At 41.8% G+C, this 60948-nt stretch overlaps 3 protein-coding genes across 4 annotated transcripts; 2 read left to right on the forward strand and 1 right to left on the reverse strand.

Annotated features, from left to right (window-relative positions):
* Positions 1 to 269: 269 nt before the first annotated feature.
* LOC139924118 (solute carrier family 2, facilitated glucose transporter member 1-like) lies at positions 270 to 11416 on the forward strand (the record flags this gene model as incomplete). Its single annotated transcript, XM_071915061.2, has 9 exons — positions 270 to 383; positions 1219 to 1379; positions 3322 to 3562; positions 3864 to 4026; positions 7183 to 7370; positions 8544 to 8648; positions 8750 to 8848; positions 10482 to 10685; positions 11093 to 11416. Coding segments are annotated over 9 exons (1599 nt in total), but the record flags the coding sequence as incomplete, so codon positions are not given.
* Positions 11417 to 21821: 10405 nt separating this feature from the next.
* Positions 21822 to 34759, forward strand: LOC139924094 (polyhomeotic-like protein 1). The gene is made up of 14 exons (XM_078290430.1): positions 21822 to 21944; positions 24099 to 24215; positions 24862 to 24930; positions 25574 to 25708; positions 25842 to 26006; positions 26357 to 26438; positions 27141 to 28114; positions 28935 to 29070; positions 30360 to 30559; positions 30798 to 30888; positions 31211 to 31298; positions 32021 to 32234; positions 33269 to 33476; positions 34393 to 34759. Exons 1-14 carry the CDS (start codon positions 21822 to 21824, stop codon positions 34542 to 34544), a joined length of 2754 nt encoding a protein of 917 aa, XP_078146556.1. The 3' UTR covers positions 34545 to 34759.
* Positions 34760 to 38976: 4217 nt separating this feature from the next.
* styk1a (serine/threonine/tyrosine kinase 1a) lies at positions 38977 to 58344 on the reverse strand. Of its 2 annotated transcripts, none has more exons than XM_071915211.2 (10): positions 58089 to 58344; positions 52044 to 52099; positions 46531 to 46752; positions 45572 to 45808; positions 44135 to 44316; positions 43297 to 43377; positions 42153 to 42367; positions 41241 to 41281; positions 40781 to 40877; positions 38977 to 39566 (listed from the first exon to the last, which is right to left on the reverse strand). In XM_071915211.2, the coding sequence occupies exons 2-10, from the start codon at positions 52096 to 52098 to the stop codon at positions 39371 to 39373; spliced, it is 1326 nt and encodes a 441-aa protein (XP_071771312.1). In that variant the 5' UTR covers position 52099; positions 58089 to 58344; the 3' UTR covers positions 38977 to 39370. The 2 variants fall into 2 exon arrangements, with proteins under 2 accessions (XP_071771312.1, XP_071771313.1); XM_071915212.2 differs by lacking the exon at positions 58089 to 58344 and adding an exon at positions 57004 to 57132.
* Positions 58345 to 60948: the final 2604 nt, after the last annotated feature.

Consider the following 60948-nt stretch of genomic DNA (forward strand, 5'->3'; position numbering starts at 1 on the left):
CTGCTGTTGTTTACATACTGTAGTGTGTCACCGCCGCTCTGAATATGTGCTGCGTCACTGACCTCTGCCTGTGTGTCTGCACTGCATCTGTGTCTGTCTGCTGAAAATCTCATTATAAACTCTGATGACATATTTAATTTGTCTCTCTGTCTTCCTCTTCTTCTCTTCTCTTCCTCTCCTCCCCACCTTGACCTCTACCTCCCCTTCCCTCCCTTTCCTCTCTCTCTCTCCCGCCATTTTCTCCTCCTGCGCTCCTCTTCCCCCCCCTCTTATCCCTGCAGGATAAGCAGGTAACAGGTTATCTCCTGTTCTCCCTGTCCACCGCTGTCATCGGCTCTCTGCAGTTTGGTTACAACACAGGAGTCATCAACGCTCCGGAGCAGGTTGGTGATCATAGTGAGAAAACAGCAGCAACATCAGTATATTCTGTCGCAAGGAGAAAGATCGAAGCCCACCTGGGTAAAGCTGCAGGAGGCAACTCTGCATGCTCTCTACGAACCAGTAATCCCTTAAAATACCCTTACATTTACACAAATTCACCCCATTATTCATGCAAAATCCCCTTAAAATTAGTTATTCATGGCGGAGACCCCGTCAAAACCTCCTTGAACACCCCTTAATGTTTGACTCCTTACTTTCTAATTTAATGTAAAATTCAGGGAAACAGGAACTTTCCATTAATAACTCATTAATAACCTGTAAACCTGCACAAAAGGCATGAAAAATCCCTTAATTTCTAGTGTCTCCACAAACCAATCCATGAATAAATCCCATAAAAACCCCATTGCTGTTATTTTTAATGGATAATTTTACAACGGAGCAGAATGTTCTTTGCATCCTTGACTGAGATCAATTCAAAGTAATGGGAAAACTTCCAGCTGCTGAAAGTCTGCGTCTCTCCCTTACCCTCCATCTTTTGTTTTCAAAAATCAAACAGGGATTTGAAAGAGAAAAACTTTCAAAGGAGAGTTAAGGGGGGTTAAGGTTGAAGTAACGCAGTAACAGAGCGTTACTAGTGCAGCTTTTAAAAAGGTTAAATAAAAAAAATTTAAAGAAAAAAAATAGCAGCATCAGTCAATCCTTTTCTTCCCTTTTCTCTGTAGTTTGACTATTGAAAAAGACTTCTGGTATTTCATCTAATCCTCTTCTCCCCTCCTCTCTCCTCTCCTCTCCTCTCCTCTTCCCTCCCTCCATCCCTCCATCCCTCCACTCATCCAGAAACTGCGCTCTTTCTTCAACGACACCTGGATGGAGCGTTACGGCGAGCCCATCAGCCCGGGCGTCTGCACCATCGTCTGGAGCTTCGCTGTCGCCATCTTCAGTGTGGGCGGCATGGTGGGCTCCTTCAGCGTGGGCGTCATGGCCAACAGATTTGGACGGTGAGGGATGAGACTTAGCAACATTTTTAAACTTAACTAAACAAAATGTAGTTCTTCTCAGCTGGTCTTACATGTAAAGATTGTCTGAGTTCTGATTATATTCACAAATACTGATTGGATTGTCTCAGTTTATGGGCTCAACATGCAGGATTTTTCTTTTTCATTGAGTGGTATTTTCCTTTCCTGTCTCTCTGTCTCTGCCGGTCTGGCTGAGCTGAAACGTCAGAAGTCGTTACTCTTAATGGAGTTTATGGAGCGTGACTTTCTTGGCCTCGCTGCTCTCTTGTTCCCTGGAGTTGTTCCTTTTATTTTTTCCATTTGTCTTTACATTTTACCCTCACTGGGCTTCTCTCTACTCCTTATACCACATTCTTTCCATTCTGTGTGAGGAGACTATATGTTTTTATTGTTTGCCACCAGAAACGTGTTTCACGTACAGAGAAAGTGCAAATTGTGTGATCTCAGTGGAAAATAATTTCTGCCTTAACTCACTGATTCTTTTCATGCTTAACACACTCATGCTTTAAAGTGATTAAATAAATCAAATTTCTAAAAGGTAAAAAAAAAAAAACTAGAAAAAAAAACATAATCACAGATAACAATACACACCATCTATTCACAATTTAACTGTATAAACTGTATAAATAACAGTTCATTTATTCTTCATTTGGATTAAAAACAAAAAGTAAATTAAAGTCAAACAAAAATTAAAATTCTGTATCAGCAGTGCAGGTATCCTGACCTTGACCTTGACAACCCCCCCACACAGAAAGATGTTTACACTCCACACCTGGGCTAACATCTATCAATCAATGAACTAATTAGTCAGGAAAGCATCTAACCTTCCACATGCACTTAGGTAGGCCAATCAATCCTAATGCAATCAGGTGAATTTCTCAGTTCATCAATAAATCTGTCAGTTTTATGTTCTTCACCCACAAACCTCTCACTCGCCCTCCTCTCCCTCTCTCCCCTCCTCCTCTGTCTGACCTAACACCTTCCTCTCCTTTGCTCATATTTTATTCTTTCCCCAGCACTTCGCACTTACTTGATTATTCTATGGATATTGTCAGAGCGCTGTGACCTTTGACCCTTGTGCTCCTTACTATAGAGGTTTTACAGTTGCGTCACAAATCTCCCGGCAACTGGTGCCATTATGGAGGTCCAGCAGAGAATTGGCTGTACGCAAATAATCGCTAACAACCAGGCAAGAAAAAGAGAGATAGCTTGTTGTGGTGTGGCTGTAGATCAGTAACTTTCTCAGTAAAAGTGAATAATTTGATAAAGTAGATTTGTTTTCAAATTGAAACTGTCTTGTCTTTAGCCCTAGTCTCTACTCCAAAACACTCTGAGTTGTAGCTTGAGAAGAGTCAGCTCAGTTAACCTGAACAAACTGTTAGCTAGCTAACTAGCCAGCAAACACACTGATGTTAATGTGAACATGCCAGAACTAATGTTAGCTTTTACTAGACAAAAATCTACGCAAATCAGATGTGTTTACAAAAAGACCATTATATTTAGCTGACCAGATGCTATTAGCGAGCAAACAAGCTGACAAAATCCATCCGATTCATCAGTAGAAACATTATCAGTTCTCATTCAAAAACAGCACAGAAATTAACCATGCTTACTGAATTCAGTTGAGTGGTATGTTTAGAAATATAATCAGCTGCTCACAGCCATTGACCATGAGCTCAGGACCTCCAACATGGCTGCCAGAGGGTGTGTTACGTCACCTGAAAGCCCTCTATTGGTTGCTTGTAATGTTGCTGATTTAGGAATTAGGCTTAACTGCATTCATTGTTAATCACTCTGAATAACAGCATCAGCTAAATGCCCTAAAATGTAAATTGTAAATGCGATTGGTCGGCTGCTTATGATTTGTTAAATAATCAAGGAATGCATTAATAATCTCTTGTTTGGTCCTGTCTCTCCCCCTCAGACGTCGCTCCATGTTCCTGGTCAACGTGCTGGCGGTGATCGGCGGCCTCCTCATGGGCTTCTCCACCATCTGCTCCTCCTATGAGATGGTGATCGCCGGTCGGCTGGTCATCGGCCTGTTCTGCGGCCTCTTCACCGGCCTGACTCCCATGTACGTGGGCGAGGTGTCGCCCACCCCCCTCCGAGGAGCCTTCGGCACCCTGCACCAGCTGGGCGTGGTGGTGGGCATCCTGATCGCACAGGTCAGCAGGAGGCTTCCTAACACACCTAGACAGGAATAATGATAACTGTCTGTTTTGTCACCTTGCAGATGACATAAGCATTTGCTACTATGTTTGTTGTCTGTGACTGTTGCTCTCCTTACTGTTGTTGTAGTCAATATTTTAGTCAATAGCCTAACTGTATAATAGCTGCTGAAGGAGAGGAAGGCATTTCTCATTCATATTCTCCACCCAGATGATTGTATTTCAGTCTCTAACAGGGTGTAGCTGACAGTAAGTGCCTGTAATGTGACCTCACCCTCCTGCTGTCTCCTGTGTTCAGATCTTCGGTCTGGAGTTCCTGCTGGGCTCAGACAGGCTGTGGCCCCTGCTGCTGGCTCTCACTGTGGCTCCTGCTGTGCTGCAGTGCATCCTGCTGCCCTTCTGCCCCGAGAGCCCCCGCTTCCTGCTCATCAACCTCAACCAGGAGGAGCAGGCACGCAAAGGTGCCAATACTACTGATACTGCTGATATTAATAATACTGCTACTGCTACCACAACTACTACAAACACTACTACTGCTACTACTGCTACAAACACTACTACTGCTAATATTAATACTACTACTGCTGCTACTGCTACCATGACTACTACAAACACTACTACTGCTAATATTAATACTACTACTGCTGCTACTGCTACCATGACTACTACAAACACTACTACTGCTGCTACTACTACTACTACTACAAACACTACTACTGCTAATATTAATACTACTACTGCAACTACTACTGCTACTACTATTACTGCTGCTGCTACTACTACGACTGCTGGCACCACAAATACAACTACTACTGATAGTAGTCTAATACTAGTACTGCTACGACAACTACTAGTACGACTGCTACCACTACTACTACTGCTGCTCCTACTACTGCTACTACTAGTGCTACCACAAATACTACTGCTACTGCAACTACTAATAGTAATACTACTACTGCTACTACTACTACTATAACTACTACTACTACTAGTAGTACAACTGCTATTACTACTACTATGACTACTACTGCTAAAACTACCACTACCACCACTACTGGTGTTACTGCTACTACTTCTACTTCAGCTACTAATATTACTTCTGTTACCACTACTACTACTACTACTACTACTACTACTACTACTATTACTACTACTAGTACTAGAAGTCAGCTCATGGCACTGACAAAGCCACCATATGTTATAATAATATATATTGCTACTACCACTATTAACACAGTATAACTATATAGAGGAATACTATTAAATGTAAGAATGGTAAGAATGATAAATGTGATATAAGTGAGTATATAAGTAAGAAAAAACAAGCAGCAGAGGCTTTCAAGGGTAGTTAACACACTAAAATAAAGTTGGACTGTTATCTGCATCTGTCTATAAAATAAAAGTCCTCTCCTTGTTAAAAGTTCAGTAAAGCTGTAGCTATCCTGAAATGTGAAGAAATTACTTTTTTTTTTTTTTTTTACCACTCTGTAGTTACTTCAAAATGTTATTTCAGCTGGAGTCTAGTGAACTGGCTGCTGTGTTCCTTGGATGTTCAGTTTTTGATAAGAAGTAGAGTTTCTTCCCTTAGTTACATTTGATTACATGGTGGATAAAGTGCTATTACTCAAATTGACTGTAGGACAAATTTAATTATAGCATGTAATCATTTAATTACAATTTACCTCTGCAACTGAGATCCAGGCACAACCCACCCTTCTAACACTGAACCCCATTGTTCCTAAATCTGCCTTGACAGATACTTTGCTGTATAGGCCTCTGGAAGAAATATCTCTCCTTTACTCCTGATATGTTTAATACATGTAGAGAGAGGACAAGGAGAGAGAAAAATGGAGAGAGCGGAAGAGTGAAAGGGAGAAGCAGCAGACGAATGGGCGAGAGAAAGAGACAGATGGAGATGGAGCAACAGGAGGAGGGTGGGAGAAAAAGAGCAGATGAGAGGGAGGGAAAGCGAGAGAGAAACATCAAAGAGAGAGAGAGAGAGAGAGAGAGAGAGATACAGTAGGTACAGATAGAGTGAGATCAGGTGAGTCAGGATCTGGTTTTAGCCCGGAGAGAAGAGTCCTTGAGCAGCCAGAAGGTTTTGGCAGCAGTTCAACAGGCGGGCTGTCAGGGTCGACTCCGAGCCGCTGACCCACTTCTCCTTCACACCTCCACTCTGACTGTAAACAAACACACACACGGCTCAGGCTGCACAATTAAAGCTGCACTGGGCAAGAGTTTAGGTGAAAATACTTCTGTTATCAGCGTAAATCGCAAAGTGTGGCTGCAAAAGAGAAGAATGTCCCATCCCCCCTATTTGAGATTTGCTCAAATTAAATTCTCGGGTTGCGGAAGGAAATATTCTCCATGCTCATTTTCTCCTAAACAGCAGAAAGCAAGCTGAACTCACCAATGATGACAATGACACCAACGAAGAAGTAGTAATTTGGGCCTGAGGAGTGCTCAGTTTACTGACATCACATTTCATGATTTCTGGGTAATTAAGTACTTCAAATTTTCAACAGACAACAGCAACAAACTGCAAAGTTGCAGATTTAAGACTAGTTATAAGGTCTTAAAAAAAAAAAAAACTCTCTGATTCTACAAATGCTACTTATTCCTATTGAAGACTTAGAAATGTTGACAAAATGCACTTATTTTAAGTCGTTAAATGACATAATGTAATGTAATGTAAATGTCTCAAGTGAGGTTAAGGTAAGGGTTAAGGTTAGAGTTAGGGTTATAATGACCTTTTTTAGAAAAGACAATTGCTAGCCAAATGTTCCAGGTTAAAGATAAAGTAACAACCAAGCTACAAAATAACTCTATTCAGACAGAAATATTTAACAATTTTATCATTAGTGTGATTCGACTCCTCTCCCACTATTTACTGTAGCTGTTTTTCACGCCTGTGTGCCAAAACAACGCTGACTCAACATCAGCAACCTGTCAGCACAACAGAGCCTTGATCTTTATCTGTGTGAACTGTTTTTTTTTTTTTACTTTTCTTCCTGTTTTTATGTTTGTGTGCCAAAGAAAACATAGACCACTTTTAGGTAACGCTTTATTTTCTGGGTCTGCAATTTCCTAATAATTTCCTAGAAAGGAACTGTTAATTTCTTAGAAGGTTTCCTGGAAAGAACCATTACATTATGTAGTATTTATAGGGAAAATAGAGAAAGAGTTCAATGGTAGCTGGTAGCTGGTAAGTTCCTCCAATTTCTTCTGTTGTTTCCAAGACAATGAAATTATGTAGTAGTTATATAGAAAATTAGAAATTAACAAAATGTAATAAAAAATCCAGCAAAAAACTATATTATATCCTAATTATATGAATTATGACTTGTGATACTTGACCTCTGCCTATTATTTTTCCGATAAAAAGTTTATAGTTTTTGTTTCTTTCCAGGAAATTCTTTAGAAATGTTCAGTATCTTATCGACTGCTCACATTTTCTGTAGCACTACTGCATCATTTCATGGTTCTTTCCAGGAAGCTTACTAAGAAATGAACAGTTCCTTTGTAGGAAATTATTAGGAAACTGTGGACCCAGAAAATAAAGCGTTACCCACTTCTATGACATACGATAACATGCCTGTGTTGTGTTGTGTCCCCAGCCCTGGTGCGTCTGCGGGGCAGCGAGGACGTGAGTAAAGACATGCAGGAGATGAAGGAGGAGAGCGCCAAGATGGCCATGGAGAAGAAGGTGACCATCCCCGAGCTGTTCCGCACGGCGGCGTACCGCCAGCCGCTGCTCATCGCCATCATGCTGCAGCTCTCCCAGCAGCTGTCCGGGATCAACGCTGTGAGCCACACACACACACACACACACACGCGAAGAACACACACAAACATACAGAGATGAATACAGAGATGAATACGTATCGACACACAAGCATACACAGAGGGATACACACATCTTCGGACACACACACTTGTCCACACACACTAGGGAGAAACTGAGGTCCTGTAAAGACTCAATACAAACACACACTCCATTCAATCAATGTCAAAAGGTCACTGTGTGATTCTCAGTGGAGGGAAGGACTTGTAATGCAGGTTTAGTCCAGCTGGGTCCCCGAAGACTCAAATGTCAGCTGCATTCTGCCTGTATGTGTTTTAGATTTGACTCATTTTCTATGGTTGTGCTCATTTTAAGTCACTCTGGGTGAGAGTGTTAGCTAAATCCCTAAAAATGTCAAATGTAAAAATGTACTGTAGGTATTTAGCTGACGCACTTATCCAGAGTGACTTACAATCAGTGCAAAAGTAGAATGAGCTTTATTTCCTAGTTCACTAAAATTAATTTCACACACCTTTCTGAGCTGATATAAGTCCTTATGATCTAAATTCATGATATCCATTATAGCAAACCTTCCATATATAAGTAAACATCACTGATCTAAGTTATAATAAAATAGGATCATAAGGTTACAAGCAAATAAATCGTACATTACTGATCTATTCTGAAAATATAATTGCTGTTCATGTATTTTTGTGGTTGTCTGCCTGATGGAGTGACTTACAATGAATGCAACAGTAGAGCAGTTCTCTATGGGAAATTTATTTTATTTTATTTTATTTATTTAGCCTTTATTTTACCAGGAAGTCCCATTGAGAGGGTTACACAATAAAACATACAAAAACAGTACAGAAAAAGAAAAATACACAAATATGTACAATAACAAAAATCACAATTTAGATCAGAAACAGGAGCACACATCTTGCATAAGACTAGTCTGCTAAATATAATACTAATACCAATTAGTAATACTAAACAATTAAGTATTAAGTTAGTTAAACCACCTATGTAAAAGAGAGTTTGCTCACATTTTAAGTTAAAATGAAAATACTTTGCATTATGAGCTACTTGAAACCTGGATCTGGTGAAGAAAATGAAAGACATTTATTAAGACAAAAGATGAATTTATTATTTGTCCCCCATGTTTTATTTTTCCATCATCTCTCCCTCCCTCAGGTGTTCTACTATTCTACTGGGATCTTCCAGTCAGCTGGAGTGAAAAAGCCCATTTATGCGACCATCGGCGCCGGCATCGTCAACACCATCTTCACTATTGTTTCTGTGAGTACCGTCGATGCGTGTGTGTGTGTGTGTGTGTCCCTGCATGTGTGTGTGTGTGTGTTTCCAGCAGTACATCACTCAGTCTCTTCTCTCTCCTGCAGCTCTTCCTGGTTGAGAAGGCGGGACGAAGGACGCTGCACCTGCTGGGATTGGGTGGGATGGCTGTCAGCGCTCTGCTCATGACCATCTCCCTGCTGCTGGTGAGTCACTGAAAACTCAGAATCAGAATCAGAATCAGGTTTATTGCCAAGTAAGTTTTCACAATACAAGGAATTTGCCTTGGTATGTAGGTGCATACAATAAACATAAACATGGAGAAAAATAATAGGGATAGCTCTTCATCCATACACACACAAGGCATTTAACCCCCAATCATATGCATGTCAAATATAGATACAAATATACAAATACTATGCATTTTATAATAATAATATTATGATTACTGCTGAAATGATTAGTTGATTGATTAGTCGTTTTAGCCATTTAACAAGCTTCACAAATGCTAAAATTTGCTGCTTTTCTCTGTTTCATATAATTGTTTTTGGCTGCTGGTCAGACTGAGTCAGTGATTTTAAGAATCACTTCGGGCATTATTTTTGACATTTTATAGACTAAATTATTAATCAATTAATCAGAAAAAGAATCAATAGATTAATCGATAATGAATCGATAATAGTCATTAGTTGCAGCCCTAATTCTAATAGTGATTTGGTTACTTATCTGTGGTCGAGCGACTGAATCAGTCAGTCATTAGATGAATACATACAGTGTAATTAAGGCAGAATGTTCAGCAGCCTGGTAATTATCACAAGTGAAGCCTGATGGTGATTCATGACGGCTCGTTATCAGCTGAAGGGGCTCAGTTTGCCACTTTTGTTTTTTTTTGTTATAATGACAGACTCCTTGTCAGTACGTCGTCCCGCTAATTACACAGCTACTTAACAAAGACATTCATCATTTGACACAAAGTATTGATTTAAAATGACTTTATTACAGGTTAAAGTGATTTACAATCTTCCACCAAACAAACAAACAAAAAACAGTCCAGCAGGACCGTCTGCAGTAACAAGTATCGTGTTTTGCCACAAGGTTTTTCTAGTTCATTTGAGATATCCACAAAATCAAAAAAGTTTGTAATACTGACCTGCTCCGTTTACATTATCCCATTTATTACACAGATATAACAAATATTATATTTATCCGTATTATTATTATGGATATTACAACAAAGACATGAATCATTTGGCACAAAATATTGATTTAGAGTGATTTTATTACAAGCTAAAGTAATTTACAGTACAAACCTCCACAAAAAAACATAGCTCAGCAGGACTGTAACCATAGAAACGTCTGTAGCTAGCATCCATGAGCTATCATGTAGCAGAACTGTAACCATGGCAACATAAACAAATCAGGTAAGATAACCGTTCAGCCTCTAACCAGCAATCAAAACTTCACGCTCTCTAAATAAATTTAAATATTGGAAAAATCTTCAATGTTTCTAACTTGGTTAGTCGAGTGTTTGTCGGCAGAAACCAAGAAGTGACATTATTTTAATTTGATTAGAAATCAATAATTTGGCCCGGACTTCTTGACTGTGGACCGATGTGATTAGATGTGAAACAGCGGTCTGTTATTCCGAAATAACAGACATCAGAATGCATTTATGGGCCAATCAGAATTGAGTATTCAACAAAGTATTTAATAACTCTCTCTCTCTTGCTCTCTTAGTCACTGGCCATTGAAACATAAATCAATCAAATGAAATCAATCAATCAGTGAGTGAATTCATATATTAACCGTCAGTCTTTCCCTCTCCTTCCCTCTGAGCAGAAGGACATCACGGCCATGAGCTACGTGGCCATTATGGCCGTCATGATGTTCGTGGCGATGTTTGAGATGGGCCCCGGTCCAATCCCATGGTTCATTGTGGCGGAGCTGTTCTCCCAGGGGCCGCGGCCCGCCGCCATGGCTGTGGCCGGCTGCTCCAACTGGACCGCCAACTTCCTGGTCGGAATCAGCTTCCCCAAGCTAGTGGTGAGGGAGGGAGACCAGCCAGGCTCTGGTTTGGGTTTAGTTTGGGGTTTTCTGTTTTCTTCTTCTCTCATTACTTTTCTGTTCTCTACACTTATCTTCTTCTCTTGTCATTTTTGTCACGTTGTTTTTTTTTTTCTTTTCTTAATTTGTACTTTTGTCTGTTGTTTCCTGTTTTCCTCCCACCTTCTGTAATATTTTAGTAAACACTGTTTTACTCTTCTCTTCTTCTCCCCCTCTTTTCTCTTTTGTTCCCTGTGATCGTCTTCTTCTGTTGTATTTTTTCTTTGACTTTTTTTCCTCTTAACTTGTGCTTTTCTGTTCTGTTCTGTTTAGTAAACACTGCAGATGTGAAATCAAATATGAAATCAAATATTTCCATAGTTCTGACTCCTCTCTCTCCTCTGCAGGAATGGTGCGGTCCCTGGGTCTTCATCATCTTCACCGTCTTCCTCATCCTCTTCTTCATCTTCACCTACTTCAAAGTCCCTGAGACCAAGGGTAAGACCTTCGACGAGATCGCCCGCTGCTTCAGCAGCGGCCAGTCTCCCTCTTCCCCGTCCGTCGAGGCCCCGCCCACCAGCGCCAGCGCCGCGGCGACGCTTCCCGCCTCGCCGGTGAAGGAGAAGGTCCCGTTGGTGGAGTCGGGGGCGGCGGCGGCGGCTCCGCCTCCTGCGGCTGAAAGCACGCCCCTCGAGGATAAATCTAACTCCACAGTACAGGAGAGTCTGTAGAGAGGCGGTTTAGAGGGTGAAGGGGGTTATAAATGAAGGAAGAGTCACAGAGAGTTCAAAAACACTGTAAATTTTCATTCACCGTCACACAATACAATAGAAACTCATTCATTTTATAATAGAACTAGAGAGCCATAGCTGTAGGCTCTGGCCTCTGAACAGTCGCTTTTCGCTTCCGCAGAGAGTCAGACTCGACTTTTGCCGACATGAAATAATTTTTTGATTCTCTGTGACGTTCCAGACGATTCCTTCTTTTAAATTCCCCCTTCTGTTAACGGTTAAACGCTGAAGGTTAGAGGTCACTGTACAATACTGCAGATTAAATCTTCATCTTTAGTAATTCAGGTACACTCTGAGGAAGGATGTGTCGTTTTCAAGACAGCTGTGTCTGGTTTGGGACGACACACACATTTGTGCTGCTGTGGCTTTCAACACAACACGTTACGAACATGTACAGCTCTGGGAAAAACATTTTTCACTTTTATGAACTACTGACCACATTTGATTGTAATAATAAAAAATATATATATATTCTCATTCAGAACATTTACTTTACACAAAAATACACAATCTCATTATACATTAAATAATGCAAACTAAACAAGTTTATACCTATGAATAAATCTTCAAAATAACAATTTCTTCGCTTACTAACCCTGATTCTTTATCACAGTTTTGTTTTGCTCAATCAATACCTAATCAATACCACCCTCTAAAGCCAACTGGATCATCAACAGCAGCTTTTAACAGCTGGTAAATTCTCTGTAGGTTACCAATTCCAAAAAAAAAAAAAAAAAAAGACTTCTGTTAAAATAGAAATAAAAAAGAGAGAGAACATAGGTGTGATTGCTGACTCAGCTATCACACAAATAGATCATTTGCATATAAAAGTGATGGATCTGTTCCCTGTGCACTATAGAAAATGTGAGTTTCTGAATTCCAGTATTTGCCAAGAAAGCCCGTGCAAAAGTTTTTGCATTCCTGTCACAGCCTTGAAGAGAGGTTTGGGAACCACTGCCATAGAAAAATCCAGGTAGTCCGAAAATATGGAGTGGTCTGTTAATTTTTTCCAGAGCTGCATATGCTAACATACTGTATGTTGTGTTAGTATGTGTCATTACTAAAGTATGTCATGTAAAAGTAACGTAAATGTCCATCATCACAAACTAGAAACGTGGGTGTGTTGAAAATGACACAACCTTTGCAGGAGTGTACAGTTGTGTGGAGGGAAATACAACAACACATCTGAGTTCAGGTTCATTTAGTAGAGAAAGGGAGATCATACGGAGAGCGACAATGCACATTTTCTTAAACTTTAATTATTCATTCGTTAAGGTTTAGACAGGCATTCTAGTGGATATTTCTGTGCAATATACCTGTGTAGCTGTAGGTTCGTGTAGAGTTATTTAACTGAATTATTTTGTATCGATTTATTTATTCATCGCTGTTATCTTTTCGGAAAGTGTTCTCGATTCATAGGTCAAAAAAAAGGGATTTTTTGAATTTATGTTCCGCCTTCAGCTGTTGAAATTAAAACTAAAACAGACGGGAGAGCTTGTTAGCAATGCCAAAGTGTTGAGTTTCGAACACGCAACCTCAGACGTGTTTCTTCTGGTAGTTAGAGTCAGGGTGGGAAGTTATCAGCAGCCACAGGTCAAATGATGTGAAAGTTCGGTTGGTAAGTCCATCAACTGTGCCAGCCGCTTAAAGTGATAATCCATGAGAACCTCGTTTTTTGATTTTGTTTTATTTACTCTCCATCTTTGTTGCTCAGCCTCACTGCTGTGGTGTTTCTGCACTGCACTTCCCACAGATCACCTGTCAATCAAACAGTGTGGGCGGAGCTTTGATTTTCTGTTGCTGCAGTTTGAGTTTCTCTTTTCTTTGTCTGTTCAGCCATGGTGGCTATCACTGCTCATGCTAACTACCCAGTTCTTTTTCTTCTTCTGTTTATTACAAACAAATCTGTTGCCGCTGCTGGAAATGTAAAACGCATCATTTCCTGTGCACTAGAGGATTTTTCCTGGGAAAGAGCTACCAGGCAACAGCAAATGTAAAATCCTTCATGAACTGGTTGACAATAAAGAGTGGCAAAACTGACATTTATTTATAAGGTTTTGCGGATTATTACTTTAACCAACTGGTGTTTGGAGGTTCTTTAGTACTGTACAAACCTTGCAGGCTGATAAAATCGTGGCTTATGAAATTTGTGAATTAGTCATGACTGTGACCTGTTAGTTTCCTGCCCTGGTTGAATCGTTTTAATCCTGTAGATTAGGGTAAAGTGCAATGTATATCTTTTCTTGAAGAGAAAAGACTGAGTATATATTTAGCTTATTTTGTATAAAGTATACACTGACCTGACCAGTACACAAATAAAAGCAAATTTAAAATGATAATGCTTCCAGACTAGCCCAACATTATGCTGAATTGAATCAGTCTGTAGTGTTTGTTGCACTCTGTGGTGGAGAAAGACCTACATCACATGAAGTGTAGCTCAGTGATTTAGATGAAGAGACAGAGAGAAAGTGAGAGACGAGAGAGAGAGAGAGAGAGATTACCACTGTAAATCTAATTTGTTACTCTGTATTAAGATGCACTTTGTAACCTGATACACAGCAAAGCAGCCCATAGAGCCACAATCGCTAATATACACCTCACTGAGTACAATAGGCGCTTTACATCAAATTAACCAACTTTTAACAAATACTTCAACAGGATATTTACCTGAGCGATTGCTTATATCTGGCCTAGTTGACTTTAGGATAGCTAAGAGTTGCATTAAATGTGTAATCACTGTAGAAACTTGAGCCTAAACCTAAAAGATCTGGTATGGTGTAGAGGGGATTGAAGGGAAAATGCTAATACTGAATAAATAACAGGCAGCCTGGATGATGGTGAGATCTACTTTGAGGTAGAATGGGATTTATTAGTACAGAGGATCTGATGTAACTATGTCCCGAATGGTTCCCTTCTTTAGGGGTGGAACGACCAGTCAGTATAGTTGATTTATAGCAAGTTTTCCAGTCTAGGTTTTTCACTGAGGGAAAACCGACTCTTGCATTGTGTCGACCTCTGTGATAATCAGAGAGAACAATTTGTGATCGTTCTACTGCAAGTTTTAAATGTTGAATTTAAATGAGGAGTGTCGTTCCAAAATGAGATATCCACCATTTTGAAAAAAAAGTGACACCTACTTTTATTAAATGATTGGCAGTACAAAATTATATTATGGTACTTTTAAAGGATAGGAAGTTAATTGTTTGGTTGACAACATTATAAGACTTTTAACGGACCAGATCCTCTGTGTTTTAGAGAAACTGAATGATGAACTTCAGGTAGCAGATTGGAGTTTAGTTGGAGGCAGAGCTGCTCTGGAGGCAGAAATAATCTGATTGGTTGAGTTAAACCTCAGTGGGCGGAGCCAAAGAACCACAGTTTTTCTGGATAATGTTAGATTGAAGCCCAGTGAAAAAGAGGTAAGAGAGGAGGAAGCTAACAATATGAAGCCTAGCAAAAAAAATGCAGTTCAGCCATAATAAGTTATCTAGGTTAGCTAGTTAGCTAGCTGACCTTCAAGTTCAAACTAGCCATACTAGCCTATAGCTATCTAGGTAAGCTAGTTAGCTAGCTGCTGAGCTTCAACATCATGATGTCATGGTCATGAATGAATGAAAAAAGAAGACACTGCTATTTATATTTTGTATTTATATTTTGACCAGAGTTCTTTCTTTGCCATTCCAATTTGCCAGTTAGCTAACTAACGCTATGAAAAACTGTGGTTCTCTGGCTCCGCCCACTGAGGTTTAACGCAACCAATCAGATAATTTCTGCCTCCAGAGCAGCTCTGACTCTGAGTTTGTAGAACTAAACCTCCAATCTGCCTTCAGGTAAAACTTAACAATCTTTCTTGTATTCAAAATGGACATATATAGCACTTTGGAACAGAACTCTCAAACGTACTGATTTTATGTCCGATGTGTTTCAGAATGCTAACAGTGAAGTGTAGTTGTGACCCAACATGAAGAATTTGTTCAAACGTTTTTAAAATCCTTTGTACGACTCTTTAAGGCCCAAACGCACTGGACGCAACTCTTGTACGTGTCATTAGACGCACCTGCATTAATTAGACCAGGTCCTCGAATCGTTTGCTTCTGGGCGTCGACCAATGGTAGCAAGCAGGAGTTAATCAACTTTGTCCGACCCAAATATTTTGATTTTCAAAGAGTTTAGATAGCTGTATAAACGTGTAACACCAGGACATGGAGTTGGAGAAATAAATCTGACGCCTCCAGTGCGTTTCTGGCTTCATCTGAAGGGTCCACACTCTCACTACTTTGTGACGCTTTGTCTGAAAAATTAGCCGTGTGAAGCATTGTTAATCTTTACTGATTTATTTATTAACGATCCGTACGTGTGACGTGTAAATGTGTTAAATGTGCGACACAAAGTATATTTTCTATATTCAGTCGTGGTTGCGTGAATTACTGTAGTTTCTCAAGCGAATTTCACCCATGCTGCACTTTGACGATAGATTTATTTATTTATGTATTTATTATTTATTTTGTGCTGCACTGAAAAAATATCTATCTTAACAAGTCATTTAATTTCCACTTAAATATAGTTTGAAGAATTTCCTTGAATCAAGTGACAGTCTTGATGCTCACTTCAAGATATGGAAGAAAGAAGAAAAATCAGATAGTGAGACTCGTTTAATACGAGGTGAAAGGGCTTGTTAGGATGGATATTTTTGCAGCGAAGGGATCGATTCCGGTCTGGGTCATGGCTTCGTTGTGCACTGCTGTGTTTGTGGATGGTGATGACGTAACGTGTTGCACTGGGGGAGATGCGTGGCACATTCCTCTCACGGTCGTGTTCAGTATTGTATTCAGCCTCTCCTGCAAAGCCCAGCTTCTGTCCACAGCTGCACCGCTCCCTCACTCTGCATTCACTGCTGTTAACTTTGACGATGGTACTAACTCTGAACTTTACCAAACCTGGGTCTACTGCGGATTTAAAATGCTTTCTGCTTTCAGCTTGCCTATAGTCAAGCTTTGTTTCGTGATGCCAGACTTTCAGATACTTCTTCTTCTTCTTCTCCTGGTCCATAGTGGGTGTCTCAGAGGTACATATGAAGGAACAACATGCAAATTTATATGTAATTTGTCTATTGAAGTGCTTTAAAGTTCCAAAGAAAGCCTAAATATTGCAGTTGATGAGGAGGGATTTGTCTTTGGCGTGCCACATGCAAGACCAAGGTTCAAACACCAACTCAAGGCTGGTGTTGTACAGTTTATTTTCTTTGGTCTGAGCCAGTTTCTTTCACCAAAAAAGCTTATTTGGTGCCACCAGAGTTCGAATAGCATCGTTCTCACCTGACCAAACAAACCAAACTGAAAGAATTAACCGCTCCAAACATGCTTGTTGCACCCTAAAAGACAACTTTCCCCCTCGGATGAGCTGCAGAGTATCACAAAAGCATTTGAAAGACGCGTGTGGACCCAGGTGTGCAGCTCCAAACCATACCCAGCTACCTTATGCACATGTACGAACTCGACACTCCACTCACTGTACAAAGATAGGAGAGTATAAGTATTCATTTGTAAATATGTATTTTTTAAAAAGAGTACTATTTATATGTTGACCTCCACGGTCGAATGTGTGTTCTGATCATTTTGTCCTGTGTGTTTTTTGGGGTGCACATCTTCCTTGAGAGTGTCGAAGAGCGGAGAGAGTGGGAAACGGAAAGAAGGAATCACGTTAACTTCAGCTGGTTTAGCCATTTTGTTGCAGCTGAGGCTCTTTAACAGTGAGAAGAAAACCCTCTTTCTCTTTTCAGGCTGTTCAAATCCTGTTCAAATAGTCCTTTGGTACATTTAATTCGCTCTGTGTGAACAATCCTCTCCAGCCACTGACTAACACTGCAGTCTCCTCTTTTCTCTTGTATTTTCCTCTCTTCCTTCCCTTTCATTCCTGAATCACAACCTTTCTCTGTGTGCCTAAATATAATCGGAGCTGTTTGCTCAGGTTTTGGCCGCCATATTGCCGCCCCCCCCCCCCCCACTCTGTATATCTAAAAAGTGTTGGCAGCAATTAAGGTGTAACACATTGCCCTCCGTGACGTTGCCATGGCGACTGCCAACATTCAGTTGGCAGTCACTCAGTCAGTTTGCCGTAGAATCGTGTTACTTAGCAACAGCCAGGGAGCAACTAAGGCCCAAACTGCCAAGACGGGACATTTCACAGCCAAAATTTCACCAAAAAAAAAAGTGGATTTTTAACCTTAACCACACTGGAGAACTCAATCATAACTCTAACTTTTAACAGAGATAAAAAAACATTTTATTTTTCATTTTGGCCAAAAGTAAAAACATGGCTGCCGACTAAAAACTGTCCAACGTCCAAACTATTTTGAATGAATGTCTCTGAAATGAATCATGTAGTGTCGCCGCCTCAGATCTGACTCAGAGAAAGATGTTTTAACAGAACGACTCGTGCTTCGCCTCCTGTGGTCTTTGTTTTGTCCGTTTGTTCGGTCCGGACCCGTGTGTCATCGTTGTGTTACTAAATGTAAAGACCGTATGTTTGAGTATCATGTACTGTAAGTCTCTGCTATCTGTGCCTCTCTGCACCTCACGCATACGTGGACTGTTATTTATATTGTGTGTGTGTGTGTGTGTGTGTGTGTGTGTGAAAACCTCCCTCTGCTTCTGTATGTGATCTATATGCATTTGCTATTTCAGTGGCACGGCAGTAAGGCTGTTCACGTCTTATAGTCAGAAAATAACTGAGATGAGAATAAATCAAAATGACCGATATTCGCAGGATGTGTAAGGATGCTGATTGATGCAGCATTGGGTTCTGTAATGTAATGTAATGTAATGTGAAATGACAGTTTTCACGTCTTGCCTGTAAGGAATTGAAGTGACCAGACGAGGCTGTAGCTGTTACACTGCTCTTTCCTCTGTGCCGCACGTCATGCCGCCGCTCCAGTGATGCACCCCAACTGTTTTCTTTCACTTGTGTTTGTACATAACAGATATAATGTTGTTAAATAAAAAATATACATCATGTAACAAGACACAGTGTGAGTGTGTTAAAGTTTTTCTTCATAGTAAGATGTATATAGCCTCATTTTGAGCACGTGATAAATAAAAAGGCGGGTAAACAATCATCATATGGCAAACAACAACCACTGTAAACAAAAATCAATTTCAGAAAAGCATTCATTTATTCTTTTTCCCCTTAAAGGACCCTATCTTCATATGACTTACATGAGTTTAATACAACTTACTATGAATTTATATGTAATAATTCATGTAAGACTTAAGTTGGGAAACTTTCTTCTGCAAACAAAAGGTAAAAAAGTTTAGGTGGGTGAAGCAAGATTTCACTTCATTTTGTTGTTGTACAAGTCACTGCTGTGATGCCTTCAAGTGCTATCGGGAATACCCAGTAATGTAATGAATATGACTGGGAACGTCAGGATTTTCTTGTTTATATTATTGAAAATCAAGAATTACAAAACTCAGACATTTCTTTATTATGATATAAAACAATATGGGAGAAAGGGAAAGCATTCTAACAAATGATTAATATTCGGTCAGCAAATAGGCCTAACTCATTGTAATAATAACTTTTCTTGTTTTTTACACATGTCAGAGACTCTGTTAATGAAATAAAACCAATTAAGAATACTTGTAAGTTGGGGGACATTTTAGGGAATTTAGATTTGTAGGAAATGTAGCTATGAAGACCATAAGATTAATGATAAAATTCACAGACTGTAGCCTACTGAAGGGAAGACATCAGTAACAGTTCACTATAATGATGTAAACAACAGGGGATGAAGGGTAAAAAATAACAAATACTTAACAGCAGCAAATACGACAAGAATGACATATGATAACCATCAGCCAATAACTCATTATAATATTGGATTGTAGATCAACTTTTCTTGTTTCAGAGACTTTATTAACGACATTAAATCAATTACAAACACATTTAAGTTGGGGACATTTTTAGGGAATTTAGATTTGTAGGAAATGTAGCTGTGAAGACAACAGATTAGTGATAAACTGAAGTCAAGTGTGTTTCTCCTCTCCTCCTCTCCTTTCCTTTCTCCTCCTCTCCTCTCCTCCTCTCCTCTCCTTTCCTCTCTCCTCTCTCCTCCTCTCCTTTCCTTTCTCCTCCTCTCCTCTCCTCTCCTCCTCTCCTCTCCTCTCTCCTCCTCTCCTGTCTCCTCCTCTCCTCTCCTCTCTCCTCCTCTCCTCTCCTGTCTCCTCCTCTCCTCTCCTCTCCTCTCTCCTCCTCTCCTCTCCTCTCTCCTCCTCTCCTCTCCTCTCTCCTCCTCTCCTCTCCTCCTCTCCTCTCCTCCTCTCCTGTCTCCTCCTCTCCTCTCCTCTCCTCTCTCCTCCTCTCCTCTCTCCTCCTCTCCTCTCCTCTCTCCTCCTCTCCTCTCTCCTCCTCCGTCATTCCGTCGCGCCGGAAAAGGCTGAGCAGTGAGAAAAGGAGGCGTTGCCCACATCAGCTGCAAATATATGCAAAATACAGAAAGCATTGCTGCTGCTGCTGCCGCCGCCGTGTTGCAAAGGGAAATAAAACCAGAATAAACCAAGCTGCAGGCGGTCGGAGGGGTTTGCAGCTGCAGGCCGGTGGACAGAGCCGTTCAGGACCGGTAACGGTAAGACTTCAGCCCGTTTCAGACAGACAGGCAGACAGACAGACAGACAGACAGACAGACAGGCAGGCAGCGGCTAGCGGGATGCTAGGAGCAGGAAGGTTAGCCTGCAACAGATCTGACAGCAGCTGGACTGGCTGCGGCTCCGGAGGTAAAATTAGCCGAGCAGCTAATGTAGCTGAGCAGCTAGAAGGTTAACCTGAGCTCAGAGCTAGCAAACTGACGGGCAGGGGTGATGGGACAGCCAGCTGTGCGTGTGTGCGTGCGTGCGTGCGTGTGTGTGTGTGTGTGTGTGTGTGTGTGTGTGTGTGAGAGAGAGAGAGAGAGTCTGTGTCTATCTGTCTATCTCTGTGTGACTGACTGTGTTTGTGTATGTTTGTATGTGTGTGTGTGTGCATATGTGCTTTTCTGTCTTTCTGTGTGTGTGTTTGTGTGTGTGTGTGTGTGTGTGCAGGAGTGCAGGAGCAGAAAGATAATGCAAGCTTGAAGCAGGTTACAGACCTAATGAAGGTCTGTATCAAGACCACTTTACTCCAAAACCAGAGTAAATCAAATCCTAAAAACCAAAACAACCAAAACAAGAAATAAACAGCCTCCATGTCTTTCTATAGTAACATAATGCTAAAGGAGTTTCTTAAGGATGGACAGAGATGGAGGTTTACAATTTCTGCAGGAGACTGTACAGGATGTGTAGGATTTTGCATGTAAGTTTGAGGACCATGAAGAGCTCCACACATACGTAATCTGTTGAATTGTTTATAGTGCTGGGGAGAAAACAGACAGACAGATGTATCTTTGATTTTTTTTTTAGATAGGTGGGAAAAAGTTTAGTAAACATGCAAAAGTGGCGGAAACGTAAACGAGTCCAAGACGTCAGGAAAGTAGTCTGGAGACTGAAGACTCAAGTCCTACAGTGCTGGTTAAACATGCAGAATCATCTGGGGTTAGACTGATGTATCAGACTAATATTGGCTTATGTCAAATATTGGATATTGGTCAGTAAATGTCGTTCACCTGTGATATGAGGGAGCTTCCTTTCTGGCCACAGCTGAAAAACAGAACAGCAGAAACAGGCCGGAAAACAAAATCAAAATCTGTAAAGCTCTTATAAGTGAAGACAGATTTTGCAAAACCTACAATGAATTTTCTTTCCCTTTTTCTTTTGGTTAACATCTTTTCTTTTATTTAATTGTTCAGTAATGTTTTTTAGAAATTAATTCTTAATTTAAAAGCCTAATGTTTCCTCTACCACTCAGTAGGTATGGTGGGTCTCCCTGCATTAAGTCAGGTGTAACTAATTTCATCAGTCTGGGTTTCAGTGGAGAGTTTTAGTGTCCCATGATGCTCTAAATGCTGTTTCAGAGGCTTTTCCACCCTGAAAAGAAGAAAAATCTGGGGGAAACACTCAATCATTGCTTAAAAATAGTAAAATTTAAAGGTATTGGATGTTGGCACAAAATATAGACTATCTGCAACTTCAGCCTAAAAGTATTTGTATCCGTTCCGGCCTTTAAAAACCCTTATTGGTGGAGCTCATATCCACAGCTCAGTCATATTGCGTCCTGCGCTGCCTCCTCTGCCTGTGAGTTATGTTTCTGTGCCTCAGTGACTGATGGTGTTTTCTCCTGAGCGGCGGCTTGTTTTCCATCAGAGAAAGTGGAGACTGTTTCTCACTCCGCGTGTGTCTGTCTGACTGACTGACAGCTGCTCTGTTTCCACCCAGCCATGGAGACAGACGGGGAGCAGAGCCAGCAGGGCGCCTCGGCCAATGGGAACGCTGCCTCTGGGACGAGCTCCCGCCCCTCTCCCATGAACTCCATGTCCCTGTATGAGAGACAGGCGGTGCAGGTATGTGTGTGTGTGTGTGTGTGTGTGTGTGTAAGGCTATGTTCACACTGCAGGCCTTCATGCTCCATTTCTGAATTGCTGCTCATATCTGATTTTTTGTTTTTGGATGAATTGTCATATCTATTCTAGGGTATCTGATACCAGTGTGAACTGACAGTGATGTGGAAAAGAGACAACAACAAAAGACGTCACATCTGTTTTTGTAGCTACATTCTCCCGCTTGTTTCAACACATTTCAGTTACAGTTTGTGTCTTTGAGTTTTGGCTGAACTTAATCGTCTCCCCAAATACCAACAAGTCGGCTGTTTGTCTTTCTTTCCATTGTTGTGTCTTCTCCTCCATGCTAATACTGCTCAGCCAAGCTGCTGTGGCACCAAAATTATGACAGTTTGTCTCAGGTGAATGATGCAAGATTTCCTTATAGTCATGGCGACACTAATAAATTCCAATTTGAGCATTCAAATGTAGGTCTCGTGCCTCAGGAAACGATTTTGTAGCACATATCCATGTGGTCCAGGTCAGAACTGGGAAAATGAGACTCCATTGCAGCTTTTTGCAGATTTATTCTGGCTGTGTGCTCAAAAATGTCAAAAACTATTAAATGACTTCCAACAAGTCCATGAGAAAACATGGGAATGATGACACACACACACACACACATTTTCATTAATAGCCAACATCAGCGAATACATTTCAGCAAATAAGCCTTCATCAGAGCATTATTTACTGAAATGTGTTCATAAATAAAAATATGATATAACTGAGGTTAAGTCTTATCTTAATTTATTTATTTGGAATAAGTGCTATGGCGAGTCGTCATTCCCTTATTTTCTGATGGACTCGTTGGAAAATATCAGATTTGTGTCATGTGGGGAAAAAATCAGTTGGGACACTTTGAGCTGCAGTGTGAGCGCAGCCTGTTGTGTGACAGAGAGAGAGGAAGTGTTTTTTTTGTGTTGCAAAAATCAGATTTATGTATCAACAGATGGACAGAAAGTGATAGAGAGAGAGAGAGAGAGAGAGAGAGAGAGAGATATATGGAGACAGAGGAAGAGCCTCAGACTGTCCGGTTCATGAGGTTCATGGGGCTCGTCTGTCACTGTCAGCCTGCAGACTGATCCCAGACGCAACTTATTACTGTAGCAGCGTCCCATCGTACATCAGCCTGCTGCCACGAGCCTCTGACTGTGTTCAATCATCCCTCCATCTCCCCTCTCCTCTCCTCCTCTCCTCTCCTCCTCTCCTCTCCTCTCCCTCCTTCACCTTCTCACTACCTGCTTCACTCCATTCTTCTGATGTTTTGTGATCATTTCTCTCATTCCTCTCTGCCCTCTGTCCTCCACGTCTTCTCCCTTCTCATTTTTTGTTTTGTCGTCTTTATCTCCTCCTTTCTGCCCTCTTCCTCCCTTCTCTTCCTTCCTTTCTTCCTCCCTTTCCTCCTTACTCTTCTTTCTTCGTGTCCTCCTTTTCTTGTTATCCTCTGCTTTTCTCTCATTTCTCCCTTCTTTCTCCTCCTCGTCCTCCTTTTGTTTTTCCACACTCTACTTTTTCTCCTCTCTCCTCCTCTGCTCTCCCTTCACTTCTCCTCCTCTCTCCTCTCCTCTCTCTCTCCTCTCCTCCTCTCCTCTCTCCTCTCCTCTCTCCTCCTCTCCTCTCCCCTCACTTCTCCTCCTCTCCTCTCTCCTCCTCTCCTCTCCTCTCCTCTCCTCTCCTCTCTCCTCCTCTCCTCTCTCCTCTCCTCTCTCCTCCTCTCCTCTCCCCTCACTTCTCCTCCTCTCTCCTCTCCTCTCTCTCTCCTCCTCTCTCCTCCTCTCTCCTCCTCTCTCCTCCCCTCTCTCTCCTCTCTGCCTCTCTCCTCTCCTCTCCTCTCCTCTCTTCTCCTCTTCTCTCCTCTCCTCTCTCTCTCCTCCTCTCCTCTCCTCCCCTCTCCTCTGTCCTCTCCTCTCCTCTCTCTCTCCTCCTCTCCTCCTCTCTCTCTGTCTCCTCCTCTCCTCCTCCCCTCTCCTCTGTCCTCTCCTCCCCTCTCTCTCTCCTCCTCTCCTCCTCTCTCTCTGTCTCCTCCTCTCCTCCTCCCCTCTCCTCTGTCCTCTCCTCCCCTCTGTCCTCTCCTCCTCTCTCTCTCTCCTCCTCTCCTCTCCCCCTCTCCTCCTCCAGGCCCTGCAGGCGTTGCAGCGGCAGCCTAACGCAGCTCAGTACTTCCAGCAGCTCATGCTGCAGCAGCAGATCAACAACGCCCAGCTGCAGAACCTGGCTGCCGTGCAACAGGTAAAGGTGTGTGTGTGTGTGTGTGTGTGTGTGTGTGTGAGCGAGAGTGGGAGTTGTATGTGTGTGTGTGTGTTGAGTTGTTTCATTTTCACTGTGCCTGAGGTTATGCCACAGACAGTTTTCCATATCATGTGAAGTCGGTTTGTCCTTTATAACACAACTTTATTTATTTACTTTACGTTTCGATCTGTAGTGGATCTTTATCAGGTCAGATTAAAAACAACTGGCCTCCAACCATTGTTCTTATATGCACAGGAGGTGTTTATGGGTGTACTGATGTATTGATCGGTCACTGTGATAACTGAGACACCACCTGTTTGTGCCAGGTGACTCCTCCTTCTGTCTGTCTCTGTCTATATGGGTTGGAGGAATGTTGTTTCTCACCTGACCTGATGAAGATCCAGTGTGGATCGAAACGTTGTCATAAATAAAGTTGTGTTGTGAAGGAGATCAAGGTGTGCAGGCTGTACTTCACATGATATGGATCTACATCAGCCTTACACCTACAGTCAATGTGTGTGTAGAACGCTACCAAAGACAGCCTTGGTTGACTGGCTATTCTATTCTATTCTATTCTATTCTATTCTATTCTATTGTGTCCTCCCCTCCCCTCCCCTCCCCTCCCCTCCCCTCCCCTCCCCTCCCCTCCCAGGCCACTCTGGCAGCCAGTCGTCAGTCCAGTCCGTCCAGCAGCAGCTCGTCTCAGACCAGCAGCACCACAGTCTCAGCTGTACGTACCGCTGCTCCGCCTCCAGCTCACCACTGATCACTGCTCTTCTGTTCTTATCTGTGTAGAACAAAGACAACTTTCTTTAGCCTTTTTGGCAGACCATCAATTTTGATAAAACATTTGCTGTCAATTGACCCACATTTTTAAGAAAGACTAATCAATTACTCAATTAATCATTCAGTTTATAAAATGTCAAAAAATAATGACAAATGCTCATCACAAGTTCCCAGAGCCCAAAGTGATTCTTAAAATGTCTTCCTTATTCTGACCAGCAGCCACAAAACCCAAAGTATTAATTTTAGAATGATATGAAATAGAGAAAAGCAGCAAATCTTAGTATTTGTGAAGCTGTGACCAGCAAATGTTTGGTACTCTTACTTGATCAATGACTAAAACGATTAATTCATTATCAAAATTATAATAGATTAATTTTCTGGCGATCAACTAATTAATTGACTAATCGTTTCAGCACTATAGATAACACTAAGGAATCAAGTTTGTGTTTACAGACTAACAGTATTACAGTAGCTTTCAACTTTCATACAAAACAGAAGATACTTTGATCGGTTTATATGTAAAGCAACATTCTGCTCAGTCGACTCAGTAAATTTACCAAGACTTTGTTATTTGTCAGGCCAATGTAACCTCAGGAGGAGGGTCCACAACCAGCAGCCGTCCTATTGGTCAAGGCGCCTCTGCCACGTCCACCATCAGCCAATCAGTGCTGCTGAGCGGGACGGCAGGAGGGCAGGGCCAGATGTACCTGAGGGTGAGTCTCACTGGACTGCTGTTACACTGCCCATAGTCATGTGACGGGTGAATTGTTATGAACCACTTTGAATACAGCGACAAAATATACATATTAAAAAACTTGAATAAATGAAATGACTTGCTTCTTACAGGTGAACCGCTCTCTGAGGGCCCCCATCTCCTCACAGCTCATCTTCATGCCTGGCAGCACGGCGACTGCTGCCGTAGCAACGGTCACCCAGCAACCGCAGACTCAGCAACAACAACAGGAAGTGACGCCCACTTCCTCTGCCAGCAGCCAATCGGATAATGACCAGGTTTGTGGAATGAACGTGGAACAAAATTATTTTATTGCACTTTTTGAATCTGGATGATTTTCGTCTCCAGCTGAGTTTCTAAGTGAAACTAGATGAAATGTTTCTATGGCGATATATTATTATACACCATTAATTGTACAGTCCTATTTTGTGTGTGTGTGTGTGTGTGTGGTGTGTAATAGCTGGGGACACATTTATTTTTCTTTGTATAGGAAACGTTTTTGTGTCTTTGTGTCTCTTCAGTTCAACTGGTTGGTTTTCTCACCGGTTCTGCATTACATCTCTTCTCCCTCACACTCTTTCTTCGTCTCTGCTTGATATTTCCTCCACCTCTCCCTCCGGTCTCCCAGGTGCAGAACCTGGCCATGCGGGGTGTCTCCAGTCCCAAGGGTGTCGGAGTGAAGACCGAAGCCCCAGAGAGGAGCGAGTCAGGTAGTCTGCCCAACTGCACGTCCTTTACACCAGCTTCTGTGTCTGTTACTCTCTGATTGAGTCCAAACTCATGAACAGTGGTGGCAATAATGCATAATGACTCATAATCACTGCTAAGTCAAGTGAGGATGCTGGGTAATCGGTGGGATGTGCAGTATCATATTTGGTAAGCCAGTGGATCATGATAGAGGCACCAGTGATGGCCTGATTTGGCACAACTGACAACAGTATGAAAACAGAACCAGAAACTTAGTCAAAGACATTTATTAATTTTTCTGCCTTGCCATGAACACCTGTTGGTAGACCTAACCAGTCAAATCAATGACTACGTTTACATGCGCACTAATAATGTGATTATGTCTGATAATCAGAGTAAGGCATCACTCCGATTAAGATGTTTACATGACTCGGCAATTCCTTTAAATCCCGCTTACATGCTGCTTGTGGTTATTCGATTATTTGCAGGGGTGGGCAGTTTCTAAATCTGTCCCGCCAGTTTATACTTCTATTGCCCCGCCATCAGCAAATTCTACCACAACAAGCGACACTCTGCTGTACTCCCGTTTCATATCTGTTGCTGCCATTTTTATCTGCCTGTTCCAGCTGCTTACTGCCTTAATGTCATTATAATTGGATTATTGGTGTGCGTGTAAACGTTGCCGTTGTTGATGTGTTTTCTTTTCTTGTCTTTTTTTCCCCCAGCTGCCTATTCCCTGATCCAGTCGTCCCACCAGTCGACCCCCCAGTCTCCCACCAAGCCCAGCCAGCCGGCGGCCCAGCTGCCCCACATCAAGATCCCCACCTACCCCCAGCCCACCAACCTCAAATCCCACCCGTCCTCCTCCTCCTCCTCCTCTTCCTCCACCTCCTCCATCCCTCTGTCCCAGCTGCTGCTGCACGGCCCCCGGGCGCTCACCACGGTAACCACGGCCGCCACGGCCACACACATCCTGGTCCCGACGTCCAACGCGCCGTCCCAGCCCCACGGCTACCCGGTCGGCACGGCGACCATCAAGCCGGCGGTCAACGCTCAGACTCTGGTGGTGCAGCCGCTGCAGAAATCCTCCCTCAGCGGCGAGAAGTCGGGGCACGGCAACGGGCCCGTCCCGATCCAACCCAAAACCTTACAGGGGCTCCGCCTGCCGCTGCAGCTGCCCTCCAGGAATCCGCCTCCCATCCTGCCCGCCCCGCCGCCGCCCTGCAGCTCCGCCCAGCCGCCGCCACCGCCGCACATCCCGGTGCAGATCGTGGGCGCCAGGCAGAGCACGCTGGGAAACCCCCAGGCTCTGGCTCTGGCCCGCAGCGGCTGCAGCCAGGACGGGGCCTCGGTGCTCAGCAGCTCGTCCAGCCTGCTCACCATGGTGGCGTCCATCGCCTCCAGAGAGGGCGGGGTCGTGGGCCGGGGGGTGGGGCTAAAGACCCTGCAGTCGCCCCAGGAGGCGCCCCCGCCGGCCCAGGTGTCTCACGTTCACCCGCAGGCCAATCAGAGCCCGGCGCAGACGCAGAACGGAGCCCTGGCTTCAGGCCCCGCCCCCTCCCCGTCCCCCGCCGTGTCCTCCCCGCCCCCCTCGCTCTCTCGCTCCTCCCTCTCTCTCCCCCTGGTGGCGGAGGAGCAGAGAGGAGCGGCAGCCGGCATGACGACCAACGGAGAGTCAGTGGGAAGTCAGACGTCACAGGTCAGCTGCTCAGATTTATTACACTCTTTCAGCCCATCTGTGTGTGTATGTCAATATCAACACATTTTGTTATTAACATGTAACAAAACATTGTGTTTCCCAAACTTGGCAAGCTGTCTGCTATTCTTTTAAAGACCTGGATTTCATATTTTTCGACACTCCCATTCTTTTCCTCCTGTTTTTTTCTTTTTTCTGTTCACAGTTACGTGCTGCTTTTTTTGGCTCTATCCCGCTCACATCCCTGATCCCCTGACTCTGTGGTTCTCAATGTGGGGTCCGGGGACTGCCAGGGGTCTTTGAGGGGGTTTGAGATAAATCACAGCAATTTAATTCACTGGAAATAATCCCAATTTGAGAATATGTAAGAATGACTGTTGTAGCACTGGTGGTTTTATTGTCGCCACTATTTTAGTAGACAGAAAATAAAATAGCTAAACAAAAGTTAACAACAACTAAACTCGTCCCATATGAGTCCCTGGGACAAAATCTTTTCCAATAGCGGTCTGAGGTCTAATGTTGTGTCTATTTTTGGGTCCATAACATGAAAATGTATGAGAACCCCTGCTCTAACTGGCCATAATGAGCTTAATTCTTAGTTATATCCCATTCATATTGTTATGGATGTATGAAACTTTCTTCACAAAGCTGTTGTATTCTTTTCTCTCTTCTCTTTTCTTCTGTTCTCTTCTCTTTTCTGCTTTATTCTTTTCCATTCCATACCATTACACACTGAAATACACTGCGCTCATTGCTACTAGTTGATATTTTTTATTTGCCTGCAATGCCATAATCTGTTTTTATTTCTGTATTTATTTCTTAGGGAAAGCAGATGACTGGCTCGCTAAAAAGGAAGTCGGAATCCAATTCGGCCAATGACGAAGATGGCCCCTCCCCCCCGCGGCTCCAGCCAGTCAGAGATCACGCCTCGGCGCTCCCAGCCAATACCGTCGAAGCAGGTAACAAGAAATCAGAATCACTGAAATCACCAAGTGCAAAAAATATTTTGGCAACAAATAGATGGTTTCCACTGTGCTGCCTGTTATTTAGGTTTAGTTAAAAAAAAATGTACTGTTTCATGTTGGGTGCAGACCGGTATTAGCATTGTAAATTAGTCTAAAATAAATGCAGCCCAGATGTTTTAGAAGTACTGATTTGATTATGATTCAAAAACATTTTTAGCAGTACAACCTCAACTTGGACCCAAACAGAGACAGATATGGGATAAAACTAGAATTATCCCCCCAAGCACCGCAGCTGCAGACAATTACAGAGGAAACAGATTTTTTTTGGATGACTGTTCAGAGTGTATCTATTCTAGGATGTGACCCATATCTGGTACCAATATGATCTGACTGATGTGGAAAAGACACATAAACAGAGTAACAATAACAAAAGACCTCACATCTGGTTGTTGTACCTACGCTTCTCCTGCTTGCTTTGAACACATCTGGGAGTTCTGTGTGTGTTTAGAGAGACAAATTACAGTTACTTACTGTAAATTGCCCAAATAAAGTATTCTTAATATAAATCTGGTTTGCTGTAAAGTAGATCTAACTGACTCAGTATTCTCTATTTCTTTTGTATCCAGACAAACCAAAGCAGCTGGCTCTCTTCTCTTCTCGTCTCTTCTCTTCTCTTCTCTTCTCTCCTCTTTTCCTCTCCTTCTCTTCTTCTCTTCTCCTCTTCTCTTCTCTTCTCTTCTCTCCTCTTTTCCTCTCCTTCTCTTCTTCTCTTCTCCTCTTCTCTTCTTTTCTCTTTTCTCTTCTCTTCTCTCCTCTCCTCTCCTCTTCTCTTCTCTTCTTGTTGTCTCTTCTCTTCTCCTCTTCTCTCCTCTTCTCTTCTTCTCTTCTCCTCTTTTCCTCTTCTCTTCTTCTCTTTTCTTTTCTTCTCTCCTCTTTTCCTCTTCTCTTCTCTTCTCTTCTCCTCTCCTCTTTTCCTCTTCTCTTCTCTTCTCTTCTCTTCTCTTCTCTTCTCTTCTCTTCTCTTGTCTTCTCCTCTCATCTCCTCTTCTCTTCTCTTCTTTCTTCACCTCTTGCTTTGCCATCATTTCCCCTCCTCTCCCTTTATAAATGCCATTTCACACATTTTCCATGATCATTTTAAACGGAGGCAGAGAATTGTAGTGCAGACTGCTGTCCACTCATTAATATTCAAATAAGCCCCTCCCACAAATCAGGGGGTCAGACCAAACTACTTCAGTCACCTTAAACCTTCTTGTCTCTTGTCTCCTCCCTGTCCTGTCCAGGCCCCGGCGCCCCCCCTGCCTCCCCCTCTCCCTGCCCCTCCCCCTCCCCCTCCCCCTCTCCCTCCCCGGCCCTGGCGGTGTCCCGTGGGGGGGGCGGCCAGGGGGAGCGAGCCCCTCCCCCTCAGGCCGTGGTCAAACCTCACGTCCTCACGCACCTCATCGAGGGCTTCGTCATCCAGGAAGGGGCGGAGCCGTTCCCCGTGAGTACATGGGATCTGTAGTTCCTGAGGTTTGGTCCTCCATCCATCCTGTCATCTCAAACAACTAGAAAAACAGCTTTTTTCATACTGTAAAGGACAATAAATACCTGCAATAATTAATTTTCTTTAAAAATTCTTTATTGAGCAAACTGGTTCCTCTTGTCCTGTTGGTTTTCATAGTCCTGGTTCTGGTCGTTGGTCATTCATTTTTCTTTCCGCCTTTGTGTTTGATTGACAGGTGTGTGGTCCAGTGAAGGAGCCGGCTGTCGAGGATTTGACTAATGACAGTCCAGACACCAACCAATCAGAGGCTGTGACCATGGCAACAGGTAACAGACAAACTGCTCTGATAGTAACGCTGCCTTCCAGACATGTTGGAAAGTAGGAAATTCCGGCCCTTCAAGTTGAAGTTCTGACTGGGGCCGACAACAGTACCTTTAATTTGATTACAAGCCTCAAAATACACTCAAGTTTGATCTTCAGCACTGCATGGCCTTTAATCTATAAAAACACCCCTGTGGTAAATGGTTAAACATTTAAATTTGAAATGCGAAGTTGCACTTACAGTTGTGCAACACATGTGTTTATGTACAAATCATAGAAATTCATTTCACAGACTGACCATCTCCTCTACTCTCTGTTCCCTCTCAGTTCTGAAGTGTGAGTACTGTAAGAACTTCGCTCCTGCCAGCCAGTTCAGAGGCACCAAAAGGTTCTGCTCCATGACTTGTGCCAAGAGGTACTTTGACATGCATGAAGTCTAATATATACAGCGGCAGCCGTCTCAGAAATCAATTTACTACTGCAGCAGACACTGTTGCCTTCTCAAATGTTGTAGATTAGAGCCAGAAAGGCATATTGTAACATAAAACTTGGTTCTCAGATAATTCCTTTTGCCTCTTGGTAACTGAAAGAGGGAAAAAAATGAACTTTCCAAGCATTTCCTCTCAGAAAGGAAGTACCAGTGTGACAGTAGTGCAGAAGTGTGGTTTCTCAGGTGGCTGCAGCTGTATATTTCATAGCATGTAGTTGTTTGTAAGCTGTGTCTGTTTTTATTTGTTTGATGTAACCTGACAGAGCCACTTCACTCACTTTTGTCTACAACCTTGGCATGTGTAATATGTTTCTTTTTAAATGTACAGCTTGTGTTTTTTTATGTCAAATCACAGTACAATCCAATTTTGTTGATGTTTTTCTCTGTTTTGAATTTGCTCCACGTTACAGCACACACTGTATGTATGATGTCATATGTTTACACTATGTAAACAATGCATACGTTGCATTGTTTGAAATAGTATACTGTGAATATATATTGTTTTACATTCTTCTGCTTTGCATTTGTCCCTTTGGCCACTACATGTGTATTGGTTAAATACTCTGTATGGCGCAAAGGGGAAAAAAAAGATGTGTTGCTCGTCTTGGCTTCAGTACCGTATATGTTACTGTTTGTCTACGATACAGTATGTATTGGTTCCCCAGGTACAACGTCAGCTTCAGCCAGCACTTCCGCCTGCGGCAGAGCCAGGGTCCAGGTCCGGTCCAGGGTCCAGATCAAGGCCCGGGTCAGCTGTCGCTCTCGGACGAGGAGGGAGGGGTCGGCAGGCGGAGGGTTCCCCGCAGGACCAGCTCAGAGATCGCCAGCGCCAAGATAGCAGGGAGGCCCATACCTGTCAAGGTGAGGCGACACGGCAGACTTCCTGCACAGGTGTGGGAAATCTGGAACTTAATTTATCATTTCAGACTCTTGAAAGTTTGGGAATTGCATAAAGCAGCCTGGAAAAGTAGGGAAAAATGTTTAATTCAAGACCCAGTTTATGTAGTTTTAAAGCTGCACTGGGCAACTTTGCACTTTGGCAGCCGCAAGTGGCAGCGGGAGATAACTGGTTGAATTTTTGAAAGTTTGAAGGACTTCATTACCCAGAAATCATGTAGCGTGACGTCAGAAAACTGAGCACTGCTCGGACCTAACCACCTTCAGCATGCTGAGGAAGGTTTGTAAAGAACTGAAATGTCTGTGCCAAAAAGAAAAAGCAAGCAAAAAGCAAACCAAGTACAGACTACATTGTTTTGTTTTCATATCTAGTACAGCTTCAAATCAAATCAAAGTTTATTTCAGTAACAGTACAGCATAAAGCAGTTGTCAGCTGGCAATGAAATGCTTGGCCTACAAATAATAACTTCACTAGACTAATGTAATAACAAAAAGAATAAAAATGAAATCATATATTATAGAAAGTGCAATATAATTCATATATTATTTAATTTCTATTCTATTTTTTGTTTTTTAGCTGTAATAGAAGCTTTAATCCTTCCATATTCAGCGAAGGGTTTCCCAGCATCGCCCTGCTTCACATTCATACAGTCTCATACATCCACACCTGGGAGCTGCCCAGTATAACCAGTACAACCACAGACCTCTGCTGTCTCCCACTGAGCTGCACTGAAACCTGCAGGTTTAATGCCTTGCTGAAGGGTTCCTCTCCTCTCCTTTTTCCTCTCCTCTCCTCTCCTCTCTTCCCCTCTCCTCTCCTCTCCTCTTTCCTCTCCTCTCCTCTCCTCTCTTCCCCTCTCCTCTCCTCTCTACTCCTCTCCCCTCTCCTCTCTTCCTCTCCTCTCTTCCTCTCCTCCTCTCCTCTCCTCTCCTCTCTTCCTCTCCTCTCCTCTCCTCTCCTCCCTCTCTCCTCTCCTCCTCTCCTCTCCTCCCCACAGTGCCGTTCAGAGTCCAGCCATTCAGACGAGGCGTCCAGCGGCGAGGAGGAGGAAGACGACCCCATGTCCCTCTCCCCCGCCTCCTCCGCCTCCTGCCACCAGCCGCCTCCTCCGCTCCCGTTGGAGGGTTCGGCGCCCGGCTGCCTGCCTGGAAGCCCCGCCCACTGGAGCGTGGAGGAAGTGTCTCAGTTTATTTCCTCGCTACAAGGTTGGAAGGTTTATATGAGACCTTTTAAAGGAAAATACTGATGTTATTGAGTCTTGGAGTTTCGCTCGGTGCATATTGTGTGTCAGACAGATAATTCATAGTCAAAAAGTAAAAACAATCCCTCGTTAATCGCTCCAATTGAGTCTCTCTATCATTAATGTTTATTTTATCTTTTATCTTGCTTCATATTAAAATCGAATTATTGAAGTTTTTGATGAGTCTCTTTGTAATCAAATATGTTGTTAATAGCTTCCATTAAAGATTGGTGTGATAAGCAGTAAGTCCATAATGTGATTTGCATTCATTCTTGCTAAATTGTATTACTTAACTCCTCCTTTTCTTGTATTCTCTCTCTTTCCCACTCTAATCTCTATTCATCCACTCTCTATTCGCTCTTTTCTCTATTCCTTCTCTACTTTTTGTCCTCTTTCTCCCTCTCTGTTCCTAATCCCCCTCCCTCTTTCTTACACCCATCCCTTTCGCTGAATCCACTCGCTCTTTTTCCTCTTCTCTTCCCCTTCTTCTCTCCCTTTCCCTCTTCCTCCTCCTCTTCCTCCTCCTAATCCCCTCCCACTTTCTTCCGCCCATCCCTTTCTCTCGATCCACTCCCTCTTTCGCAATCCTCTCCTCTTCCCCTTCCTCTCTCCCTTTCCCTCTTCCCTCTCCTCCTCTTCCTGCTCCTCCTGCTCCTCCTCCTCCTCCTCTTCCCCCTCCTCCTCCTCTGCCTCCTCTTCCTCCTGCTCCTGCTCCTCCTCCTCCTCCTCCTCCTCCCCCTCCTCCTCTTCCTCCTGCTCCTCCTCTGCCTCCTCTTCCTCCTCCTGCTCCTCCCCCTCCTCCTCCTCTCCCTCCTCCCCCTCCTCCTCCTGCTCCTCCCCCTCCTCCTCCTCCTGCTCCTTCCTCCTCCTCCTCCTCGCAGGATGTGAGGAGCTCGCCTCCCAGTTCCTGTCTCAGGAGATTGACGGACAGGCGCTGCTGCTGCTGAAGGAGGAGCATCTCATGTCCACCATGAACATCAAGCTGGGCCCCGCCCTCAAGATCTGCGCCCACATTAACAATCTGAGAGACTGATGTGAATGTTTCCCTACTTCCATGTCCAAAATCAAGTCCTGGTCTTTACCTTTACCCCAGACTCCTGTCCCGTACCCAGATATGGAACCGAGTCCTGCAGTGGAACGTATCCGGTACGTTTTAAAACCAAGACTAAGCTCTTTAGCCCCAACTGGGGGTTTAGCACTTGGATCTGTTCTCGATCTTAAGTCTTGATCGTGTTCTCTAAAGCCCGGTTCATACAGGACTAGTATTACCTTGGGATGTCCAGTGATTTGTGATAATTGCGGAGATCATCGGTGATTTTAATTTGTAAAGTAAAAATTCTGGTGCAAATTATCTACCGTATTTTGGTAGATAGATGTTCTCTGCAAATCAAACTCAGCTGTAATTTATTTCTGCTGCCTGATTTTCATTTTCTTCTTCTACATGTGTGATTTCTGTCCTCCTGTCATGAAAAATGGAGGCAGTGATCAAATCTATAGAGGAAGCTTTTCAAGGCTTTTTTTGATGCAAAGTTTTGCTTTGCTAAATCAAGAAGACAAATTGTAAAATCTTGACCTTCTTGACATTGATCATTATCCTGTGCATTTCATGGAACACATAATTTGGGGGTTAATTTATTCATTACATGAGGTCTACACTTTATACTAGTCCTGTGTGAAAAGGGCTAAAGTTTTGGTTTTTCCCTCTGACTTTGACCTAACTTGTCGTGGTTTTGTTTCTGATATTTTAGTCTCATCTTGTGTTTCTGTTCAAGACAAACACAAACAATCAAAGAAAGACAGAAAATACAGAAGAATTATATAGGACATTTTTTTTTTCCTATCATTGTTGTTTCATTTGTTGCATGATATTGCCCAGAAACATTTTCACAACTGTTTTTGAAAGATTTGCCAACTCTTCTGGTTTCAAATAAGATTCTTCTGTCTCTATTTTGACTTTCTGATTACAGCCCTTATCCACAAACAGCGTGGATTTAAGTCTGAAATGCTGTTTAGAAACACATAAAGGGTTTAATTAAAGTTCAGCTCCCTGAAATTCACCAGTCAATATCTCAAAAACACAAATAAATCCATCCTCAAATACATGAGTATTTTGTAAGCAAGGGACTTGAGATGACTCGTAACTTTAGTAAAAGTAACTTTAACAGTAACTAGTACTTTCAATACTGTGATCATTTTTTAAGAGTAGGCATCCAGTTTTTTCAGATGGTGAATCTCATTTTGGAATTGGCCTGTTCTGTTATTTACAGCGTCCAGAGGGTTCAGAGGGTTCAGAGGGTTCAGGCTGGTGAAATGCTCAACCATGTTCCAGATTAAACCAGATTCCCTCACGGTCGAGAGAGCAGGAGTTAATTCTGTGTTTCTAAAGAGGATAGTATTAAAAATGACTTTCTCACAGCTCCACTTTCACCCATGATAGGCAGTGATTTTTTACATTTGACCTCACATATTTCAGAGCACATCAACAGTAGACAAAAGCACAAAATGCAAGTTTTTCATTCAGTATCTCTAAAATATAGAAGATCCAGTCAATAACAGTTTTATAATTTGTCAACCAAGGACTCAGTTATTGACTCTCCTCTAAAAAGAACCATAATCTGTGCTCATTTTGTTTTGTCAGTCATTTTAAGAGTTAAGTGTCACTTTCTTTACAAATGGCGGAAGCAGCTTCTCCTGGTCTACAGCAGGATTTGTGTAAAGGGAAACGTCTGGGGCTTGATTTTGGGTCGTGACATGAAGATTATAAAGAAAAGCTGAAGGAGATAAAGACTCACAGTAAGTTGTTACACCATCGTGTTGATTTGAAGTATCTTTAAGCTGCGTTCGTGAGCGAAAAGGAAGTTGAGGCTCATAGCCACAGGATGTGGACCGAAGTTTAGGATGAATGAAAAAGGGAAGAAAAAGTGAGTGAGTGAATGAATGAGTTTGTGAGTGAGAATACCTTAAAACTATACTGTAATAAGTGTAATATTTGCCTTTATATTTAAATGCACATTTGTTTGCTGGACTGCCTTGTTTAAGCTATTTACTGTAGAAGTTTTTTCATGTTATCTATCTGTGAACCTTGTGGCCTTTCTCAGTAGTCTCTACAATAGGTTTAGACGAGGATTGTCTGTTTTTAAAACTGCTTTTCATATCATTCCTTCTTTTATATTAGTGCTTACTTTTTTACAATTGTCATTTCAAGCAATGACATCTGTTGCCTTTCCCAAAAAAAACATGACTGAAAAGTAGTAGCTACCTTGATCAAGGAAACTTGCTGTCTTCCTCATAGCTTTGTCACATATCGTGTATCTACCTACAGTATTTACATACCTACCTAGCTAGCTATCTTTGGCTTTATTGTTAGTGACTGTGGCTATTACAATATTCTCTTTTCAAACGGATAATAATCTTTGATAGCTGTGTGTTTATGTTTCACAGTCGCCCCAGGATTTTGTAGTATTAATATCATGATTTTTCTGCAAAATCAACAGGTCCCTCCGCATATTTTAAGGGCTTGTGGTTTTTGACCAAAAAACTGCACTTGCACTGCATTAAAAGTGACATGAGCCCCAGTTTCTTTTCCAAATCATTGCATCGTGAGGCGATAACCAGTGTAACAAAACATTTGTTAAGCAGATCATTGCAGTTTCGTTCCTCGACTCATCGTTTCTCCTAAAACGTAGCACTTTTCTCACAAAATAACAGTCGATTCCTGCAAAAGGCCTTGAAACTTTTTCAAAGAAGCTGCTGCAGAATCAAAACATTTTTTGCTTGCAATAATCCCAGAAAAACTGCAAAATCTTGGGGGGGACTGGGTTTGAAGCTTTGATGAGGCGAGGTTAATAATATCATCATGCAAATAAATAATCAAGGAGCAACTTTAAAAGCCGTGATGGTTGTGCTTTTATTTTTGAAATGGGAGAACTAGCCTGTGTGAGGAATGATGGACTGTTGTGTCGTGTGTTTATTAATTTATTTTCATGTCAGACTTTGTGTGGGTTGCTTTTACTTGCACCATTTTGCTTCCCCAAGTGAGTTAAAATGAATACTAGGAGAAATGTAGAATGGTTGCAGACAGGACCTGTGATGACAAGTGAAAACAAATCATTGCAGGTTATTTTTTCAGCCTTAACTTAGAGAAAGGCTTTTGCTGAGAACACATGCTCTTTTTCAGCACTGCATTGCTTAACATTCATCCAGTTACACACAGTCACTCCTGGGATCTGCAAGGTAGGCTACAGTACAACCTGTCCTCTCCTGTTGGCTATTGTAAGTAGTAACTAATTTATTTTTCAAAGTGTCGTGCACCAAAAGGTGCCCAGCCCGCATGGGCTTACAAGACACTACAAACATAACAAACAAGAGCAATAACATAGTGAGAGCGAAAGAACAAATATAATACACCTCCATAACTTAGGCACATCTGAGGCACAGACTGTGCCTTTAACACATCAAACATAAAGCGCCCTCCTGCTGTTGGTAGGCATTTAACACAAACTGGGCTAGGTGAAACACTTTGTCTGTAAACAGGTACTGAAGTCTACATTCATCAGACAGAAAACAAATTAGGACATTCTGCAGACATTTTACGGAAAAGCCTATATCTAAGATTGTGATATAATGGACAACAGAACAAAAAGTGCATTTCATTTTCGACCTTTCCCAGATCACACAGGTGACATTTTCTATTCTCCTCTGGAATTGAGTGGAAGCGTCCGGTTTCCACCGCCAGAGGCAAGATCCCACATCTCACCTGGGCACAGACAGACTCTGTGCTCTGGTCAGGTTCAGGGTGACATAGTGCTCTGGATGGTAAATAAACTTAATCAGATTGTACGTTCTCAATTTTGGTTTACATAAAACTTCTTCTGACCATTTCAAATAGTATTGTTTTAATTTGACTAACACTACAAGATAATTTATTTCTATATATATATTGGAGACCTGCCTTACCAAATATTTTTGCAAACTCCCTTGCCAAAGAATAAGTATTTGAAAAATCCCAATAGAAAATATGTTTGGTAAGTCTGTTATTGGGCATGTTGATTAATCTATTCCACAGTCGCAACTTATGCCGCACTTCACATGGCTCCCATCCCATGTCACCACATACTGCAGGTTTTGGGGCCATTTTATGCACACCCAGAAAACAGCGCATAGCTCTGTTCTGAACTGCGTCACATTTTGTTTGCTTACAATAACCCCAGACCCCTGCACCATAATCTAAAATAGGACAGATACAAGATTTATACAACTGTGTATAGGTTTTATAACCAAGATCCCTACATAGCTTAACCTTATTAAGGACAGCTCCCAGTGCCCTACCTGCAGAGTCTGATAAGACTTTTATTCCTTCTTCAAAGGTAAGATGGTCATCTAGAGTAAGTTCTAAATATTTGTAATGCTCAGTGTATGACAGAAGTGTTGAGCCAAAATATTGAGCAGCTTCATGACACATAAGCTCTTTTACAATTAAAACATGCAGGAAACATGCTTTGTTCTCTTTCTTTATAATAAGCCCTTTAAAGTACATATATTTTACAGACAGAAGACAATATGGTATTTACATTTCATCATATATTACTCTTTCAATATATAGTTCTTGTAAAGTGAGTGTGCTTCATAACACCTTTTAACAGTCTCTTTATAGAAGGTGAGTGATCTTGAGTGTCCTGCAAAATTATAATTAATTGTGATGTGCATTTTTGATATGAAACGTCTTTGAAACTGGCCCAAAGAACTGTACCACTCATGAGGAAAGTCTTTCAGTGCAAAATCACTTGAGCTGTCAGGTGGGCGGGACGGGCACCGTTGAATCCGAGCGGCAGTTTTTTGACTGATCCGACTCAGAGCCAATCAGAGAACAGCGTAGTTGTAGGCCTCTCCATATCCCGCCTCCCTCAGGTATTTCTCCATGTCCAGCGGCTCGGGCACGCGGATAACTGTCCTCCCATTGGCTGATTTCTCCCCCGCGTGCAGCTTCCTGATGAGCTCCGACATGGACAGACGTTGCTGCGGACTCCACTGGCAGCAGGACCGGATGATGGCGAACCTGGAGACGGTAAAAATACCGGCGATATAATGAACTAGTGACATGAATAATTTAACTCACCCCTTTCTATATTATCTCACCGGAGTTTCACAGCTCACGGGAGAGTTTTAGGTAGTTAAAATTATGTTTTGTTTCGGTAAAAGTTGATTTTTTTCCCGTTACACTAGCCAAACATTCTGCGAACTCGCCCCAACGGCCTCAAGATGACGCTGTTGCTGTTAATTGTAATCGAGGCTATGGGCTAATGTTAACCGTTAGCTAAGTGCTAATCTGTTTCAGCAAAACCAACTCTGTAAGCCAACAAGTTGGGTTTTTTTTTAACTTTAATTTAACTACAGGTAAATAGTTAACAAATTATTTGAATTTTGCCTTGGCAACAGTTAGGCAAACAGGCTACAAGCATTTGTACTCCAAACAAGCACTGTGTAGTGTTTGTGGTTAAAAAAAAAAAAATAGTTTCACTGCCTACAATGGTGATTAAAACAACCACAGAAAAAACACCTGGGGGACAAATGGTAAGTATCTACAAATAGTTCTTAAATGGGTGGAGTTGGCTACACAGGCCAAAATAATAAGTGGACAGTATTGGATGTTAAAACTATGAATTGATTGTGGCTGTTTTAATTGCAATGATATGGTGACATAAAGAAGCACTCGTCTATACTGAAAATAAAGATAATTTTGTCTCATGCAATCTTCTTTTCTTCCAAACTAGGCATGATTTTTATCCTCGCTAGCATTAGTCTTATCAGCCTAAATCAGTGGGGCTGCAACAAAGGAGAGCATCCTATCCCCCTAATTGAGACACCATAGATTTGCCTCAATTGCCCAAATAAATTTAATTTATTGATTTTAGGTGTCAAGTATGGTCAGTGTACAGGAAGTAACGATTTGACACTTCGGAGCAAAATTCATAAATGTCTTCCAGACTGCAGCGAGTGAGTGCTCTGTCCAGAGAAAGCTGGACTCATCAGTGATGGCTGACTACTGCAAAAAGATGCTATTCACCACTTCCATCAATTAGAATGAGATTTAGATCGAAGAAGAGTGTACAATTTACTAATGTCGCATTACATGATTTCTGGGTGACAAAGTTCTTCAAACTTTCAAAAAATGTAAACGGTTATCTCCTGCTGCCACTTGGGGCCGCCGATGTGCGAAGCTGCGTTTAACAGCTTTAACAATAATTCTCTGTTGTCTGTTGTTGCTCTTACAGTGAATTGGAACAGGTGGCTGGTCTTTTCAATGTTTTCCCTCTCTGGAGATACTGCAGAAGTTCGCTGGCCATGAGCTGAGCAAACGGTGGGTCACCTATACACACATGGGAGGGCAGTATTAGATCAAAGCTTAACAGGGCCTACATTGTGTAATGAATATGCTCAAACAGTAAGAGGTAAACATAGAGGTGAGAAGTGTTGCATTACTTTATAATAACTTGGAATTTAGCTTTAATGATAATCAAAATTCCAACATTTTCCTTAAATGTTAAGCAAACCAATGCCAAATACAACTATTACAGCATATTTAACATTTTCTCCTTCAAGTTAATGCAGTTTGGGTATCTCAATATACTTGCTTGCAATCTTGTGTGGTGATATAGTTTGTGATTATTTCAAAGAATCAATAAATAAATAACTGCTCTTGCAGGTAAGTCTGTAATTTCAGAACACCCACCTAATGTGACCATTTCAAAGAGCAGGATACCAAAGGACCATCTGCCAAAAGGAAGAAGAGTTAGAATTAGGCATGGCCATAAAAGGGCTAGGAATTGGTTCAATAAAAAAATCTGTATCTTTTTATATATATATATATATATATATATATATATATATATATATATATATATATATATGTGTGTATATATGTATATTTTTTTCTCTTAATAGGTACAGACAGTATAACCATGTTAATGAAAAAGGTCTTTGTGGTCCAAGTTCTGTTCTTGTCCCACAGAACATCTGAACTAGTGTTTATCAAGCTTATTGGGTTGAGGGACGAACCTCTTTTTGCCTTTTATACCATATGGGCCTAGCTCCTGTTTTATTGTCGTTCAAACGTTCAAATCAAGACCATTGATTAGAATAAATCTTTGAAAGACTTGTGCATTTTCAAACCCACCGATTGTTCAGCAGCCCAATGTGCGCTGGAAATAGCAAGTGGCGAGTCAAAACATCTTGAAGCTCTTTGCTCTTTGATTTTGGAATATCAGAGGATCAAAAAGTCTGTTTTTTGTGAGGTTTCTGGACTGACAGTGACCATTGACCTATTTTTAATCACACTATAGTCTAGCTGATCTCCAAGTATATGAAGTAAACTGGAAAAAGGCTATGGAACAGAAGATGTGATATGATGATGTTAAAATGCAGATGACAGTGCTGCTGAGACTTCACATCTGTTAACTGCGGTGTGCCATGCGGTAGAAGCATCAATTCATGTACATCAGCTTTCCAACATCTTAAAAATCAGCCGGGATAGAATCAAAGTGTAATGTAATGGCTCTAGCTGGGATTATTTCAATGACTCTCTTTATATTCAGTCATCTTATCTGCATGATGTGATATTCTCTCAGGAGGCTCAGTCACTCACACATCGCTGCTCTGGGTGACCGCTCTCCTGGCCAACACTTCGGGCGCCTGCCACTTCCTCAGCTCCATGTCCTCCAGTTCCCCAGGCGACCCGGCCTGCGTTCTCCTCCGGTAGGCGGGGCCCAATCCCCACAGCTTGGCCGTCAGGTCTCCACCGACCAGAATGCTGCAAGCCGCCACGTTGCCATGGGTGCAGCGCTGAGTGTGCAGGTAATCCTAGGAAGATGTGCAAATAAAGAAAGAGAAACAAATGGATGCCTTAATTTGGTTCTTTTAGGGACTGAGTAGTGTCACAACTCCACAATTTTGACTTTTGATACTTTGTTTAATATCTAAAAATGTAATACTACTTAGATACCACAGCAAACAAGAGAAACCATCGAGCAATGGGTATTTGACTTGGACAGCTTTGTATTAGCACAGCGGTTTTGTTCTTTGCTTGTCGTTTGTTTTTTGCTCTGCAAGTGAACAAACGACTCCAGGGGCATATTTTGCCCCTGGCACCAGTTTTGTCAACCAGTTTAGATGGACTGGGATTCAGGGCAGACTGTTTGACACTGTTGTCATGTTTTCAGCTGTTTTACTCTGTTGAATTTTGTGCTGACTCTGTCCATCCCAATCCTCCTCCTCCTTTTAACTATTCCAATCCATGTGCGATCTGCACATTTACGCCCTCTGGAGTTGACAATGAAATGGATTTTCAGCTTGCAGAACACATTTGGTGAAAGTATCGTAACGTTTCTAAAATTAAATCTTGAATTCAATCATTTGCAACGGTATTGAAGTAGTATTAAACTTTCAGTTGTTGTGACAACTCCACTACTGGAGTTTAAGATAAATTGAAGATAGATAAACTGAGAGAAAGAGACAAACATCAAGACAGATGAACAGATAGAGGCTACACTCTCACTTCTCTGCTAAACAGCAACAAGATTTTTTTGGTCACGTAGACAGGACACTAACAGAGAGACAAACTCAGAGACAGATGGAGAGGCTCTATGTTCTCCTTTCTACCAAGCAATGAAAAGACAGGACGTAGACAGACTGAGAGCAGACAGACAGGATGCACTCTCTATTACCACAGACATTTTGGTCAGTGAAGTCAGTCAAGCAAGTCAAGCAAGCAAGCAAGCAGTTTAACCAACCAGAGCAGAGGCCACCTGTCCTGCCATGGTGAAGATCCTCTTCTCTGTCAGGTCACATGGAGACTCTCCACCGGAGTTATCCTACAGAGAGGAGGAGAGGGAGGGAGAAGGGAAAGAGAAATGTTTCTGTGAATCTCCTTTTAGTTGGAGGGTAATATTTTGAGCCATACTGTTGAACCTGTCTCTTATGTATGTCAGTAATTGACTGCCACTCCTGTCTCATGTGTTAATAGGTTACTATACCTGTCTCTTACAACACAGGCAACCATACCTCTCTCTGACAGGTTACATTGCCCTATACTGCCACATGAAGGCAAACAGCAGTAACTACTTTTTGACTGTTTTAAAGGTTAAAGGTCTTAACCAGGGTTTAGAGTTCATACCAACATCATTTTACCTACTGTATAAATTGTATTTAATGATATACAGCCCATTTATGTGCCAGCAGTTCTTTGGTGGGGTAGGAGATTAACTTTCAAGTCAATTGTTTTTTTTCATTGTATTTGCTTTAGTAAACGCAACTGGATGACATGTCCTTAACAATTTGCTGTTGTTGTTTTTCTTATGCTGCCCATTTATAGCATCACAACTTTCATTAGCTATGTTCAATCGAAAATAGACCTTTGTTTCTTTTTCATTTTGGTTTTTAAATTGGACTTAAGTTCAATTGCAGGTGGCATTAAAAAGGTCTTAAAAAGTCTTATATTTGGCTCTCTGAAACCTGCAGATACCCGCTGTCTCTTAAGTAAGCAATGGGCTAACATACCTATCTCTTATGTTAAGAATAGGTAACTAAACAGTACCTGTCTCTCTCTAGGTCAGTAATAGATTACTGTACCTGTCTGCATCTCCACAGGAAGCCCAGCAGGTCCCTGTGCTGCAGCTCCTCCACCGCCATCACCAGGGGCGACTGCGCTGAAACCACGCCCACCAGGGCAGGCAGGAAGGGGTGTGGCCCCAGCCCCGACAGGAAGGAAGCGAAACCCAGGAAGTGCTGCTTCTCGCTGCTGTCTGCCGTCTCTGGGGAAGAGGTTAGATGACAGAATAAGTTCTAGTTTCTGCAGTGTCGATGTAGAGTCAGAAGCCAGACTAAGGCCCAGGCCGATCTCTAGTGCTGGGCCACCCAACGTGTCGCCTGAGAGACATGTTTTACTCTTCATAAAAAGATTTTGGCATTCCAAAGTATTCTACATTTAATCTATTGTGATTGAACTTAACAAAATCTAAAAGTTTGAGAAAAAGGCTCATGTGAAGGTGTATTCATAAGGAATATGATTATGTATTATTATTTATTTACATTTCTAAATAATCAGTGTCAAATAAAATTAGTTTTGTCCAACTGTGTTGCATAACACCCATATTAATTTTGGCCCTTTACCCTCTGCTCCAGTGGGTCCTACGTGTTTTAATGTGTCCCTGGGCAAGATTATGAAGTTGTCATTTGTGATCCAGAATGAAAAAAAACGAACAAAAATTGGGTGAGGTGTGTAGCGGGTATAATTAATTTACAGTGTCATGTGACAGCACACAATACACTATTTGGCAGAAACAACACATAGCTCAGCCACTTGATATTAAGTATAATCAATTTAAATAAATCTGAAGTGTAACTTTGTCATTGTAGCTCTATAGTTTTAACACCTTGCTGCTAAAAATGTATTACATAGAGTTTACGATGCTTCATGTTCTAATAGAGGTGACTCTACACTATTTCTGCTTACTAGGCTCAGCTGTTGGCTGCCAGTTGAGGCCCTTTGTTTCTTAGGTACTACTGATCGAGTTTTGTGAATTAGAGTTTTGTGAATTTTTTTGTAAATATGAATGCTACAGTCACATGCTGTATGCTACATTAGCAGCTGTTATTGATGTCCTCCTTCATGCATTTATCCCATCATCTATCCTGCATTAGTACTGTCTGTGAGTACTGACACTGGACTCATGCCAGGGCTGCTGTTCTGTAGCTGAGCCTGACCTCTGACCTCCCTGTAGAAGTGGGGGAAGTGAAAAGAGAATTTCCCTATGTCGATCAATGAAGTATCGCTTTGTGATCATACAGTAGAACCAAGTTAGTGTACTGTAATACAAACCTCTAGTGTCTCTAAACCCACTAGTTAACAGACCATTCCTTGTACTTTCCAACTGAAAAGAGGGCAACACTGTAACTTTTCTCCAACCAGTTGTTTTTGGGATCGAGCGCGGGTGCAGCATTAGTTCAGCTTCTATACATGAAACTAAGATGATGAAGTAGGATTTGGCTCGGCACAGCTGAGTTTACCTTTCAGGACCCGCAGGACGACGTCCCTGCTGTCCATTCGGGCTCTGTAGAGGTGGACTGAGTTGTCAGTCTTGGCGCAGAAGGACAGCGGCAGGGCGGTGACCTGGTTAAAGGCTGCATGCTGCCTCGCTGTGGCCGTCTGCGGTACTGCAGCCAGGGTCGGCCTGACGTTCTGCTGGATCGGTTGAACTGTCATCGGCAGCTCTTCATGTTCTAGTGCGTTCAGTCCAGGGGGGGCTGGGAGAGAGATTTGGGCACAGAATAATAATAAACAAGAGCATTAAATGTATTTGTTGGTATTTTGACAAGATAGTAAATGAGTGCTCTACAGAAAAAACAATGATGGATAAAAACCAATAAGATAAACAATAAAATGCCAGAAATTATTTACAGCATCATAAATGATTAAAACGGGAAGGTACAATGAGAATAAACTAGGTGAAAAACAAAAACAATCGTAGCTTTCACCTGGATTCACCTAGTGAGTCTATTTTTTATTTTCTTATATTTCATGGAAAGGGCAGGTGATCCTGATCCTCAGCCACTTAAGGCTCTTGGGAATTTTTAGATGCACTATTTGTACATTTGGGACAATGGAAGCCACAAATTGAGCAGAGACTGACTGAATGTGAACAGTAAAAATAAATAAATCCCAACAATTGTCCTAATTACAGTTAGTTATATATTATTTTGCAGATATGTTGGGCCAATATTGGCCTTTTATTAAGTATCAAATATTGACCAGTAAATTTCATCCACCTCTGATATGATGGAGATTCCTCCCTGACTGAATACTTTTTTGGTATTAATTTTTTTGGTATGAAAATGGTCAAATTTAAGGATATTGAATATCAGCACAAAATATCATCTATATCAGAATTTGTCTTGACCCATATTGGTCAAATCCTAGTCATGTTTTCTTACAGTATACACTAACAGATTCCTGCTCGCTCGCTCACCGTCGATGCCCTGTAAGTCTTGTCTGCGGCTGTTCCTCTGTGTGTGTCTGTGGCTCGACCTCTGGTAGGGGTGCTGGTTCTGGGAGGGTTGGGGCGCCGTACTCCGCGCCCGCCTGCGTTCGGGACAATACCTCAGCAAACACACCGCCAGCAAGGTGCCCAGGAAGAACAGGAGGAGCAGTGTGGGAACGATGATCACCTCCTGCTCATACACCCTGATCACTGAGAGAGGGGGGGGAGGGGGGCATGGACAAATGTTAGGCCCAAGAGACAGCAAAACACTGCAGAGTAGGCTACCAGGTGTATATAGTGCTGTGGAAAAGTTTTCAAACCCCTCAGGTTTTTGTACAATTTGTTGTGCTACAAAATGATTTTTATTTTTTTGTCTGAGACCTATACAATGTTTTCTATTACACTAAAGTAATGAGAAAATTCTATATATTTTTATGAAGTTAGAATATTCAAATAAATCAAACATAGGGTGCAAAAGTAAGTACACCCCTTGAGCTAAATTGTGTCACTGACAAATATTTGATCAACATTTCATATCTTATGCTGCTCAGATCTCATATTCAGGTTGTAGCTATAGGTTTTGAATGTTATTTGCCATTCAAAATTGTAGTTATTCTGACTTTTTAGCCAACAGAAGCTGATAACAGGTCTCAGTGGAATCTCAATGGATTTTAGGGTGTAGGATGGATTGATGGATGGATGGATGGAAAACATGAATATAATGTGGAATGTAAGGTTCACTTGCGGATGGCATTGGAGTCCAGGTTTTCAAGTTTCAAAGAAAAAATAAATTATTATGCTCCCCTCACACTATCTGCAAATACATACAGGTACACTTTCACTGGAGTTTATCTTATATACTGTACAGGACAAACTCCAGTGAAAGTGCACCCATATGCATTTTCAAATGTATTCATTTTTATGTACTGTATATATTTATTTATTTAACTTTTTCACAATACTGTAATATGCTGTAAACAAACACAGTAATGGGTCACAGGTCCTATCCCTTTATTGCTGATCCTGGAGTCGAGACAGTAATGAGCTGCACTCTGACCCCTCTAGTGAAGTGTGTACATGTGTTTGTGTCTCGGAGGAATATGCAAAGAGACAAATTCCTAATTGCGCTGTTTGTAAGATGGTGCAGGCAGGGTTTCAGTGTCTTGCTCAACACTTTGACAGGATACTCAATACTTTGGCTGTTGCAAAGGTTGGACCTGTGACTTGGTGACAGGACGATCTGTCACCACCAGGTCACCCTCTTCTCACCCCTGTGCTGAAAAGCCCGTCATTAAAGACTCATCTTGTCTATACAGGCTTTGCAGCTCTATCACAAATAAGTATGCTATTGCTGCCCAAGAGCTGTGGATTAAGGAGGACAGAAGCGGCCATAATTAGAAATAAATGAATGGTTAAATAAATCTACTGATGAATACAAAAATAAATGTTAAAAAACAAAATGCATAGACATTTGGAAATAACTATATAAATATGTAAGAGTGAGCATAAATGAATAAGTAGAAAAGTAAGACGATGCAACAAGAAAAATGATCTGTGTAGTCATTTACTTCCCCACTTATTTATTTCCTTATATATTCAGTTATTCTCCCTATTATGATAATCAGGCTGTAGTAAAACACATTTGGGTGGTATTAAACACTCTGTTGATGGGCCATTCTTATGGTGAATTGCTGGATTGGATTTGTCTTACTTGGCTGACAACAAAAACAACTCTCTGCAACAGACTTCAAGTCCCGCCGCATTGTTGACATAACTTCACTATTAGGCCATAAGTTGTTCACTGCCAAGAAGACTGGCCGGACCAGCTGCTGCGATGATGAACACTGTTGTGATATCCAGAGAATTAAGTCGGTCAACTTCTAGTGTCGGGACACCAGGCGCACTGAAACATCTTACTAGCATCAGTCATTCAGCAGGAAATACAGAGATGAATACAGAAATAAATGAATAAGGAAATATATTATTTCTTTTTTCTTGAGTACAGATTGTTTTTCTCTGCACATTATTTTCTACGTCTGTGTGTTTGTCTGTCCGTCCGGTTGGGCAAAGTCGGGCAATCATGTCGATTGGCCAAAAGGGGGTGTGGAGGTGGGCGTGGCATATCACCAAAAGGTGCATAACTGCCTTGCGGGGTGTTGTCAGACATGGCGGAGGTCTGTGCTCTACTGAGCACATTTTCTAGTTTATTTTTGTATTAATAGATTCTTGAGTACGCTTTGTTTTTCTCTGCATATCATTTTATACATTTATTAATTTTTGTATTTTTTAATAGATTAATTTATTACTAATTTATTTCTAATTATGTCCGATCTGTCCTCCATATTGGGCCTCCTCTATGGCCAGGAGAGGGTGTGTTGCGTCACTGAAAGCCCTCCATTGCCACACTCCAGACCGAAGCACACTCCCTTTACACAAAGTTACTAAAATGGCAGTAGCAATCAAATATATCATTTCACACGCCTCCTGTTGACTAAATCATACTGAATTGAATCCACTGTTGTTGGAGGGATTAAAACTGGAATGTAAAAAGTCTTGTTTGTATAAACAATGCATTCTGGTTTTGGTACATTCTTAGGTGTGGTGGGGAATTTGCAGCATGGTGTAATCGTTTCTTGCCTTTCTCATTAAAGAGTTTCTTTGAGCCTGAACTTTCCACACCTCTGCCCCACAAAGTCTCAACGCAAGTCCAACATCTTAGGTTAACAAACCTTTGAGATACAGTGTAAACAGTCTTAAGAGATGTGTCAAGGGGAGTGTTTGGCCTAACCCATTCTTTTTTGTTATATGCTATAGCCTATTGAATATAGATGCTATTTATCTATTTTAGACAATTTTTCTACCTGAAATACAGAAATCACTATTTCAAAAACACATTCTCTCCTCCTCAAAAACTCAAAAGATCTTAAAATGGATCATAACTTATTCATGCCAGCTCCCATTTTTAAGAGTAGGTAGTAGTAGTCTTTTTTTCCAAATGGGCTCATTTTGGAATACAATTTTAATATATCTTTAGCTTTCTTGTACCAAGTGTACATGTGAAACTAATGATAAATGGGGACAGAATATTCTTGAAAGGGCTTTTTTTTTTTTTTTTCATATCACAGATCACAACAGATTATAGTAACCCAATAACAGAGTTGTAAATGAAATCTACTCTAGTTACTTTATAAAAAATAATTATGGATTTGGGTACTCAGAAACACTTGAAGGGAAAAAGACATTTTGAAGCTCAAGAAGAGACTAGAAGCTCAAATATTAACCCAAATAATGCTAAAGAATGGTACAATTTGTAATGAAAGTAATACTATTCAAAATACAGTCTGTAAAATGTAGCTTCTGGATTGGGCACGTCTTGATCAGGTTAATGTGAACAAAGGTGCACATTGGATCGAAACATTGTCAATAAAATATGTAGGAATGGAGTTCCTAGTGTGTAATCTTTTCTACTATGATTCGGTTATTTACCTTGATATGCTATCTGCCCTTAAAGCCTTATCTAGATTACACAATAATTAACTCTGATATCAAGGAAATCAGCAGCTATTACGCCATCTGATTGTGTAATCGCACATCTTTTTCAGCCACCTGTATTTCATGTGACATTGTTTGAAGGCTGGGTGTTGCACCTCAGGTCCTGATTTGCTAAAGCCTTTCATGGGTGCAAAAACCTTTAGCATGTTCACTCTAAAGAGAGGGAGAGATGGAGAGGACAGAAGGGTAGACGAGAGAAAAATTTATATGGAAATACAGTAAGTGTACCAGAGTTGAATAGTAGAAAACCAAGTAAAGCGCAGCAGGGGGGAAGAATGAAAATAAGGATTAAAGATTAAAAAAAGAAAGAATAAAAGTCTCCTGTTGAGTTTTCTAATTCACCCGCTAATGGTTAAGATGTTTAACTTGAGTTCAGCTTGACGGCGGGAGGTGAGAGTAGAGAGTGAGTAGATAAGTGAGAGTAGCAATAAAAGCACGCATGAAGGAAGAGGCTCAGGGGAGGATGGTGATAATGGAGGAAGACTAAGGGACTAGCAGAGGAAACAGGAGGAGAGTGGCATAAGAGAGAGGAGGATAGAAGCAGTAGTGGAAGCATACGAGTGGTGAAAGTAAACAGACTATAGAGCTGAAATGTTGGGTTCCATTAGTAAATTTTCCCTTCATTTTTCACACTGGGAATTCTATTATTAGCTGTAATGTTTTAACAGTGTAAGGTAGACTTACCATGAGCTATTAGATTGTGAAACGAGTACAGTATGTTCCTGTAGAAGCCAGTCCGATTTCAGCTTTGTTGAGTTTTATTCCCAAGTTCTTTGTGAAATACTACACTACCCACAAGCTTTTAGCGAGTTTCAAATTGGAGAGGTTGCAGAGAGGTCGCTGGTCACTCCAGAGTTGCACATGGTTGGTAGCCAGACCAGAGCGTAGTAACATTAGTTGACAAGCAATCTGTATTGGTGATTAGCACCGCTCCACTGTGGTATATTACTGAATTACTAATCACTGTTGAAAATTACATCACTCTTAAAAAACGTTCTGTACACAGTCTTGTACCCTTGCCTTTTTTCATTTTTCTTATATATATATTTTTCTGAATCTTTTTTTCTGAAATGTGTCTGAATTGTATTTTCTGAAATGTGTACGGAGAAAACAAACGGGAAATTGGCACGTTTCAGCTCTATAGAGAACGTGTAGGAGAGAAGAGAGAAGGAAAGAGGAGACTAGAGGCACAGGAAAAGGGAGTTGAGAGACAGACAGAGGAGAGAAGAGAAAGGGTCGGAGACGAGAGGAGAAAGGGTAGGAGATGAAGAGAGGAGAAGGGGTAGGAGACAATGAGAGGAGAGAGGAAAAGGGTAGGAGACAAAGAGAAGAGAGGAGAAAGGGTAGGAGACAAAGAGAAGAGAGGAGAAAGTGTAGGAGACGAAGAGAAGAGAGGAGAAAGTGTAGGAGACGAAGAGAAGAGAGGAGAAAGTGTAGGAGATGAAGAGAAGAGAGGAGAAAGTGTAGGAGACGAAGAGAGGAGAAAGTGTAGGAGACGAGAGGAGAAGAGAGGAGAAAGTGTAGGAGACGAAGAGAAGAGAGGAGAAAGTGTAGAAGGAGAAGGGGTCGGAGACAATGAGAGGAGAGGAGAAAGGGTAGGAGACAAAGAGAAGAGAGAGGAGAAAGGGTAGGAGACGAAGAGAAGAGAGGAGAAAGTGTAGGAGATGAAGAAAAGAGAGGAGAAAGTGTAGGAGACGAAGAAAAGAGAGGAGAAAGTGTAGGAGACGAAGAGAGGAGAAAGTGTAGGAGACGAGAGGAGAAGAGAGGAGAGGAGAAAGTGTAGGAGACGAAGAGAAGAGAGGAGAAAGTGTAGGAGACGAAGAGAAGAGAGGAGAAAGTGTAAGAGACGAAGAGAAGAGAGGAGAAAGTGTAGGAGACAAGGAGAAAAGAGGAGACAGGGTAGGAGACGATCGGAGGAGAGAGATGAAGAGTGGCAGGCGTGTCCTCACCACAGATGGTGTCCCCCGGTGCACACAGATTATCGGCCGTGGAGTTGGATGACATGCTGGAGAGGAGGAGAGGAACACACATAGATCAACATTACCATCAGCTGGAGGAAGAGATCAGCATTACCTCTGCTCAGCAGCAACCCTAAATCCCCAAAGCTTAGAGAGAGTGACTTGACAACAACTCATACTGTACGAACAAAGTAGCTGGGATATATAGTCAGTGAGTTGAGTCATCAGTCATTTTCAAAAAAACAGCCAAAGAAGTGCAGACTATTGGCAATGATTATCTAACTTATTTTATCTTGTATCCAAACTTATCAAGCTTATTTTAAGTGAAATTGTCTTGGAGAAAGTTTCTTGTTTCTTCATTTTTTTATGATGATTTCTTGAAAGAAGTCATGTTGGCATGAATCAAGTGAAATGTATTGAAACCAGCAAGATTATCTGCCGGTGCAGTGAGATAATTTGACTAAAAATATCATGAAATAAGCTTGATAGGTCTGGAAACAAGATAAAATCACTTGACAACTTGTCATTTTTTGCAGTGGAGAAAATAACTAGTTGCACCCTCTGTATATTTGCTGTGACATTTATTTTACGCACCGATATTTCAGCTCAAGTGCTTGACAAATGGGTAAAAACAAATAAATGTCACGGCAAATATGAGGAGTAGTGCGACTAGTTATTTAGTAAAGTTAACCAGATATCTGTAACAACAGAGAGAATAGAGGAGCAGAGATCAGTATTACCATCGCTCAGCAGTGACCCAAAATCCATAAAAGCTGAGATAGATTGACTTGGCATCCAGCAGGCCCATTAATAAACCTCTCAGATCTAATGGAGGAAGTGTCTGGGTTCAACAGCTCGTATAACCGAGCTCATCGCCATTTGTGATTAACCAGCTATCATGACCACAGAGTGGAGTAGAGAAAGTAGAGAAACACACTGAGAGTAACACAGTAACTGATCAGCAGCAGCCCGAAATGCCTAGAGGTTAGATGTCAATAATAGATATATGAGCAGAGGTGTGTAGACTAGTCTTTTCTACGAGTGGGGTAAATGATATTTGAGTGTACAGTCTAACAATCAAATTATTTTTTTCCCTTCAAGCGTTTCTGAGTAGCCAAACCCATGACCAGCTATTTCTTTTATTAGGTAACTATAGCAGATTCCATTTACAATGACTGTTATTTGGTTACTGTAATCCTGTTGTGATATGTGATATGAAATAAAAATGAGCCCTTTCAAGAATATTCTGTCCCCATTTATGTTAACTTTTGGATGTACTCTAGGTACAAGAAAAAAGATTAAAAATTTCATTACAATTTCATTCCAAAATGAGCCCAATGAGCGCTTTCAGGAATATTCTGACAGCTACTCCTCCCTAAAAACTTTGATGTTAAAACAGAAAGTGTCTGAGTCATGTTGTCCTGATAGCCTCGTTTTTTATTCTCTCCCGTCTTTGTGCGGACACATTCCTGTGAACACAATACCTCAAGAACACATGACAGAAACTTCACACTGACGCCACAGGTTCCCCTAGATAGTCTGGTTCGATTGGAGCATATTAATGAGGGAAAACTAATTTTCTTGAAACTACTCTAACTCCTTAATGCTTTAAGATACAGAGTTCATATTAGTACGACCCATGTGTTGTGTGAAGTCAAGTATGTTGACATAGTAATTTTTGCTAATTAATGCAGTAATTACCTCATTAGCTGTTTATGTTCATCCAGTTGTAATTACCATAGAGTAGAGGAAGACACTGAGAGCAACATCACTACTTGTTCAGCCGCAGCCCCAAATCCCCAGAGCTTAGATGGTGACTTGGTACAGTCCTACCAAAACCAGTTGTACCACATGGAGGAAGTACCTGGTTTATACAACCTCAGTTGGCCTTTTTAACCAACTACCATGCAACTGTTCTGAATTTTATACTTGAAATATCTCGGCTTTCAAAATGTCCCTCCACCTTCTGTACAAACAAGTGTTAAGATTTCAAAATCACACAAGGAAATAGAAGTTGTAATTGTATTTACCCCCTTCAACTGACAGCTTGTTTGCCTTCTCTCAGACCCAATAAATCCATTGGCCTCTCTAGTGCTGTAGTACAGAAACACACTAAAATCAACATTAAAACTGGTGGACTGCAGTCGGAAGTGCCCTATGCTTATGTTGAGACCCACCAAAAACTCACATGGAATGAAACGCCTGGGTTAAATAGTATAGTATAGTATAGTCAGACTGTATAGTCTGTTTGTGCTCAACCATCTGAACTGGCTAGGTTTATATGGTTCATACAGAAAAGTTGTTATCTGTTTGGGATTAAGCAAGTAGAGAAACAATAGAGTAACCAAAACTGCTCCGCTGTGGTTCTGACCTTTGCTCTCCTTACTGTTGGTTGCTAAGTAATGTTGGCGATATAGAAATTGAAGCGTATTCTGTTGTCACCCTCCTTCTGAGTTGCTCTGGGTAAGAGTGTCTGCAAAATGCCTACAATGTGAATGCACACGTTCATATTCCTGTATTTTTCCAAGCCCAGTCACACTAGAGATCATTATGATCTGTCTCAGATTAATCAGTAGTGCCACCATTCGTCAGCTTGCCGTAAATCCTCAAAGTTTAGAGCGACTCAGCAGATTGTGCCATGTAACTACAAAGTCCTGGGTTAAAATCCGGCATAGGACCTTTGTTGTATATCATCCCTCTCTCTCCCGTCCTTCCTGTCTTTCTCCATTTAAAAAAAAAAAGGAAAAAAAAGAAAAGGCTAACAGACTACCTGAGGGGGAAGGAAGTGTTGAGAAAGGTGTTGACAGAGTCTAAAATTGCCAAGCGCCAAATTCCAGTACAATTTGTCTTTGGCAGGTGAATCAGTAATTATTATAGAATAATTATTCTTTCTGGCAGGTAATTTTATTTTGTTTTCCAGCCCTTGGCAGGTGAGACAAAAGGTTAATTTTGGATACTGGCTGGGGACGATTCAGAGTTCAGAGAGCCCCAAGCCGGAGGAGGCATGGCACACACACACACACACACACACACACTCAACCACTGGACTGTGATCTAAGCCCATCTGCCAGACAGTCCTAGGAGTAGAGTACCTGCTGCACTCACTTCCACCATACAGACTCCACATTCAACACGTTACACACACCGTTACACACACCGTTTGCCTGACAATCCCTTAGTTACGCACAAATGGAACTAACTCAGTCATATGATTCAATTTGGTTCAATATCCCTCCAGCACATTAGATCCTGTATATTTGAAATTGTCATCCAGTGAATTACGGCACACAGCCTGTAAAACCAGTGTATTGCACACGACAATGGGACTAATTTCAAATAAGAAAATACAAAGAAGGTCAGCGTGAGTTAGTAGTAGAGTTATTATTGTGATTATTATTAGGAAATAGAATGTGAACAGTGTTGTTGTGGTACTTGAGGAGATTGGTATATGTTAACACCACCAATCTCTATACAGACAAGCAGTAAAAAATAGACTGACTATATTATAGGCAAAGAAAAGCTAGGTGTAGGTTAGTGCAGAACACAGTAATAAAATGCATCGATTAACAAACACAAAATGGATACAGAATGAGAAGAAGATGCATAACAAGGGAAATATACTAGATCAAAATATCCTTGTCGGATAACATTAAGTCATAGTTGTCATAGTGAGAGTGTGGTAACAAGTGGGAGTGTGTGTATGTTCGTGTGTGCGTGCGTGCGTGCATGCAAGAGTGAGTGTGTATGCAAATATCCCCTGAACCCATTAGATCCTGTATATTTTAAATCGGCGTACACAGCCTATCAAACCAGTGTATTCCACACAACTAGCAGACAGTATATTCAAATCAAAAGGTAAAAGGAAGGTCACCTAGATAATAATTATGGGATTGATAGAAAGCCCTCTGTGCTGCCTCCCGGCTGCCATAGTAACCACTTTGTCACAGCCAATTAGAGACCCACTTAGTGTTCCTGTCCATTCAATTTGTTTATCAAATGTGGCAAAGAGTAACAGTGTGTCTGTCTGCCTGCATGTTTGACAGAATCAAGACGATGACAGCTGGAGACTGAGTTTGTCACCACAGTATCTGACCAAATCAAATGCCTAAAGTTTTTAGTTGAACCCACTGTCATTAACCATTATGTAAGTATAATTACTATTAATTATAAGCATGGTAATGGTCTTAAAAGAGAGCTAATGTGACCTAGAAACAGAAATGAGGTTAAGCTAACAGATAAGCGGGCAATGCTGAATGTATAGATGTTATCTACCTGGACAAATATCAAAGTGCTCTGTAACGGTAAGTGACAAAGTAAGCACAGGCGGTTTAACCATGAGACCATCGGTTGCTGAGCGAGAGAGAGGGAGAGAATGAGGGAGGGGGTGCCAGGAAAGAGAGAAAACTTCCTCATTTCTAGTCAACAAAACAAAACAAAAAACACTTTGCTCTCTACTTTTGGTTATACTAGCAGTTTTAGAGGTCTCAACATTGAATACATTAAAGACCGACATGAAGCCTTATCCTAAATAATTGAGTGGTTTTGTTGAATACTCAATTCTGATTGGCAAATGATGGCAAATTCTGAGGTCTGGTATTTGTGAAAAACAGACCGCTGTTTCACATCTAATCATTTCACTCCACAGTCAAGTCTATTCCATTTTGTTGATTTTGAATCCAATTAACTAGTGACAACTTGTGCTAAAAATCCGTTTCTCCTTGGTTACTGCAGACATTCTTTTGGTGGAAGCTTGTAAATTACTTTGTAATAAAATCACTTTAAATCAATATTTTGTGTCAAAAGAAATACAGTGAGATAGCTACTGTACATTATCCCTTACTTAACCTGTTTTTCAGTGATGAAAAGGGTTTTGTCTAGGCTTTACCTTCGTCTGTGAACAGCCTGTAGTTTCTCAAGGTAATAATGCTTAAGAGATTGTTCTCATGCCTACCTTGTCCTCTGTCATCCAAAGAACTGTGTTTCAACAGAGTGGCAGTCGCCTACTGTATACTACAGGCTGACACGGTGATGTAATGGTATGGTTTGCATCAGAGTTAAGACATGCGTCCGCCGACTCGTCTCCAAGGTGTGTTCGCCACTTTACGCTTCATTGCAGCCTGTTAATAATGCGTTGTCATCCTCACTTCTCTCAGCATGGAAAAATTCTGTTCTTATTATGGAGAACACTCCCATCGTGACATTACACACACACACACACACACACCCTTACAAAAGCGCACAGGAATGTTCTAAATGTGCATTTTTGGAGGCAAACACACACACACACACAAACACACACACACACCTTGACATTCTCCTCCTCCCTGTAGGCACGGTAGGATTGGTGTCACTGAACCAGTCTGTCTGCATTGTTATCTCACACTCATTTGCACCGTGTACCTTTTCTGCATCAACACACACACACACACACACACACACACACACACCACAACAATGGATTATGACACACACACCCCATTCACATACACAGGCATGAGACACCAAAACAATGCATTCAAAACACACATACACACATAAACACAGACACAAGTAAAACAGCGCATCAAAACACACTCTCAACTCACAGACACAAGCATGCATACATATGATGATGCCACACACACACACATACATACATACATACAAACACACCCACACATACAGGTTAAAGCAATGCAATATAACAGACACACCACTCACACACAAACAGGCACGCACGCACACAAACACACAAAACAATGCACTGAAACACACACTACACATATAATATTACACACACACAAAGACACTCCATGAATAGGAGCCTAAAAGTTACCGTAACAGTGTCAAAATCCAGACACACCCTGTTTGATATGAAATTTCATATTCTCAAATATGTGATTCCATGTCACATGCCTTTCAGCAGGAAACTGTTGGAAAAATCTGTGCTAAGAAATCTGGAAATCACATCATCAAAGAGTGTGTGTCCGGATTTGGCTCCTTCTAATTCCCACATCAGCAGTGTTTAAGTGGACTTGATGGACTTTGTCGTCTCACCTGGCCAGCTCTCCGGGACTGTCCTGGTGTCAAACACTGTGTGCTCCCAGTATCCAAAGCATGTGGTTCTGCTCTCCCTGTAAGCCATATAACTGTAGAGTTGTAAGACAGACTCAAGTCCACCTGCTGCTCGGCTTCATGTTTTCCCAGTCTGGCTCCAGTGTGCGGCGACGTCCACAGGCAGCCACGTCTCCATTTCAGACACTGGTGATGGGAGAATCTCTCTGTCTCTGCTGTGCACTCTGTTTCTCGCTTGTGTCTTTCCTCATGCCTCTCTCTCTCTCTCTCTCTCTCTCTCTCTCTCTCTCTCTCTCTCTCTCTCTCTCTCTCTCTCTCTCTCTCTCTCTCTCTCTCTCTCTCTCTCAGGTTGGCCACACCTTCCCCCTCTAACACTCCTTCCTTGTCACCTGTCCTTATCACCTGTACACAGCTTGCAGTGAGAATTGTTTTTGGTAGGGGTGTTTCTGTCTGGTCTTATCTGTGTGTGAAGTATTGAAACAGCTGTATCTATGTGGCAGTTATTTTTCCACACCCGAAGATTTCTTGTTTGATTCTCTTGCACACCAAACAAATAACCAAACTAGCCTTTCTCAATCTGTGCTTGTGTCTGTTCTTGTGTCCTCAATGATGCATTTTACATAATATCTTATAATAATATCTTATAATGGTTGAGGTGTGATTCCAAAACAAAAGAACGCGGAGGACAGGTAGAGATCCTGGACATTTACTTGCCAACCACAAAAAACAGAGGATGCATCAAAATAGTGGCTTAGTTGATGATGATAAATGGGTTGAACCAGGATTCATTGCGAGAATAATGAATCATGTCCAAATGAGTCGGCAGTGATGAACAGCACTATAGTCTATAGTGCAGAGCCGGTTGAAACAGCTGTTACATCATTCTCATTGCTGTGCAACACAAACTTTGACAGCAACTTGCAAGCTAATTAATGTTAGCTACTCTGAAGTTAACAAAGGGTGTAAAGGTGTTGAAAATAAAAATGGACATGATAAAATTAGCGAATGCCCCGCCTGCTCTTGAAGAAGAGGGAGAACAGAACACCAACAGTCTTGTCATCTCGTCCAAGAGTTCCTCCTAGATAGTTCCCATTTCTAGGGCTGTGTTCGCCTTGACATAATGTGTGGCTGAAGTTGAGACATGTTCAACTTGGAGTGCAGGGGAACACCCTAAAACGCATCGTATCCAAAACGCGAGGTGCATTGTTTGGAGGATGTGCGCCTCTGCCTCGACCAAATCATTGAAAATAACTTAAAACAAGTGCAGATGCTTTAAAAAAATGTCCTATGTGATTACAGCCTTTTTTTCGTTTTGTTTTAGTTTTTTTCTCAGGTTTCCTCTGTAAACCACCACAACCCTCAGAAAAAGATCTGACCACATTTAGTTTGAACGATGTGCAAAAATTATCTGTTATCTGTTATACAGATCTGCTAGATAAAGACTATCTTGTAGAATAATAGAATCAAAATTGTTATTCAAGCTGCTATTGTCCTAAAACACCCAGATAATTTTCAGTGGTTTGTTTACCTTCCCCAGGCTGGCAGGATATTAAAGAAACAGACTCCAGAGTACTTATCAGTTGTATTTGAGCTGCAAGGTGTGACCAGCGGTGCTAGTGTGTGTGTGTGTGGTCAGTCATGATCATGACCTCTCACCCACTGGGTCACCTCCACCCTCTGTCCTTTACAAACTCAGACTGGGCTGCTGACACACCTAGAGACACTGATAGGAGCTCAGAGTTTGGTCAGGTTTCACTATGGCCGCCATTGATTAAAAGATAATTTACTTGTTAAAACGTTTAAATCACAGTTTCTCTGTGGCTGACTCCTTGCCAGCAGGGTGACCTAGCGTTTGTAGTCCATCCCAAAACAGAAGGGTCACAGGTTCGATCCCTACAGCAGCCAGTGTGCGTCCATCAGCAGCCGTGTGTCCTGTTGAAGTGTCCTTTAGCAAGACACTAAACCTCTACACACAGAAAAATAAAGGTGCTGAAAATGGTTCTTTGGAGTGCTGCCATAGAAGAACCATTTCTGGCTCCACAAAGAACCTTTCAGACCAAGGTTCTTTAAAGAACCATTTCCGCTCTCCTTTGCTTAGACACCTGCATTGTGTTTTTGTTTATCTGCCCTTGTATAGCCTCATTTGCAATTGCACAATATATACTATGGAGGGGTTTGGTTATTTTCCACATTTATGCCATCGCCCACCATCCAATAACTAAGAATTAAGAACTTTTTAATATCCCAAAGAACCATATATAGTTTCTTGAAAGGTTCTTTGTGGAACCAGAAATGGTTCTTCTATGGCATCATTCTGAAGAACTATTTTCAGTTCCAGCTTGCACCTTTTATTTTTCTGTGAGCAGCTCACCCGCTGTAGTTTCTCTGGACAGGATCGTCAGCTAAATGACTGAACGTAGCTGTTGACTCTCTCACCATAGTGTTGTGTAAACTCTGCACTGGTGCTGGTGTTCAGTTCCCATCTGTGCCAAGGCCCTCCATAGATTTACCAGTGTGAGATGGAAAACAGTGACAAAGACCAACTTGGTCAAAATATTGTTTGTCACAATAAAAACTGATGGATGCACTGACACCACAGCAGCTGATTTCACTGATGGGTTCCTCCTGTCTGGTTGAAGCTGTGCTGATCAGTGAAATGAGCTGCTGTAGTGTTCGGCTGAAATGAAACAGGAGCCGACATCTGTGGCCTCGGGGGGAAACATTGTTCTCCATTCCTGAAAAGTTCACATTTTGACGGTAGAAGGCTTTTGCAGGACAGTGGCATTACGCGCCTCATCATCAGCTGAGCAGGTACGGCCAGCGCCAGGAGCCTGAGGGCGCT

Source organism: Centroberyx gerrardi, chromosome 19, assembly GCF_048128805.1.
Source record: "Centroberyx gerrardi isolate f3 chromosome 19, fCenGer3.hap1.cur.20231027, whole genome shotgun sequence".
NCBI lineage: Eukaryota > Metazoa > Chordata > Actinopteri > Beryciformes > Berycidae > Centroberyx > Centroberyx gerrardi.

Coding starts and splice junctions, on each gene's coding strand:
- styk1a (XM_071915211.2), bottom strand. CDS start 52,098: ATGTCATCCAACTCCACGGCCGATAATCTGTGTGCACCGGGGGACACC. Junction 44,317..45,571: donor CGTCCTGCGGGTCCTGAAAG/GTAAACTCAGCT, acceptor CCTCTTCCCCAG/AGACGGCAGACAGCAGCGAG. Junction 41,282..42,152: donor GTCACCCAGAGCAGCGATGT/GTGAGTGACTGA, acceptor TCCTTTTGGCAG/ATGGTCCTTTGGTATCCTGC.
- LOC139924094 (XM_078290430.1), top strand. CDS start 21,822: ATGGAGACAGACGGGGAGCAGAGCCAGCAGGGCGCCTCGGCCAATGGG. Junction 31,299..32,020: donor TCCATGACTTGTGCCAAGAG/GTACTTTGACAT, acceptor TCTACGATACAG/TATGTATTGGTTCCCCAGGT. Junction 33,477..34,392: donor GTTTATTTCCTCGCTACAAG/GTTGGAAGGTTT, acceptor TCCTCCTCGCAG/GATGTGAGGAGCTCGCCTCC.